The sequence below is a fragment of the Sciurus vulgaris genome (genome assembly GCF_902686455.1).
Source record: "Sciurus vulgaris genome assembly, chromosome: 2".
In the NCBI taxonomy this organism is placed as follows: domain Eukaryota; kingdom Metazoa; phylum Chordata; class Mammalia; order Rodentia; family Sciuridae; genus Sciurus; species Sciurus vulgaris.
In genome coordinates, this window is record NC_136462.1 from 178,586,219 (window position 1) to 178,646,618 (window position 60,400).

Here is a 60,400-nt window from a genome sequence, read left to right on the forward strand (position 1 = left end):
GAGGTAGGGAAGACCCCAGGGCTCCTACAGCTGCTCCTAAGCTCCCTTTTACCTCTGGGCTGAGGCCCCTGAACCTCTGGACCTGACGGGCAGCAGCCCAGGGCAAAGATGCCACAGGCTGATCTTGCAGGAAGTGAGGCAGCTGAGGCCATAAGCAGCTCTGGGGCACCTGTCTTGGGCCCAGTTGGTCCCTCAGTCATGGTCATGGGAGCCGGGGTTGGGGAGGGCCTAGGGTGGTGCTAAACTGCAAGGAAGGGTCACCCTAGCTTTAGCATGGGGTGCTTCCTGCAGCTATAGCCCCCTCCCTCCTAGGTGGGACTGGCCTCTAGCCAGAGGCCTCTGGAGAACATTCAGACTAGGAGTGGGGACTTTGGCCAGGCCAGAGGTGGGGAGGAAATCCTGATCCTTGCTTCTTTATCCCAAGCAGCCTGAATTACTAATTAGTCAAAAGTGGCCTCTAAATGGCTCTTGGGGGTAGAGATGGAAGGAATAGGGGCCCAGGTCCAGAGGGGGATAGGAAATGCCCAACTCTGAGGCCACAAACATCAAAACAAAGGCAATCTAGTCTCTTTCTGGGGAAGAGGGTCAAAAAACTTTCTAGCTCCTTACCAGGAAAGCGGTCTCAGAGGCAAAGGGGTAGTAAGGGTTCTACCCATTAGGTAGGGCCCTCCTGCCCCAGCCACCCCCACCCCCTGCCAGCCTTCATGGGACAGATTTCAGGGAAATTTTGTGGATTCTGAGGCCAAGAGAACTGAGGTATGGGGGAAGGTGGCTCTCACAGAAGCGTGGTAGACTCTAGAAAACTAACTGCAGGGGACCAGGTCTAGGCCCAACCCACTGATGGATGGGTGGGCATGGGCTGCATGTAGTGGTTCTCCTGGTGGCAATGGTGGCTGGACGGAGGGATGTGGTGGGGAGGGGTGGGTGGGAGGGAGGGCGAGTGGGTGGTCAGTGTCTGGTCATTTCCGACTGAAGAGCGAGCCCAGCAGAACCACGCCAGCCACAGTCATGCCCGTCAGGAACCAGCGGTTGAAGCGCTCCTGGCCCTTTCGGCTCTCGGCCGCCGCGTTATTCCCGTAGAGTTCCACGAAAGTGTCCTACAGGGAGAGAGAAGAGAAGGCACCATTTAAATCCTCTGACGGTAATGAGGACGGGTGGGAGGAGGGGCCATCTGCACGCAGTGGCACTGGTGATTTGGAGACCACAGCATCAATGTCCACTGTGGGCTGGTTAAGGGCTGCCCTTGAGCCCAGGTGGGCATGGAGAACCCTGCTTCCTACTGACACAGGTAGAGAAAGTAAACGAACTTTGACTCAGGTCAGACAGCTGTGACCCTGAGGAGGGAAATACAGGCAGTGGCAGGGAACTGACAGTGGGCCAGGTGGCCGGAGAGAAGGGCAAGGGGAGATGGTACAGGGTGATCAAGAACCAGACCAGACCAGGCTGGGCTCAGTGGTATACCCCTATGAGCCCAGCAACTTAGGAGGCTGAGGCCGTAAACAACTTAGCAAGACCCTGTCACAAAATTAAAAAAAAAAAAAAAAAAAAAAAAGGGCCAGGGATGTGGTAGAGCACCTCTGGTTCAGTCTCCCAGTACCCCTCCCCACCCCTGGCCAAAAGGGCAGGACCACGCAGCCTGGAGGTGATAGTGTGGGGATGTACCTACCCTTCCACTGCCACACCAGAGGGGAGAAGGGACTGGACTAATTCCCCGGAATCACGCAGGCAGATTCAGGGTAGATCCGGTCTCGGGACTTTGAACCAGAGGCCCTTCTCCCTCTAGAGGGAGCCTCTGGCAGGGAGGCTGGAGGATGGGAAGATCAGGGCTGCAGAGGGTAACAATGACACAACAGGGAGGCCTCCAGGATAAGGCTTGAGACGGGCCCCTATCCCCACCCCACGGTTGTCACTCAGCCCAGAGGTAGGTGAGCAGTCGCCCGCTGCCCTGAAGTTCAGTCAGAGAGAAGTGCCGGGCAGGAGGAAGAGGGGCTGTGGCTGGCTGCCAGCTCAGGGAGCAGGGATTCGAAGGGTCAAAGGACCAGGTCATGGATTCCCAGCGTGGGTCACCACGCTCGGTCAGCAGTGGATCAGAACCTAGGATTGAGTGCTCAGTGTGTGCTGTGGAACCAAGGGGCCACCAGCTGGCTCCAGAGCCCATGCTCATGCCCACCACACCCTCCCACGGGGCACCCCAGCTCCATCCAGTCCCAACTGGCCAAGTGGCTGCTGCCTCAGACAGGGCCTGTCCTCTCCAGTGGGCCCCAGGGCCCACCTGTCAGCGTGCTCACCTGGATACCTGTCTGCCCCACTGCTGACCCTCCATCCGCGTTCTTGCAGAGGTTTCTAAGCACACGGCCCAGATCACAGCGCACCTGAGCTCAGGCCCCCAGTAGCTTTCCCTGAACTTTCAAAGCAGTGTCACTTATTTTTGTGGCCCTGGCACCTAGCAGAGTGCCACACACACTGAGCTGCAGATCCGGCTGTAAGAACCCTCAACGCGTATGATGCCATTAAGGGGGACAGCAGTGACCTGAGTGGAGCCGGAGGGGAAGTGAGCAGATGGGGAAAGCTCTCCAGCAGGCCACACGCCACGGGTCCCTCAGACCTCCCCGTGTTCCCAGGGCTCCCCTTGCACCTCTCCTCACCCCAGCCAGCCAGGCCCAGGGAGCCCTCTGCGTTGCAGCCCGTCCGCCTTTCACCCCCGCACACTGGCCTTGTGGCTGATTCTCCTGGCCACTGTGTCTAAGTGGTGCCTGCCCCCATCTCTCTGCCTACCCCCAGGCTTGCTCTATTTTTTTCTCAACGTGTTTCATAACCAGACTGCAGACTTTGTTTTGTTGCGCTCCATCTCAGTACTAGACCTTTTTTTTTTTAAGAGTGAAGAAAGGTTTCTTACTTGTACGAGAAAGGAGAGCACTCCTAAAATAGCACATCTCTGCACTAGATGTGTCTTGATGAGGGCAGATATCCTGTCTTGTTCCCGTACATCCAGTGCTCAGAACAGTGCCTGGCACGGAGCTGGGGCTCCATAAACAGTCATGTGCTGCATGATGACGTTTTGGTCAGAAACGCATAAACGATGGCAGGCCCCTAACACTACGATGAGCTGAAAAATTCCTACTGCCCAGCAGGCTGAGGCCAGAGTTCCTGCAATGTTGCAGCACAGGGCAATCCTCACGTGTTGTGGTGATGCTGATGCAAACGCAGCTGGTGAGCGCCCCGTCATATAAAATGTAGCAGGCACAATTAAGTATAGTGCTTCAGACTTGATAATGATGGTGAATGACTATGTTCTTGGTTCACATATTCACTATACAATACTTCCTAATATTATTTTAGAATGTACTCCTACTTATAAAAACCAAGTTTGAGCTGGGCACGGTGGTGCACCCTGTAATCCCAGTGGCTTAGGAGGCTAAGGCCAGAGGATCTCAAGTTCAAAGCCAGTCTTAACAAAAGTGAGGCGCTAAGTAACTCAATGAGACCCTGTCTCTAAATAAAATACAAAACAGGGCTTGGGAGGTGGCTCAGTGGTCGAGTGCTCCTAAGTTCAATCCAAAACAAACAAACAAAAACAAAACAACAAAACCAACAAGTTAACTGTACAACCGTCAGTCCTGTCAGGCCAGCAAGAGCCTCGGACAGCTCATGTTTACTGCGTCTCCCGATTGCGTTGCCCTCTCTTGTGCAACCATCTAGGTTTGCTAAGAACTCTACAGTGTGCACACAACAATGAAATGTCCAACATGTCGTTAAGCAGCGCGTGACCGGACATGAGTAGAACAAGTGCAATGCTTGTCTACTGAGTGCCAGGCATTGTTGCTGCATTTCGCCCTCATCAGAGTCCTTAGAGATGGAGAGGTGAGCTCCATTCCACAGGTGAGATGACTGAGGCTTCAGGTAGGGAACAGTGAGTTAACAGCAGAGCTGGAATTGGACTGTAAGGCTGCCCAGTTACATGGTGGGTGCAAAGGCTGGGTGCAGCTCAGTGGCAGAGCACGTGCCTAGCGTGCGAAGGCCCTGGGTTCCATCCTCAGCATCCCTCAAATAAAAAGACAAACCAACAGGGGTGCAGCTACAGAGGGCACTTCTCATGTTAGGGGTTGGAGACTTGCCCCTCAGCCCTGCTGACTGTGGAAGTAGGGCTGAGGTGGAGCCCAGGATCTGGGGAGGAGGCAGTGGCTGGTTGGGCCTCCCTGTCTTCCTCTCCATCCTGGCCAGCCTCTGTAGGTCTTGGCAGATGAGAAAACTCTTATGGAAGTTTACATTTTTCTTCTCCCAAGTTATTTAGGCCTAGATGAAGACACAAAGCCTTATGCACAACGTGGGAGCATTCTGGGCTCTGGGGAGCACAGGAGAAGTAAGGCGATGGCCAGAAGACTCTGCTTATCCCAAGGGGCCAAATGTCCCACAAGGAACTAGGGACACTGGGGCTGTGGCCAAAATGGGAGAGGCCTGGCTCTCTTGATGGGAACTTTCCTGAAGTAGGAGGTTGGCAGCCACAGGACATTTTCGGCTCTGGGCTTGGGCTGGAGTAAACAGGTCCTATCCCTGCGAGGGCACAAAGCGTCACTGTCCAGGAACCGTCATTCCAGGGGGGAGGGGACATGCTCACTGCGGTGCCACGGACAAGAAGGCACTGACGGGCTCCCGTGCCCACTCATGCAGTCCTGGCCAGGACAACCCCCACTTCACGAACTCCTTCTCCTGGGGAGGGGTGGAAGGACTCCCAAGGGCGTGCATCTGGGGACTGCGTTCGCAGAGTGGAGCAGAGTGAGGCGTGCTGTTCCAGGGCGGGGCTGGAGAGGCGGTGGCATGGGTATATTTAGCCCACGTTCACACGACAGGCTTGGAAACAAACACAGCCATTTTCTCAGTGGGTGGCTGCTCTGGATAAACAAACAGGATTGCTGAGCAGCCCCTGGTCTGGAAATGCAGAGATAAGCCCACTGCTCCTTGGGTGGCTCCCACTGATTTTAGCTAGGCCTGGCACGGTGGGCAGGGATGAGGGGTAAGGCTAGGTACAGGGAGGTCACCAAGGTCAGAGGCTTCCAGGCGACCCAGGCCTGAGGGCCTGTCTGTATCCTTAGCTTGGGTTACAGCAAAATGGGAGAAGTTTCTCTTTGGAGCTAACGGCTTCCACAGGGACCCATGGGGGGGGGGTGTTTAGAGCCATTTGTGACAGGTCATGGTTAATGGCCTCCATGAGAGGGTCACAAATTCCTAGCCAGGCAAATCCCATAAGTCAGCAAGGCCAATCCACCTGTATATTCTGGTTTCTTACAGTGAGGTCTCCAGGACGGGATCCCCGGAGAGGCTGGGACCACTTTTAAGGTTGCTCCTGTAACACTTCAGAGCCTCTCACGTAGTCCTGGCCACAGATGTGGAAGGGCTGCGTACATCTTCGAGAGCTTCATGTCCTTGTGCCCCTGAACTCGTCACCCTCCCCGCCTCTCTTCCTCAGTCAGCTAGCAAGCACTCCACTGCAGAGTCACCTCTCCCCTGCTTACCGCTCCTCCAATTCTGGAAGGAACATCTCCTTTGTGCCCCCAGGGTCCCTGGACTTTTGTTCATACCACAAACATTTATTGAGCACCTACTACGCTTCAAGTCTGGCTGAAAATGCAGCAGTGAGTTTACATTCTAATCCATTTCAATGGCAGTGAGATTACCTCCAATGGGTTGAAGTGAAAAATTCTCAGATGTTACAGTGATTTGTGGCTTGCCACAGGGCCACAGTATATAGGTATATAGCATGGCCAGGTGCGGTGGCACACACCTTAATCCCAGCAACTGGGGAAACTGCAACAAGAGGATCACAAGTTGGAGGCCAGCTTCAACTTAGCAACCTAGCAAGACCCTATCTCAAAAAAAAAAAAAAAAATTAAAATAAAAAAAAAAAATAAAAGGGCTGGGGATGTAGCTCAGTGGTTCAATCCCCAGTACCACTTCCCCACCCCCCAAAAAGAGATACACAGTACGCATGTGGCATTCAAATTTCATGGGAGGGTAAATAGGACAAAAATGTCTAAAAAGACTCCTTGGTGGGGGTTGATAAGAAAAAAAAAAGGTTGAGAAATGGAAAGCAGAGAAAGGGGCACAAGAAAAACGCAAGATGATTTCGGCGATGATGGGGTCTTGAAGAAAATCAGGGGAGGTGACAGCACCTGGGACCGATGTCGGTGGAGTGGTCAGGGAAGAGCTCTCCAAGGGGTGAGGTCTGAGCTGAGACCTGAATGGCACGGTGTCTGAGGTAAGGCGGTGGGGAGGACAGGAAGGCTTCCCTACTCGGTGCCTCCTCACTCTTGGAGCCTGGGCAGGTGGGACGGGGTCTGACCCAGGTCTGGAACGGGCCCACGCACAGGCGCAGACTGACTTCAGCTAGATCTCTGCCCAGAGAGAGGCAGAGAACAGAATGATGCAGGTCCCTCGACACCTACCTGTGACCCTGCAGAAATCGGGTGAAAAGGTTGGCAGGATGCCAAGAGGAAGGGGTTCAGGTGCAGGGAACCCCCGATGCGGTCAGGGATGTATGGTCCCTGCAGTGCCTGCTCGAATCGCACGTCTTCTGTCATCCTTCTCTCTCACCACCCACATCTCCGCGCTTCTTCCCTGCACTGTGACTTTGAGGTTACTTTACCTCTCTGTTCCAGTGTCCTCACTTATTAAACAATAACATAAAAATAACAGTTGTTATGGTAGCTGATATTTTTTGAACATGGAATCTTTTCCCTCTGTCAGATGCAGACCTAAAGCACTTGACCTGACCAAGTCATATCCCCCAATTACAGACAGTCACACTCACTTGGGGAGTGATTTTTTGGTCCTGCTCCCCCACTAGACCGTGCGTGTTTTGTCACCTGCATCTCTAGCACCTGGCACCACACCTGGAACACAGCAGGCGCATTCTGAATGAACCTACTGTAGCTGAATAAATGAATGAATGCTTTCTTTTAATCCTTGTGTGTTTCTCAAGAGCCCTCTTCCCAAAGGGGAAAACGGAGGCTCCAGAGCTTCTCGGGACTCCTATCTAGGTGGGGGCAGGCCTGGGATTTGTCCTAGTTCTGCTCTCCTACTCATTCTGATGTCCTACCTTGCCACCTTAGTCCCTGCTGTCTCTGCCCACAGAAAGCCTGATCTCTGCGGCAGCAGCAGCCGCTGAGTGTCTTGAGCCCGGAGCCTGCTCTTTCTCCTGTCTTTGCGTACACTGGTTCACCGGCCATCTCTACCTGCTGTCGGTGGGCTCCTGTTAACCTCCATACAGCTGACCATCTTGACTGCTCAAGGTCACACACGGAGCGGGTCACCTTGCTCCCAGCTTTGAGAAAGTGCTTGCTCAGTTTCAAATGGACAGTACAACACTTCTCCAGTCTCCACCCTGGGCCAGTGTGTGCTTCTGTGACGGAGGGAGGGCCTTATTCTGAGCTTAGGTAAACTGAGGCTAGGAGATACCGAGAGACTTGGCCAAAGTAGTTAAGAGACCAGTTTTAAGCCCCAGTATGTTGTATGTTTGGCGGCGAGCCCCATATTCTGGGCCAGGGCTATGCCCCTGGGTCCTCCTCGGGGGTAAAGTGGCCTGAGGCTACCAGCTGAATGAACATGCTGAGTCTGTTCATGCTCAGTCTGCTGAGAGAAACTAGGTGCCAAAGGGAAAGGACGTGACGAAAACCAGGAGGGAAAGTGAAACCCTTCCTTCCTAGCTTCGTGGGGAACAAGTTCGTGTGCCAGACGATTCTTCCTTCCTCTTGAGTGACTGAGAGCTGGGCCCACCGCTTCCTTCCTGCTTGGTTATTTCAGGAAAGAGGTAGGTGGAGAAGAGGAAGGGGCTCCTCGTAGCCAGGGAAAGTGCCAGGCCTTGCCTGGCCTTGTCACGGCTCTGCATGGGCAGGCCATTAGTCACTTGCAGAGTCACTTTCTGTGCCTGGCCTCAGTTTCCTTGAGGAAGAAGCTGATAAATGCCTGCTGAGTGGACAGACAAGCCTTGTTAGGAGATCCCTGGGAGCGGGCGGAAGAGGGGCAACCGAGAGGCCTTATCGCTCTCCTGGCAGGGCGCTGCAGGCGGGGACTCGGAAGAGGTGAGGTTTGTGGTTGGAATCCACTTCCCTTGGCTTTCCTTGGGGAGCTGTTGGCCTCTGTGATGTAAGAGGAACAAGCCTCCTCCTCCTCCGCCCTGGGGAACAGTCTGCCTGTGGGCGACCTGGAGAGGGACTCGCGGAGAGGCTGACTGCAGGGCAAAATGCCTTGGCCCAGCCAGTCCAGCTGGGCGTCCATGGCCAGCCTTTGGACTTCTGAAGCCTGGTTTCTCGTGCCCTGAAGTCACAGGCAGTGGTGGTAAGATCAAGTGGTAAAGCAACCCAGGGAAGCACGGTGACACTGGTGTTCCTGGCTGAAGGGCGTGTCCTGAGGCGTCCAAGCCTTCGGGCCTTGGGGACTCTCCGGAGGCACCTCACGGCACATCTGTGTTAATCTTCCCCTGCTGGTTCTCCCTCAGCTGCCAGACTCTCTTCCCCCGCCTCCTCCCCATTAGTTCTAAGAAGCTAAGCCTGACGGATGCGCTCATTTCTCAGAAAAGGAAGTGGTTGTGCCGGGAGGAGACAACGCCTCCACTGGGGAATTGAGAGAGCTATCAGGCTGCAGCGAGAGCGTGGGCCTTCACCTCCCCGGCTCAGAACCAGGCCAGGAGATCATTCAGACAGGCTTTGATTGGGTAGATGCTGGTGAGGTTCATGACCTCATGCCCTGGGCGCACTAGTGACACAAGAGCTGGTATTTACCAGGCAAGTGCTCTGTGCGTCAGAACGCACTTCACGACGACCCGAGGAAGTGCTGTTCTCTACAGTGCAGATGAAGGCATGGCAGAGGTAAAGTCACCCCAAGGTCACCGTTCACCCGTGGTGAAGCAGGGACTGGAATCTGAAGCCCAAGCCCTCTGCTGCTCCGCACATGTGCTCAGTGCGTTCCTCCTCTGGGACTGGGGAGCCTCCTGAGCCTCCTTCCTGACTTTGACCCCTCTCGTTTCACCCCCGAAGAGTTCACATCCTCTCATAAGCAGATGGTCACAGCCCCTGCGCTCTTCTCCCAGTGTTGAGGTTGAGGACCAAGGTGCACCTTTGGAAGAGTCAGAGGCTCAGGAGTGACTTCCAACACAGGCGCCCAGCCTTCCACGAGATATTCTCCCTAACACCCCCACTCCACAGATGGGGTGAGGCCCACAGAAAGATGGTGCCCGGGTCACACAGCAGGTCTGCTTCACTCCAGATGGACCTGGCCCATGGCAGTTCAGCTATGTCTAGGGCATTCCCCGCCTATATGCTTGTGATGGGAAGCTCCCTCCCTTTGGGTGGAACATTTTGCCTTTGAACAGACCTCCAGATTTGGATGGCTGTTCCCTGTTAGTGAGCAGAACCCCTGCCCACCACTGCCCACTGGCCTCTGTTCTGGTCTTCTCTCTGCTACTCTTCTGCAATTCTTTTCCAAGAGTTGCCCAAGAAAGCAACACAGGCAGGCAGAAATGGCTCTGCCAGCCTTGCTAGGGGCCCTGGTCTAGGCCCTGTGGCTCTTGAGTATCAATTTCCTCTTTAGTGAAATGGAGGTGTTCTCTGGACCAGGGCTAATCAACTTATTTTCCCACCCAGCTGGGCTGTCAGAGTGCAAAGTAGACAGGTAACCAATAGCTCTTGCAACTAGACAAAGATGTTCAGCTTTGCGACCTTATCTGTAAAATGGGTTAAAAACGAATTCCAAAAGAATCAATGAGGGCTGGGGTTGTGGCTCAGTGGTAGAGCACTTGCCTAGCAAGTGTGTGAGGCACTGGGTTAGATTCTCAGCACCACCTAAAAAGTAAATAAATAAAATAAAGGTATTGTGTCCATCTATCTACAACTAAAAAAAAAAAAGAATCAATGAATTTCCAAAGAATCCTGTTGAGGATCCAATAGTAACACATGTGGAGCTCTTAGAGCTATGCGACGAATCAAGTCGATGACAATTCATTAGGCCAGGCTCAGCTTGAGTCCTGAAGGCTTCTCCACAGCCTCCAGGGCCCTCCGGTTTCCTTGGCTTCATCTCGGGCCAGGTTGCCTTGTGCCTCACAGGTTACGTTCTGTTCAGTTCCAGGAACTTTGCCTGAGCCAGCTCCTCTGTCCACCTCTTGCCTGCATATCTCTTAGGTCTCAATCCACAGGTCACTTCTTCAAGGAGGCCAATTGCTTGCTTCCTCCAGTGTTTGTCTATGGGCTCTGGTCCACGGGCCTAAGCCAATGCTGGGCCCAGGGAAGGTGCTAAAGAGGAGGAAGCCCAGGAGCCCCTCTTCATCTGCACCCTCACTGCCTGGTAAAAGTATGAGGTGGCCTCCAGGTGCCTGGGCAAGTCCTCCCAGGTCAAGGAAGGGGGTCAGGAAGTTTATGGGAAAGTTCTAAAAAAGATATCTCTTGCACTGTGCTGAGGCAACAGACAGGATGGATTGGGGTAGCAACCTATAAAGACTAGGGTCAACCTTCTCCCTAAAATTCTGCTTCTTTCTGGGATCTTGTGTATGTGTGTGGTGTGTTACTGGGGATCAAATCCAGGACCTTGTGCTAGGCAAGTGATCTACCACTGAGCTACAACCCTAACCATTTTTGTTTATTTTGAGACAGGGCCTAAGTTGCCCAGGCTGGTCTCAAACTTGCCATCCTCCTGCCTCGGCCTCCCTAGTACTAGGATTACAAGTTGCACCACTGTGCTTAGCTCCTTGGGCTCTGTGGTCCAACGCAGCTTCTTCCTTCCCACTCCTCCTCGGGACCTGCTCAGTGCTGGATGCGGTGGAGGAAGAGCACCGGGCGTTCTAGCTGTCCAGCTCTCTCCCTAGTTTTTGTGGGGAGAATCCTTTCCCCGTCTGGGAGGCGCGTTCCTCGCAGGGTTCCTACTGTGCTGGCTGCGGCATGAGGAGGAAGATGAAAGGAACTCACACACGGACAAATGACCAACTGCCTGGGCTGGCTCCCTCAGGGGTGTCCAAAAGATCCAGTAACTCCAGAGCAGCACTCCAGAGCACAAGACATGTCACAGAAGCTCTGATCCTCCTTTACCTCCAAGCCTACCGAGTCTCACCCTCAGTCCTGAGGAATCCAGGGGAAGAGGGCAGCAGGCACATCTTATGACTCAGGGCAAGTTCCTCGGAGTGGTCAGACCTTGCTGGGCCAGGCCTGGTGGCCTCAACCTCATCACCCCAGTACTGCCTCCAACTAGTCCAGACAAGTCCTGAGTATTTTCAGCCACCTTTATCTGATAGGAAATGTTTGGAATTCCACAGAGGGCAAGAGCTCTGGAGGATTTGGGGATGGGTGCAAATCCCTGGACACTCTCCTCCTGCTCTCCTCCCCCACCACATGTGAATGTGCACACACACTCCAAGTAACCAGAAACTCAGAGCTGCAGGCTCCTGCAGGGCCGCATTTCCCACATTCCAGTTCCTTTAGTCTTCCTTCCTTTTCATCTCTGCCCCACTCTGCAATCCCCCCTCAAGGTGTGGAACTGCAAGATGCCTGAGCTGGTGCCAGCAAGGCTGGGGCACTCTGCAGTGGCTGAGAAGGGATGTCCAGGGGGCGCTGGTTAGAGGCAATGCCTGGAGCACTGATAAGGCTGCAGAAGAAAGCTGCCACTACCAAGAGGCTCAGAAGCAACTCACTGTCCCGCCCAAGTGGAACATGGATCGCCAGACATCTTAGGAGTGTCATGACCTGTGGTTCAACCCCCTTCCTGAGCAAATGGGAAACTGAGACCCAGATGAGGGAGAGGGACACCCTGCAAGGTCTCACGCAGGGTCAGAACAGAGTCTGGCCTCAGACCTGATCCCTGCGGTCCAAACCCAATTCTGGAAGGTCAAGGCAGCTGGACCAGGGGCAAGACCCTTTACCTCTTTGAGCCCAGTGTTTGGCTACAATGAGGACAGCTGAACCTACCTCACAGGCGTGCAGCTGAATTAAATGGTCCATAGTAAGTGCTTGATAAATGTTAGCTGTTGTTATTTTTTGATAGCCAAAAATGAGTGACTCAGATGGGTGTGGTGGCACTCGCCCATAATCCCAGCAACTCAGGAGGTTGAGGCAGGAGGATCACAAGCTTGAGGCTAGCCTTAGCAATTTAGTGAGACCCTGTTTCAAGATAAAAATTATAAAAATAAAAGCTGGGGATAGGGCTCAGCGGTAAAGCACCCCTAGGATCAGTCCCCAGTATCAAAACCAAAACGTGCTTCTCATAGTGCCTCTGCTTTCTGTAGCTATAAACAACAGCAACAACAAAGCTAATATTTACTGCTTGCTTTCTCAAAATCGTACAAGTAGGTGTTGTCTCCATTAAGGACACTAATACTCAGAGGGGTGACGAGGCCTTGCTGGAGGCCACTGGCTGCTACTCAGGGTGGGTGAGACTCCACAGCACATTAAATTGCCAGTGCAATAGGACAGATGAAGAAGGACTTCAATAGGCTCTTCCTTCTGTCACTTTTCCCATTCAATTTTTACCGAGAACCTGCTACTCTTGGGCCCTGGAAATTGGAAATGACCGAGAATGAGGGGCATATGCTCCCTGGATCCTGGGGTGCCTCCGGCAGGGGAGGAAGGGAATGCTGAAGGCAGGCTGCTCTGTGCTCTGTGCTCAGCTTCTCCTCCCCAGCCCCACGCGGTAGCGCCAGTGCCTGCAGAGAGCTCCTCAGTCTGTCTGCTCATAACTTGGGGAAAAAACCATAATGCCAAGTGGCACTGGGGATACTGTTAGCTCAGTTCTCTAAGATAGGTCATCTTCATGAGCCAGGTTGCCTGTGGAGCTGCAGGAAGGTGCAGACAAGCTGCCTTCTCATCTCTGAATACTCGTGCATTCATGAAGTCTTTATTGAGTGCCCACTAAGTGCCAGGCACTGGGCAAAGGGCTGGGGAAAGAGCAGTAGCTAAATTAGACGAAAACTCCTACCTCCATGAGTTTATGATCTGAGAGGAGAGAGGCAGTAATAAATGAATGTGTCAGATGGTCATAAGTGTTAAACAGAATAAATGTGAGAAGGGGTAGAGAGAAATATGAAAGAAGACAGGTTTAGAATCTGTGGCCAGGAAAACTTTTTCTCTTTTTGTGGTACTTTTTTGAACCCAGGAGTTCTTTGCCACTGAGTTACACCCAGCTCTTTTTATTTTAAGACAGAGTCTTGCTAAACTGCTGAGGCTGGTCTTGAACTTGTGATCTTCCTGTCTCAACCTACCAAGTCCCTGGGATTACAGGCATGCGCCATCACGGTTGCTAAGAGGTGACTTTTTGAGGAGGCTTTATTCAGACACCTGAATGAAGTGAGGGATCAGGCACTGCAAGGATCTGAGAAAAGGGAGGAGAAATAAAAAATGCAAAGGCCTTGAGGCAGAACATGCCTGAGGTGCTCCAGACACAGGAAAGACCCCAGTATGCAGAAGCCAGTGAAGCAGGAGATCCACAGTAAGGTCTGGAGACAGCCAACTGTGCAGGGCCTTGTAGCCATTCAAGGCCTTGGACTTGTGGAATCCCTGCAGAGTTCTAAGCAGAAGAACATGACTAACTCTGGTTTAGCAGGGTTCCTGTGGCTGCTGGGTGGAAACCTCCAGGGGAAGGCAGAGGCAAGAGGTCTGGTAAGAAGCTGATACAGCCACCCAGGAAAACAGGATGGTGGCTCAGCCACAATGGTGCCAGAGGATCTGATGAGAAACAGTCAGATTCAGAACTTATTTTTAAAAACAGAGCCAAAAGGATCTTTTGTTTTTTGTAGTACTGGGGATTGACCCCAGGGGTACTCTTACCACTGAGCTACATTCCCAGTCTTAAAAAAAACCAAAAACAACAACAACAACAAAACAAAACAAAACAAAAAACATTTCATTTTTTTTTTTTTTTTTAATTTTAAAAAGTTTGAGATAGGGTCTCAACTAAATTGTTCAGGTTGGCTTTGAACTTGTGATCCTCCTACCTGAGTCTACCATATTGCTGGGATTACATGCATGTACCACCACGCCTGGCTTTCTATTCATTTATTAATTTTTGAAACAGGGTCTTACTCAGTTATCCAGGCTGGCCTCAAACTTGTGATCCTCCTGCCTCAGCCTCCCACATTGCTGGGATGACTGAAGGGAGCTGAAAGAGTCTGCTGATGAACTGGATTCAGACTATGGGAGTCACCTTCTGCTTCCCATCTATGAAAGGGAAAGAGTCACTCAGGATTTTCTCCGGCTTGATAACTATGGAGGCCTAGAAGGAGAAAGAAGCAAAACCACTTCAGGTGCTCTCATGGAGGCAGAAAAGAGTTGCTCCTCAGGCCAGAAAGGATGGATGGCAAGAAGAGGAGGAAGGAGGGAGAGCCTAGTCTGTGGCTGCCTGACTTTCACCACACGCATCCCCTGACCACCAGGCACACGCAGGGCTCCAGTGGAGACAGGTACCTTGGCTTCCTTAGTAGGAGAGGAGGGGCAGCAGAGCTGTGCAGGCCCGGGAGGCAGAAAGTGCTAGGTGACAGACAGGCTGACTGAACGAATGAGGTACGGCAGGGGGGCAGGGTGTGTACGAGAACTCCTAAGTCCTTCCAAATTCACAAGTGCACCTGGGTGCAAGGCCCCTCTCCTGCCATTCCTTCCGTATCCATCATGTCCTAGGCTGGGACTAAAGTTCCCATTCTGCATGAACAGAGGCGGCCTGAACTCACTGAGGCAGAATTTCAGTGCTGGAGGAAGCACAGACCCATCTGGTCCACTCCATCTAATTTTAGCCATTACTGTTTTGGCCTTATCTATGTATTACCTGTTATTATTTACTTAACATTTTCTCTATCAATAGACATACTTTTTTTTTTCTTTTTTTTTTTCAGTACTAGGGATTGAACCCAGGGCACTCAACCACTGGGCCACATCCCCAGTCCTTTCTAATTTTTATTTTGAGACTGGGTTTCACTAAGTTGCTGAGGCTGGCTTTGAACTCGTGATCCTCTTGCCTCAGTCTCCTGAGCTGCTGGGATGACAGGTGTTGGGGCTACCACAACCTCTTCAAATGATGCACTTTTAAAGATTTAAATAAATGTACTGAAAATCCTTCTTTTCAACTCTTACTCTTCACAAAACCTGTTCATTCTGCATTTTTCCTTCCTTCTCAAAACTTTGCAACACCCTTAAGTCCTTCCTAGCTCTCATCGTCATGTTTCAGTGGATCTGTATTCAAAATCTGTCTAGAACCAGCTCTTCTCATCCCTCCACCGCTATCGTGTGATTTGAGTCAACGTCACTTCCTGCTAGTCTCGTAGCATCTCCTGACTGGACTTCCACTTCTTGCCTTCATCACAGCAGCTAGAGGGGTCAGTAAAGCTGGTTCCCATCTGCTTAAAACCTTCCACTCCCTGCCCATCCATCTCACCCAAGAAGAGAACCACAGTGTCTTAGCATGGCACACACTTCCTTCATTTTCCACGGCTTCCTCTCTTGCTCTGCTCGGCCATACTCATCTCTGCTCCTTCTTGAACATGGCCAAGCACATACCCTTTTCACCCTGGGGCCTCTGTACGTTTTCCCTGTGTCTGCAATGTTTTTTCCACAAACTGCTTCAGAGTGTACTCTTTCAGGCTTATGAGCACATCTCCACTCACATGCCCCTCCTTACAGGCCTTTCCTGATCACCTTTTAAGACAAATACCAAAGCTGTCCAGCACCCCAGGTGACTCTGTCCTCCTTGTATGTAAACCCCGTGAAGGCAGGTCGTCTTCCCATATGCTGGAAGGTTGCTTGGCATACAGTAGATGCTCAGTAATTATTTGGTAAGTGAATAAATGTTGTCATAAAGGCAACTTATTACTACTATAAATAGAAAACCAGTATCATTTGCCACAGATAAAAATCAACATAAGATACACTGACCATTAAAATAAAAACTGTCCATTTGTATATTGCCTACAAGTTATCTTGAAGATCAATAGAACACATCCCGGTCTTGCTCCAACTTTTATGGAGGAGCTGTGTGAGACCCAGGGCAGGAAAAAGTTCAGGACAGCGAGCCAGCCAAAGTTCAAAGTGGACACAGGTGAACTGTCCCATACCTTGGAACCACAGCACAAAGAGACTGAATCTCGGGGAAGCTGGGGCTTGGTTGGACCAATAGGGCCTGCTGGGGTCCAGGAAAGCCCTCTCTCATGCCAAGTACGAGCTGGCAGAACTGCTGAAGAGAACAAAAGCCAAAGAAGAGTGTGGCAGGTGGGAGGGGCCTCAGGGGGATGCACCATGGAGGACGGGCACGCATGAACCTGTAGGTGAGGTCCGCGGAGACCCGACAGCTGAGAGGAGAAATGAAAACAGGCTAGGTCCCAGAGGGCAGCAGTTTCAATCCCGTAAACACCAGACAGGCGTGGGGATTCAGGTGCAGGTCTGGAGACCCGCTGAGTCCAGGGGGAGGATGGGACCTCCCCAGGCTCTTCTGTCAGTGATGATGACTAAGCTGAGCAGAAGCACCACCAATTCAGTTACCAGTCCTGCCAGGGCACCGCCACCCTCTGGGTCCCCACCTTCCAAATGTTCTCTTCCGTGCTCTACTCAGTTCCAGCCAGCTCCGCCCACACGGACCCTGGGGATTCCATCCCTGTTTAGAGGGGACCATCCCTTGGGACTGAGTGAACATGGCTGCAGGTGCAGGGGTGAAGTGAGCTGCTGTAACCGACAGGCCAGCAACGTCCGACCTGCATCTCCATGGTTGGCTGCATGACAGAAAAATACCAGGGACTGCCGTTGGTATTCACCAGCTGCAGCTGGTTCAGGGAAGGCTCCCTCCCTCATGAAGGACTGCTGTGAGCAGGGAGCATGGCGAGGAGCTGGCTGCGTGCGACAGGCCAGAGGGTTGGTCTCCAAAGCATTTCCTGGCTTTGGAAACCTCCCTAGATTCCAGACTATAATCTTTCTACCAAGGCCCTCCACTAAAGTGTTTTTCTTCTTCTTCTAGTATATTATCCTTATCCTCATTAAGGATGAGTGAGGGGCCAGGCGCAGTGGCACACACCTATAATCCCAGCAGCTCGGGAGGCTGAAGCAGGAGGACTGAAAGTTCAAAGCCAGTTCCACTTAGTGAGACCCTAAGCTAACTCAGCGAGATCCTGTCTCAAAATAGGACTGGCTTAGTGGTGAAGTGCCCCTGGGTTCAATCCCAGGTACCAAAACAAAGAAACAAAAAAGGATGAGAGAGAGAAGGACATGTGGCTAAGTGGTAGGGCGCCTGCCTAGGTTGCACGAGGCCCTAGGTTTAATGTCTAGTACCGGGGTGGGGGTAAGAGGTGTGGTGGCAGCTGCCTGTAACCCTAGCTATTCAGGAGATTGAGGCAGGAGGGTCACAAATTTCAGCCTAGCCTTAGCTACTTAGCAAGACCTATCTCAAAATAAGTACTGGGTTCAATCCTCAGTACTTAAAGAGAAAAAAAGGAAAAATAGATAGATAAAAGAGAGAGAGAGAGAGAGAGAGAGAGAGAGAGAGAGAGAGAGAGAGAGAGAGAGAGAGAGAGAGAGAGAGAGAAAGAGAGAGAGAAAGAGAAAATAAGAAATTAATTGATTTGGTAAAAAAGTTTCCTAAACTGAACAGTTAGTTGCTCTTATTATAAACCACTGGCATTTGGAATGAGGGTTTAATTTTTCACACAAAAAATAGAGGGGGAAAAAAAAAAAAAAGCAATCGGAACAGCTGCACAGTATTCAGAACAGAATCTAGGCCTTGTAGCCAGGAGACATGGGTTCCCTCCTGCTCTGTGGTGGCTCTGGTATCTCAATTAAGCACCTACGGGCCTCACTGTTTTACATGCAGGAATGGAGGATTGATCACAGGATGTCTAAAGTCCTCTCTTGAGCTTCAGAGCCCTATGAGCCTATCCCTGGACCTCTTTTTGTCCTCTCAAGGGAGCAAGAGAGTGGAAGGAAAAGGGATGCTTTCAGGAGACAGACTGTGCTTTAATCCTAGCATTCTCCCTGCCCACTTCTGCAGTGCTGGGCATGGACCCAGGCCTTCTGCATGCTGAGCAAGTGCTCTGACCCTGAGCTACACCCCCAGGCCCCAGCACTGCCATTAATCAACTCACTCTATGACCCTAAGCAAGTCACTCCATCCACCTCACTTTCTTCATATATAAACCAAAGACCCCAAAGCGCGGGGAAGAGCACTGGAGGAAGCTGTTGGCGCCGCTATGCTTCCCTTTGGTAGTCCATCCATTAGCATACCCAAGGGCCGGCTCTTCATCTGTGTCACCACTACATGCACACACCTGTCCTTGAGAATCAACAGGCTCCAAGAGCTATAACACAGAAACTGGAATAGTCTCTGGGTCCCCAGTCCCCTTTTGATGTCAATAAAAAGATCACTGCTATTTACTGAATGTCTTATATGTGCCAGGCACTTATGTGTTTAAAATTCATATTTTACAGATGAGGAAGAAATAGTTCACAAAGGTGATGTGAATTTACTTGCTCAAGATCCTACAAACACAAAATGGAGGAGGTGGGGGCTCAAACTCAGATGTGTCTGATGGTGAAGGCTGTGTTCCTCCCACTGTAGAAATATAGATATAGCAGAGATGGCAGAAGGACTCGAGACTGAAAGTCAGAAGACCTCAGTTCCCTGCAGGGGAGAAGGAAGACCTCATCTGTCTCCTCCCATGGTCAGAGAATCAGTGAGACAATGTTGAAACAAAGAAGCACTAGACAAACTTTAGCTCATGACCTTGTGACCAAAGCCTGAATCTGCCCACATATGAGAGTTAAAGGTACCAGCTGAATACCTGAGGGATATTTGTCCTTTAGTCCTATGACAACTTGGCCTTTTTTCTCTTGTTCACGTCTGGCCCATTCTTCCAGACTCCCTTTACCTGGAACCTCCAGGCAACCCAGCACACAGCCCTCCCCAAGAGGCCCTGGAGTAAAAGGGTTCAGAGGCCCAGCTTAATCTTTACTGCAGAACCCTGGGCCAACCCCAGGCATGGTGGCACACACTTGTAATCCTAGCTACTCAGGAGGCTGAGGCAGGAGGAATGAAAGTTCAAGGCCCTCTGGAACACCTTAGAGAGATCCTGTCTTTAAATAAAAAAGATTAAAATGTTTTAATTAAAAAATGAAACAATAAATAAATAAATAAATGAAAAGGATTGGGGGTGTAGCTCAGTAATACAGTGCTTGCCTGGTAAGCACAAGGCCCTGGGTTTGATCCCTAGCACTGCAAAACAAAAACACTCTGGGACCATCATTTGAACTCTGGGGTTTCAGCATTCACATGTAAAGTGGGCATAAGGCCTAACCTGTCTGCTAGCTATTCTGTTCCACTTCTTTCCTCCTCTGAACTTCTCTAAGCACTGTGGGCCTTTCCAGTCTCATAATCTAAGCTGTCCTGAACTCGGCCTATATTTTATAGGCCTAAAGCGCATGACAGGTGCTCAACGAGCACTCCTGACACAGCTTGGAAATGTGCACGTGCTGAGCTGGTATCCGGGGGTCCACGTCCGATGATCACCCACCCGTCCTCGGGCATCACGCTGGCTACCCTGTGCTGAGCACCAGGGTTGCAGGAAGGGGAAAAGGTAAACGAAAGCTGCAGGTCTTCTCTAAAATGGTCAGTGTGTGGAGGAGAAGGCAGACGCGCCCTCCAGAAAGAGCATCAGACAAGGAAGAGGAGCGCAAGAGGCAGAGGAGGCAAGGGATGCCTGGGGATGCCAGCGAGAGAGTGAGTGAGAGAGCCAGTGAGCAACAAGGCCTCAGGGTCCAACAGATTGATTTGGATTGTCCTTTGACTTTAGGACTATTCTTTAACTTGTTTTATCGGGCTTTCTAATCCCGACAATAACGTTTCCCAAGCAGGGTCACTGTGACGGGATAAGAAGCAATACACAATGGACCTTGAAGTATTCTGCACATGGTAGACACTCAATAAATGGCAGCAACTATACTGTCATTTGTGATCACAGATGGGCCATCTCTAGAGACCCTTCTGATGGCCAAGAGATGACTTAAGCAATTAGGGTTCGAGATGGAGAAAATCCTCAACAGAACCCTCATGAGATTTGCAAACTTTCTGGGGGAGGAAGGCAGACAGCTCAGTACAGACCACAGGCCTCAGATCTGACATATGTGGGTTCCTCTTGGGGACTCCATAGTTTCCTGGCTGTTCATATTTGTGGCCAGTTACCCTCTCTGAGCTAGATATCTTATCTGCATTAGACCCAAAGACCATGAGCTATTCCTCCTGAGAGGCATTCAAGAATGTTCCTTAAGAGCACAAGGTGTTAGAGGAGTAACTTGGTGTTTTGTATTTGTAGATGGACATGATACCTTTATTTTATTTTTATATGGTGCTGAGGATCGAAACCAGGGCCTCATGCGTGCTAGGCGAGTGTGCTACCACTGAGCCCCAGCCCCAGCCCCAGCCCCATTTAACCCTTCTGAGCTTTAGTTTTCTCATCTGAAAACCTTCCTTGCAGAGTGGCTGTGAGGATTACCAGGTAATGTGCCTGTGGCTGGCACATAGTAACAATTTCAAATGATACATGAAAGTATATTTTGTATCCAGGATATGGTACTAGAACACACTAAATATCACACAAGGTACCAAACTCCACCCTGAGGGTGTTCAGAGAAGACCATGCTCCTATAAACTGGTGTCACTTGACACAGGCTTGGGCTGGCCATACCTGTTACAACCACCTTTTGATTCAGCAATTCCACTTCCATGGTCTGTGCCCCACAGCCATACTGTATTCACACATGGGTCAAATGAAAAACATACAGAGCTATGCACTATTGTAATTGCAAAAGACTGGGAAAAATAAATATCTACCAATGGAAGGCGTTAAATAAAATATAGGTCAGTGCCCTGTGCAGCTATTAGAAAGAAAGACTAAGAACTGGAGCGGTTCAGAGGTTAAAAAAACAAAAACCAGCAACGAACACTCAACGAACACTTGCCCAGGACACATGCAAGGCCCTGGGTTCTATCCCCAGAGCACCATGAAAATAAAAACCAAATTAAAAAAAAGAATGAACTCATATAGAATGATCTCAAGAGATATGTTGAGTGAGAAAATGAAGTTGAGTAAACAGTGCACGACCATTTGTGTAAAAAGTGGGGTAAACATCTGTGTTCCAGAGTCTATTTTCCCAGGCAGAGAAGTAGGCTACTAAGAGATAGATTATTCTTTTTGAATTTTGAACCATATAAATATATTAACTATTCCAAGAAAATTAAAAAGGGGAATGGATGCCCCCATAAGAGATGCTTGGGACTCCACAGTCAACTCTGGTGTTTGCATCCTATGACAACAAAATAACACCATTACTGTATAACCATCTGCATTACAGCTGCTACCATCTCTGATCCTCTGTCCTTGGATGCTGCTAAGTTGGGAGAGGCCCAGGATCCATGAGGCTCCTCTGTCCTCTAGGTTACATCTGTCTATGACAACAAGAAGGTTCTGATCCCCACTTTTTCCCTCAATCCCTCTACCCCTCCCTGCTGGACCACTCTGTCAGGATTCTTGAAAGTAGGTGGAGACTAAGCTGGTTCTGAAAGAAATACCAATGGCCAATAAAACTGAAGAAAAGAAGTCTTACTCAGAAGCAACCCTGAACACAGTCCTTGGAAATGTTACAATTTTTTTTTTTTTTTTTTTTTTTTTTTGGTGCTGGGGATCGAACCCAGGGCCTTGTGCTTGCAAGGCAAGCACTCTACCGACTGAGCTATCTCCCCAGCCCCTGAAATGTTACAATTTTTATATGAGCATATTTAAACATGTACAAAAGTAAAATGATAAAATGAACCTATTACTCAGCTTCCACAACATCAACTCAGGGCCAGTCTGCTTCCTTCTTCAACCACTTCCCCTCAACCTCATATTATTTTGAAGCAAATCCCAGACATATCTCAGCATGTATTTTTCTTTTCTTTCTTTTTTTGGGAGAGGGTACTGGGGATTGAACCCAGGGGTGCTTAACCACTCAGCCACATTCCCAGCTCTTTTTTATTTTGAGACAGGGTTTCACTAAGTTGCCCAGGCTGACCTCCAACTTGTGAGTCCCTGGGATTCCAGGCGTACACTACCATGCCTGGCTCTCAGCATGTATTTTTAAAAAGTAAGAAACTTTAAAGATAAAAAAAAAAAAAAAAAAAAACCTCACATGACCACAATATCATTTTCATGTCTAAAATTTGAGAAATACAACAAAAATCTCAGAAGGGTTTTAAATGTGATCAAAACTCTTTCCCAAATAGGGCACATTCATTCAATATGAAACATTAATGCAGTGCGTATAATAGGCTCTATGTACAACTGATCATAAATAATTCAGATAAAACCTACTGAAATAAAGGTGTTTCACCAACAAAAGTACTAAGGTGACATAAGAGTCAATTCCAGGTCTTATTAAAGACATAAATGTGAAAGGCAAAACTTAAAAACTTTTAGAAGAAAATATAGACTAATATCTTTAGGAACACAGTTAAGGAAGGATTTATTCAACAAGACATAAAAGTATAAATCATAGAAGAAAAGATCCAACTACTTTAAAGAAATTCTGGCGATCAAGAGATATCATGTCAGGCACAGTAGTACACACTTGATATCTCAGCTACCAGGGAGACAAAGAGGAGGATCACAAGTTTGGGGCCAGTCTGAGCAGATTGGAGACATCCTGTCTCAAGATAAAAAGGGCTGGGGATGTAGCTCAGTGGTACAGCACCTTCCTAGTATGCATGAGGCCCTGGGTTCAATCCCCAATACTGCCCTCCCCATAAAAAGAGAGAGAGCGACATATAAAGTGAAAAGACAAACCACAAACTGAGGCGCTGAACTTATAACATGTACAGACAAAATATTAATATTCAGAATATATATAGAATTCCTATAAATCCCTATGAAAAAGTCAATTCAAAAGAACATGAAGCAAAAACCTGAATAGGTATTTTACAAAGAGGAAACATGAATGATCAACAGATGTTAAGATGCTCAGCCCCATTTGTAATCTGAGAAATGCAAATTAAAACCACAAGATACCATCTCACTTCTACCAGCTCCATAAAAGTTTAAAAGTCCGACCATATCATGTATTAACGTTAAAGACATAAAGCAATGGAAACTCACGCTGCTTGTGGCAGTGCAAATTCATATAAACACAGGAAAACAACTTGGCATTACCTTTTAATCAAGCAATTCCACTCCTGAGTATGTCCCCTATAGAAATGGTTCTGAAAGGGAGGTCCCAGGGCCAGCAGCAGCAAGCAGCAGCTGAGAACTTGTTAGAAATGCAGCAGACTGGGCTGGGGGTTTAGCTCAGTAGTAGAGCACTTGCCTATCAGGTGCCCTTAAAGCCCTGCGCTGGATCCCTGGCACCAAAGAGGGCCCCAACCCAGACACAGAATCAAACACTGTGGGGTGGAGCCCATCAATCTGTGGTCTAACTGAGCCCTCCAGGTGACAGTAGCTAAAGTTTGGGAAATGATGCCCTGGAGAAATTCTTGAACATGTACAAATGTGGGAGACACACAGTCCTTCGTAATAGCATTGTTTGAAATAGGAAAATCAGCCAGTCACCCAAATAGCCAGACAGTAGAATGGACACAACCTGAGACATTCCACAGAAGCAGATAAAAATGGACTCCAGCTATACATGTAACAAGGACAGATCTCACAACCTTGGATGAAAAAAGCAAACTGCAGATGAACACATGCAGTATGTTACCTAAATGAATTCTAAAGGCGTATCGAAGAATATTCGGTATTATTTAGGGCTATATGCAGAAGGAGTTTAGAAAACACCATCCCCAAATGCTGCTTGGGTATGCTGATTACTTCAAACTGAGGGTACTTAGGGGGACAGTAAATGCAGGGAGGGGCTTTCTCTGAACGTTCCTCATCTGCCTAAAGACAGACCCTTTAAAAGGTTCACCTTTATCATGAATACCCTCTCTGGGAATCTCATCTACTAGGAAAGATGAACTCAAGAGAGGAGACTGCAGATTGATACCACCCCAGATAGATTTTGCCGCAGGGTACCGCAGATTCTTCTAAGGGCCCATTCATCTTTTCTCAGAAATCATTTTACTTTCTCCTAAATTGCTTACATTTCCTCGTCCTTGCCCCAATGAAGAGTGTATGTAAGTTTCTAGATCTCACTGGATATCTGGATATTCACTTTTCTTCCATGTCTGCCCCTGTGCATGTAACAGATTTGTATACCTTTTCTCCTGTGAATCTACTGCTAGTTTATTTCATAGACTCAATAATGAACCCTCAGAGGGCAAAGGGAAAGTTTTGCCTCCTCTATCCATCTATGCAAGGGAGTTACAAACACAAAATTCAGGAGGATGAGTAGGGAGCTGGCTGGGATTAGGGGCACAGAGGGAACTCTATGGTACTTACTTTTGATTTCTTAAACTGGGTGATATGTGTACAGGTATTATTCTATTCTTAGAAATTACACATGTATTAGATATTCTCCATTGTATTTATGATAAATTTCTTTTTAAAAAGAAGAAGCTGGGCATGCTGGCACATACCTATAACCCCAGCTACTGGGGAGGCTGAGGCAGGAGGATTGCCAAGTTTCAGATCAGCCTGGGGAACTTAGTGAGAATCTGTCTGAGAAAAAAAAAAAAAAAAAAAAAAAAGGAAGGGTTGGAGATAGCTCAGTGGTGAAGTGCCCCGGGTCCAGTCCCCAGTGTGTGAGTGTGAGTGAGTGTGTGTGAGGGGGCGGGGGCAGGGGGCAGGTAGAAAGTGCACTGGAACAATGCAAAGCTCTGAGCCAGAACTGCAGCCAGGAGCTGACTACATATGCAGTGCCTGAAGGGTTAAGCCTGTTTCTCTGCCTGTGGGTGGGAGGGCAGGCAGCAGCTGGGGCACAGTGGGAGTTCCTGGCTCCAGCTGGCTCCAGCCTGGCTCCAGCTCCACGCCCAGGAACTGGCACCTGTGTGTGTGGGGGTGCCCTCTGGACAGGTGGCACCTGCAGCCCTTGGTGACCTGATCCATGTGAAGGGTTGGGCCCAATCAGATAGATGGTGGCCTCTGGTAAAGAAGCATGCTGGTGGCAGCTTGGAGCTGGTGAGAAGGGGAAGGGGGTCTAGGAAGCAAGATGGGGGTGGAGAAGGAAGTGGGTGGGCTGGGAGCAGATACCAGGGGAGGCTGGTGGGATTAGCACCTGCTGAGAGTAAGATTAGGTTTCTTGGGAAGGGCTCATCTATCTAATGCTCCTGAAAGCTGTCTCCCAGTGGCTTTTCTCTGCTGGACAGATGGTGTCTGAGCTGCCTCTTGGAAGGTGGGATCCTTGAGGAGATGGTGGAGGTGGGGTGAGACCTGCTGCCTGCTTTCAGAGGCCTGTTAGGCCTGGGACTCATGCCTTCCAATGAAAATAATAATGGCCTGAGTTAACTCTTACTGGAGGCTCCCTGTATGTCAGGCACTGTTCTAAGCTCTTCACACAAATTACTTCCTTTTAGTTTTCACAGCACCCAAGTGCCTGTGGCCTAGACAGAGGTTTACATATGGGGAAACTGCAATTTTCCCAGCGCCATTCAAAGGCAAACCAGAACTTGAATGCAGGCCGTCCAACTCCATAGCCCTAGCTTAACCATCACTGGCTACTGGTCTTTCCTTCTCATTAAATGGCAGCAAGCTCCTTCCTGTTGCTCCGGTCAAAAACCTGGATCTGCCTCTCTCTCTCTTCCCCTTCTAACAAGTCCAGTCATCGACAAATGCAGCACATTGAGCTGTGACCACTGCTCATCACTCCCATCACGCCTCCACCTTGGTGTACACCACCACGTCATCCGCCTAGCTTCTCACTGGTATCTTGCTCCTGGCCTTTTAATTTGTTCTCCAGTGACCAGAGAGATTTTTCTAAAACCTATGTCAAATTCTGTCATTTCTTGGTTCAAAAATCCTCTATTCCTTCCCACTGCTGTCAGAATAAAAGCAAGGTCCAACGTGGCTCTATAGGACTGGCCACGGCTACTTCTAGGACTTGATTTCTATACTCTGCTCTGGCTTAGTCTGCACTCCAGCACACTGGCCTCCCCGCTGTGCTTTCATATATTTGGGAGTCTTTTTCCTCCTCGACCTGTAACACTCCTCCCCCAAATATCTGCATGAATCATGCCACCACTGCAATCAGATCCAATGTCACCTTATTAAGACTACCTAGCTAAAAGGGAAACCTTTCCCATCGCTGTCCCACCTACCCTGCTGCATTTTCTATTTACTTAGACTCCCTCTCCCTCCTTGGAATGTCTACTTGGTGAGAAGTGGATCTTCAGTTTGTTCAGACAGTAGGTATGCCCAACTTATATCTAGCGCAGTGCCTGACAAATGGCAGGAACTCAATAAATATTTGTTAATGAACAAATGAATGAACAGTCAACATCCCCTAGGAAATGACTCAGACTCAGAGGGGGAAGGCTGCCTGAGTGCCCTTGGCTTTCTCAGCCTGGATGACCTTTGGCAGTCCCAAGGCAGCAGTCAACGTCCTTTCCTATTATGAAATGTCCTGAGTGCACAGCATCATCTGTGTCATCCACCGTGCCTGCACACAAGCCCACACACAGGAGTATGAGCAGGGCGGTGCTGAAAGAGGGGATGAGCTGGGTAGTTGAAGTTCAGGTTCAGCGAACTCTAGGGCACTTATTTCTCAGTGACTGTCCTAGCCACTGCTGCCTCACTGAGGTCCCTGAACTTTGTACAGTTTGACTTTCTCTCACGAATAGAGTCATAAGAGGGTTTTGAACAAAGGAATGATAGGATCTGACCTACACTGGAGAAGGCTCACTGTTGCTATACGGATAACCAATCAGAGTGGGCCAGGGCAGAGCAGGGAAACCAGGGGAGGTGGTACCCCTGTCCAGGGGAGACTCGATGGCAGATGCTGCCCTCTCACATCCCATTTTCCAGCCTTTGCTCATACTATTTTCCCTGCCAGATAGAAAATGGCAATAGCACGTGCTGGGGACTATCTCAGTGGTTTCTGTTTGATCAGCATAAGACCTTATCAGTCCTCCCAAAAGCTGGTCAGGTGAGTTCTAGCAGTTTCCACATTTTAGGAAGAAAACCAAGGCTCTGAGAGGTAAAGTCACATGGTAAAGATGACACAGCAGACTGGCACAGCCTGCCCTCTTCCCACTTGAATGGGCTGCTTCCAGGCAGCATCATTCTAACAGGCTCCTGAGTCCAGGTCCTTTTAAGCCAACCTTTCAGCAGGCCTTGCCCAGGCTTATCCAATGGCTGGTCCCTCCTTTGAGAGCCTATCGACAGGACAACATCTGCTGTGCGCTCCTGGGGCATCGGGTGCACAACTGAATGACTTTTTAAAATTAATTAATTAATTTTTTTAATGGGGTCTTGTTGCCAGGCTGGTCTCAAAACTTGTGAGCTTAAGTGATCCTCCCATCTCACACCTGCAAGTGGCTGGCTGTACAGGCACACGCAGGCCACCAGGCCAGCTATGCATGCTTTTCATGTTACCTCATGATATACTTCAGTGACCTGAATCATATACCCTGATGACATACATTTTACACATGACAACAGCGTAGACAAGAAAGGCAAAGTCACAGGCAAGAAAGTCCCAACCTCATGGCACTGAGCTATCTTTTTATTATTTTCTTTTAATTTTCTCTCTTTAAAAACATACTTCCTTTGCTTTTTTTCTTTTTGGTCACTGGGTCAAGGGGATCTCCAACTGATCACAGCATAGGGGCTGCTCTGCTTGGAAATGCAAGCAGTTTTTTTGGCTCCTCGACCAGACTCTGAAAGTTGTAAGGTGAGAGTCCACAAATAACATTGGTTTGCCCATCCTACAGGACTGGGTTTGAGCCTAGAACTTAGGCAGGAGATCAGAAGGGTCAGGGGTTCCTGCCAAGGTCACAGAGCTAAATGAAGATGGAGAGATGGAGGAGAGGGACAGGCGGCCTTCCTGTGAATCCTCCAGCCCCTCAGGGACAGTGATCCATTAGCTTGAGAAGGCGTGAGGACAGCTTTTCCCATGAAAATAAATCTTTTAGGTCCTTAAAAGCAATGAGGCTATGCACAGTATTGCACGCATGTAATTCCAGCTATTGGGCAGATTAAGGAAAGAGGATAGCAAGTTCAAGGCCAGCCTGGGCAACTTAGCCAGACCCTGTCTCAAAATACATTTTTTTCCCCCTGGGTTCTGGGGACTGAACTCAGGGGCACTCATCCACTGAGCCACATCCCCAACCCTATTTTGTATTTTATTTAAAGATAGGGTCTCACCAAGTTGCTTAGCGCCTTGCTGTTGCTGAGGCTGCTTTTGCACTCTCGATCCTCCTCCCTCAGTCTCCCCAACTTCTGGGCTTACAGGTGTGTGCTGTGCCACCCCGGCACCCGGCCACAAAATAAAAATTTTTAAAAGGGCTGGGGTGTATCTCCGTGGCAGAGCATTCTTCTTCCTTTTTTTTTTTTTTGGTACTAGGGTTTTGAACGCAAGGTACTTTACCATTAAGCTATATCCCCAACCGTTCATTTTTCATTTTGAGTCAGGGTCTCACTAAGTTGCTTAGGTCCTCACTAAGTTGCTGAACCTGCACTCAAACTTGGGATTCTCTTGCCTCAGCCTCTTGAGTTAAAGGTGTGTACCACCGTGCCTGATGGCAGAGCACTTCTCTAAGAATGAGCAAGGCCCTGGCTTCAATCCCCAGTTTCTCTCTCTCTCTCACACACACACACACACACACACACACAGCAGGAGCATTGCTCCTTCCAGCCACAACCCTGCAGACAGGTAGGACACCCCTACCCTCGCCTCATTCTGAAGAGCCTTGAAGAGTAGGAAGGAAGGGGCAATGACTTTCAGTTCCCGTAATGTCTAGAAGCAGTAGCTGATTCAGCTAGATGATGTCACCTTCCCAAACCTCCTGACCAGCAGCTGAGATGGTAAAAGCAGGAAACTGGGGGATACTCAGCTGGCTAAGTCCAAACATGCCTCTGGCAAGGGCCTGCAGTAACCCCAGGCTCCGGAGGCATTCTCCTGCAGCTCTCTCCCTTGGGATGACAGTGAGTGCCCTTTAAGACCCTCATTCAAGATGGTTCCCAGCATTCTTTTTTTCTACACATAGAATTAATGATGCTTCATTTATTTCAGAGGTGGAGCAGTGGAAAGAAACCTGGCTTTGGAGCCAGACCAATCTCAGTCTGAACCCAGGTTTTACTATGTACAAACTGCAGGACTCTAATCTCTGAGCCTCAGTTTCCTCACTGCAAAGGAAAACAGGGTCAGCTGACCGCATACCACTCAGGCTAGAATGAGAAAATGCATGGGAGGGGTGCTCAATAAACAGTAGCTATCACTATTCCCTTTGGATCTTTGCAGGAGGTTTTTTTTTGTTTTGTTTTGTTTTTTGTTTTTTGTTTGTAGTGGGGATTAAACTCAGGGGTGTTTTACCACTGAGCTACATCCCCAGTCCTTTTTATTTTTTATTTTGAGACAACATTTTGCTAAGATGCTGAGGCTGGCCTCAAACTTTTGAGATCCTCCTGCCTCAGCCTCCTGAGATGCTTGGATTACAGGCAAGTGCCACCACGCCCCAGCTGTAAGGGATTTGGAAGATTATCTTTATCTATGACACAAAGGGAAATAAGGCACAGACTGGGCCCACCAGAGCTGAGCACCTGTACCCAGATCAAGTTCAACCTTGCCTTTTCTCTATGCAAACTCTTTGCTTCACATATTCCTGGCTGGTTGTTTCTCTTCAGTCTACTCTCAGCTCAAATCTGTATATAGTCAATTCTTCTGGCTTTATCCCTAGTAAGAGAGACTCCTCTACACATGCTCCAAACTGGACTGCTGCCACCCATGGGACTCGTTATGAGAGTCTGTGCCCATGGGCACTTCTTAGTTTACACGGTCCTCTGTGATGGGTGCACCAGTCCTTCTGTAAGTCTTAGTGCAAATCTTACCTCTGCTCATCTGGTATTTATCATTTACTGTTAGCTTTCACAAGATCTCTTTCCATGTGTCTTATGTCTTTTGTCTCTAATTCAACTGGAACTATGTGAAGACCAGAACTGGGGCTTCAATGGCACTACCCAATAAACTTGGGGCTGGGTAGCACATGCCTGTAATCCCAGCAATTTGGGAAGCTCAGGCAGGAAGATCACAAGTTTGAGGCTAGCCTGGGCAACTTAGACCCTGTCTCAAAATGAAAAAAGGCTGGGGATGCAGCTCAGTAGTACAGCACCCTTGGGTTCAATCCTCACCAAACCAAACAAAACAAAAACCTGGAAAAGGTCCCTTGAAACAAAATTGGTTGGGTCCAGAAAGGACTAAGGCTCTTTCCTGCTGGACCAGCCTCTCTGTAAGCAGGTAGGAAGAGGAGCTCATTCCACCCCGATCCAGGAGACCAGTTGATGAGGCAGGGAACCAGCAAATCCTGGACAACCTTAAGGTCATATGATCAGATTTTCTAAAACTCATCATTTTCTTTTCAATTTGATACTGGGGATTGAACCCAGGGGAGCTCCATCTTCCTTTTTTTTTTTTTTTTTAAATTTTGAGGGAGAGTCTAGGTTGCTGAGGCTGTCCTTGAACTTGTGCTCTTTCTGCCTCAGCCTCCCTAGAAGCATTGGGATTATAGGCATGGGGCACTGTGCCTGGCTAAAACCCATCATTTTCAAGAATCTGGGCAAGCTAAGGATGATGGTGCATGTCTGTAATCCCAGATACTTGGGAGACACGGGTGGGAGTATCATGTGAGCCCAGGAGTTCAGGATCAGCCTGCACAACACAGCAAAACCCTGCCTCAACAAAAAATAGAAAATCAAAGGCAGGGTACAGTGGCACACACCTGTAATACCAGTGGTTTGGGAGGCTGAGGCACGAGGATTGCAAGTTCAAAACCTCAGCAACCTAACCAGACCCTAAGCAACTAGCGAGACCCTGTTTCAAAATAAAAACTAAAAAGAGCCAGGGATGTGGCTCAGTGTTTAAGGGCCCCTGGATTCAATCCTTGGTGCCCAAATAATAAATAAACGAATAAACAAAACCTGGGCAATAGCCTGCTATCATACAGGATGGTAGGAAAACATTGCTCGATTCAAAAGGTCCTAGGAGGTGTACAAATGTGTGACTTTATCTTTATTCTCAGGTCTTCTTACCCATATTTTCCTTTTTCTTGATTCCCTTGGCTATATTATGCTTTAGATTATATTAATTTTCCTAAGTTGCTTCCAATTCTTTATAAAACAAAGTGAGGTTTCAATAAAAAATGAGTGGACCCAGTATTCTTTCTTTTGGTACTGGGGTTGGACCCAGGGGTGCTTTGCCATTGAGCCACATCCATAACTCTTTTTAATTTTTCTTTGAGACAGGGTTTCACGGAGTTGCTTAGGACCTGGCTAAATTACTAAGGCTGGACTAGAACTTGGGATCCTCCTGCCTCAGACTCCCGAGTTGCTGGGATTACAAGCATGCAGGTACTAGACCCATTTTCTTTTCAATGCTATGATGGTGTGTATAAAGATATGATATTCCTAACAACTCATTATAACAGTTAAGGATAAGTGGCAAAAGAATGCATGTAAATCACTGAGTACTGTTTGGCACTTAATGAGCATTCAAAAGGAAGATCTGAAGGAACTCTATTAATTCTCAGTAGTTTTTGGGCTCTGGGTCTCAGTTTTCTCATGTCTTATGTTTGTTCATTTGATTAACTCATTCATTCTGAAACTATGCACTGAGTATTTACTATCTGCAAAGAACAGTTGTAGATACTAAAGATAGAAGGATGAACAAACCAAACTCCCTACGATCATGGGGCTTGCTGGGGATGAAGCTAGAGCACATGATTAGTATGTGAAATCTCTGGGTTCAATCACCAGCATGCACATGTGTACTTTGGAAATAACTTAGCTACTTTAAACTGGAAGTCAAGGAAAGCCTCAAAAAGATGTACCCTGTGAGCTAAGAAAGGAAACATCAGAAGCACAACATTCCAAGTGGAGAGAATATCTACAAAGGCTCTCAGAAGGGACAAGTATGCCAGGATCCAGGAAAAGCCAGGAGCCTACCCAGTTTGGGCAGAGTGAAGGAGAGAATGATGGGAAGCAGCCAGAAACAGATCATATAGACCTCATAGGCCTAGATAAGGACTCTGGATTTTAGTCCAAGTGTAGGGGGAGGCCACTGGAGGGGTTGTAAGCAAGAATGTGATAAGATCTGAACTTGGTCTTTAAAACACCATTCTGGTCCAGTGAGGGGACGGGAACGATTTTCTAAGGTCATTTCCCAGCTCCTATGAACTGGCTGTCTGAGCAAGAAAGATGAGGATACTGGAGGGCTAAAGGGATTGGAGAGATTCCTGCCCTGGGCAGGAGCAGGAATCTGTGTGGTGGTACCTGTTCTGCAGTTGGAGGGACTGGCCAACTTTGGGAGTGGTGCAAATCTCAGCTTGGAAAACATCCCCAAGCCACCTGTATTGTTTCTGCCTCCTGTGTGGAAGTTTCTGTCAATGACACAATGCTCTGGAATGCACCCCCACACACACCCAATCTTCCGTTTACAGAGCCATAGCTGTATTTTGCATTCCTCCCAGGATTTAGCTCAAAGCTAGTCTACAGGAAATGGTCGATAAAGAGCTACTGATTGATTAATGAAGAGAGGGAATATTCCCAGCCATTAAGCAATTATTAATGAGTACTATGAGTACTATGTTGGTCTCTGGGGATGCAAGGTGAGTAAGATGGGTCTCTGGTTCTCACTGACCTCAGAATTCAGCAAAGAGACCAAAACCACAGACAGCTACCATACTAAATCCAACAGTTACAGCGGCAATATTAGACCTCTCCTTATGCACAGAGAGGACAAAGAGTGTTGGAATCAGACAATCTGGGTTCAAATCTCTGAATAATTTCCTTAATTTCTCTATGTCCCACTTTTCTTCTCTGTGAAATGGGAACAAAAGCACTAACTTCAATGATACTATTTTGAGAATTTAATGAATTAACATCTATAAAATGTAAGCGCAAGCACTCAACAGAAGTTGGCTATTATTAAAAGTATGTGTGCTAAGTGTGACATGGATGATCTCATTTTATCCAGAAAGGCTGGGCTTGGTGGGCCACACCTATGACCCTAGCAACTCAGGAGGCTGAGGCAGGAGGAACAACTTAGTGAGACCCTGACTTGACATAAAGAAATGAAAAGCGCTGAGGATACAGCTCAGTGGTAGAGTATTTAACTAGCAAGCACAGGCCCTGGGTTCAATCCCAGTACCACAAACAAAAAAGACACCCTGAGGCAGGTACAGTATTATCCCCAGCTGAGGCTCAGAAAGGGGAAGATATGTGCCCAGAGTCCAAGAGTAAGTCTGTGCCAGTGCCCAGATTCAAATCCAACGCGGTCATATCGCACAGTCCATGCTTCCTACGATAAACCATCCCCTTCTCATAAAGAGTTCCAGCACAGTGTCCAGGTCACAGCAGGGGCCCCCAAAAGGAGACTATAGTTATTATGCCATTGTCCCTGGATATTTTCCAGCAGTAGATACTGCAGAGCCCATGATGGGCCTGCTCTCACGCTGAAGGGCTCCGAGAAGGATTCAAAGGGGCTACCCTGGGTGTCAAGGCTTTGCTCTGGAGTTCCACAGGTTTCTCTAAGGCTTGGGTGCTAATATGCAATGCCACCTTCCACCACTAATCAGACCCAGAATCCCTCCCCACCCAGGTGCCCAGCCACCTGCAAGGACAAGTAGGCAGTTTTTTCTATATTGACTTCTTGTCTGGCTCTACAAACCTCTCAGTTTCACCACACAGCCAGTAGCCTAGAGCCTCATATCTGCACCTGCTGCTTGACTCAGTCCCAGGAGACCCAGGGCCTTAGATCTGGGCTCTATTCCTGCATCCTGCCCCAAAAGGAAAGGGCCATCTCTGAGTGACTCCCTGGGAACGTCACTGACATGGTAATCTCAAGGGTTCCATCTGAATGTGGGTGCTGTGAGCAAAGGAAAATTCTCACGCAGTAGCCTATGGAGGAATGGGTAGAACCAGGTGTGGTTGTTCTTGCTCTGAATCAGGGGTGAGCACAGGGCCAGGCCTGCTGGGCTCTGGGTTTCATGTTTAAGCAACATTGATGCTGACCAGGTCAGAGCTCCCACTCTGAAGTACAGCCTAGGCAGGCAGGGTCAGGCATTGATACTCATTTCTACTTCCTATTTGAGTCACATATGGAGTCTGACCTTGCCTGGAAATCCGAGGCAGAAGGCAACCAATGGCTGAACTGGTGAATAGTGGGTCTCACAGTGAGAGGAAAGGCAAAGACCTAGAAGCTGGTAATCCCTCTGCAGTAGGGTAGTGAAGGGACACTTTACATACTCCATTCATCATTAGGAATGTTTGCTAACTCAGTCACTAAACACTCAGCCACCAAGCACTAGGCCCAATAGTAGCTGATCATGGTGAATAAGGCACTTTTCATCCTCAATAAACTCCACCTTATTTTGTTTTTCTCCCAACAACATGTGAAACAATCAATCTATAAAGTATTATACCCACTTTTATATATGTCCAGGCCTAATTAGAGAAGTAAATTGTCCATATTCAGGAAGCTGGACAAGATACGGCTTCTATTTTAAAAATACTTGTTGGTTGAATGAATGAATGAATGACATAGCCATGACTGTGATCTTAATCAAGAAGGAACAGCAACAAGACCAAACATTTCTAGTTCTCAAAGTGCTTTTTCATCTATCACCTCCTTGGGCCTCCCTGCTAGCCCACGATGGAGGCAAGGGGGGTGTTATCTTTCCTCAACACATGAGGCAACAGACAGAGCTTGGCAGGAGGCTCACAGACTCGCAACAAACAAGGAGTGGGGCCATCTTAGAAAACTGAAGTTCTCACATGCCTTGTTGAATTACTCCAATGTGTGTCAAGCACCTACTATGTCAGGCACGTTTCTATGAATGCTAAATATTTAACTCACTAAGTCTTCCAATTGGACAACAAACAAGGAGGTCACTGCTTTCCTGGAGATCTTTGGCAAGGACCAGAGAAAATGTACCCCACTGCCAAATGCCTAAGTCAACAACACTGGTCAAACTGTGTACAAGTTATGACTTGAGGCACTAGTGGAGGAGGTGGGGACAAGGCTGTAAGCCAACACTACCAGCTTTAGGAGTCTTCAGATCTCCATGCTCTGGTCCAAAGGATGTCTACATATTCTGTCAGTCTGAAGTTTATTCTTGGAGAACTCCAGTAACACACACAGCAACCTGATCATCTGTGATTGCAATCTGGCAATAATAGTAACAACAGTAGCTGTGGAGTAATTACTAAGACTCATGTTTAAGTGCTCCATGTATCTTATGAGGTATATTCATGCTCAGAGTGTTTTAAGAAAAGCACTATATGTTGTTATTTGCTTTTTATAGATGAGAAAACTAAGGCTGAGAGAGATTAAGCAATTTGCCAAGAAATTTGTCAAATTTTGAACCTGACTCTTTTAACAGTGAGCAAATTTCTCCCAAGGAGGCCCTGGCAAGACAGGCACTAAGAAAAATAATAGAAGCAGCTGCTGCCTGGGAGGCCCCAGGCCTCCAGAGTCCCCAGCAGAATCTTCCTCACTCCTTTCTGTCAGGTCTTAGCATCCCACTAGACCAAGAGCTAAGGAGAAAGAATGCAGAGCTTGAGCTATCCCCAGGACCATGGAGGAAAGTTTCTCTCTCTCTGCTGACCCAAAGGGAAGAAGTCGGTGGCCTTTGTTTGCCACCCACCAGTTCCCTAAAGAGAAGAGAGTGGGGACTAGGGAAGTCTTCTCTCCCTGGGATTGGCAGGGAGGCAATCCAAGGAAAAAGGGAAGAAGCCTGTTGGCTTTCCTCCCTTGGGCAAGAAGCCTGTACATGTCCTTCACATGGAACCCCCTTGGGGAAATGCCAGGGTACCTCCTGGACCCAAGGAGCCTCAGAGAGACTGGCATAGCCCTGAACTGTAAGTCAGCTAACTTTTTCTAAGCATTGTAACTAGGTCATCAGGTTCCTGGAGAAGCCAGCTGTGGCTGGGGGATGGGAGGGAAATTCTGCAGCCTACCAAGATCCTACTTCCCTTCAGGCCCCACCCTCCTTGAAATCTGCACCTGCTCCCCAACTGACCCCTCCCCCCAGCTGAGTCCAGCTGTCAACGGCTCCAAATGCTCCACCTCTGCCTTACTTGGGCAGGAACCATGTGGGGACTCTTGGGCAGGAGAGACCTTATTGTCACCTAAACCCATCAGAGAGGGTGCTGGAGGCCTTTCTGGAGGGCATTTCTCACTCCACCAGGACAGTAAGGAGGTTGGGACCCTCTGGGCCTGCCCAGGGAACCTTCCTGGCATCATCACGGCAGGTGGCAGGAGACAGGTGATGCTCACCCTGCGGAGACCAGAATTGCCAAAAGGCTTCAATCAACCCTTTGAATCTGCACCTGCTCTGAGTCTCAAAACAACAACCAGGGCAGCCTACCTGACTGCAGGTCACAGGTGCCTCTGGCTTTCATCTCCCTGCAGCTCAGCCTGGGAAACAGCCGGCTACAAGGGATTCTTCTTGCTACTGCAGGCCTGACTGCATCCCATGGGTGCTCTGAGCCTCTCCCCATTGGACCTACTTCTACCATTAGCCATCCAGCCTCATCCTCTGCCATCAGTCACCCACTCCCTTCTGCCTGACCAGCTTTATTGCCAGCCCAGATCTCTTCAGCTTAGCCAGTCCGCCTCCTCGCCATCTCCCAGTGCTTCACACACATCCACCCTCCAGATCTGTCTGGGTGGTTTTACCCAACAAGCCTGCCCTTGCCATCTTCCTTTCGCCTTCTTATAGCCTTCATACTCCATCCTCCTCCCAACAGGTAACGAGGCCAACATTAACTGAGCCCACTGTATGCCAGGTAGCAGGCTAGATGATGTATCCATATAGTCATTCACTTAACAAACATTCATGAGCATCTCCTATGTGACGAGCACTCCGCTAGATGCTGGGAATGAAGGGAAAACAAGACAAAGCCCTTCTACTCTGGGAGCTTATGTTTTCCTGGAAGAGACAGACAGTAAACATGTAAACATGGGCGGCTCTGGGGAAGTGATATTTAAGTTGAAACCTGACTGATAAGACAGCCCTAATTGGATCCAGAGGAAGAGAGATCTGGGCAGAGGAAAAGCAGCAAACCTACGAGGAAGAGATTAATTGCCATTATCTTCATTTTACAGATGAGGAAACTGAAATGTCAGTGTGAACTGTGCAAAGCTACATTGTGGAGAAAGATGGGATTATTCAAGCCCCTAGGGACCTCCCAGCTTCTTGACGCTTTCCGCTGTTGGTGCAGAAAAGCGTCTCGAATGGCAGCGCAGCTGGCCAGGGAAAAGGTGCAGGGTGATGATGCAGGCTGAGGGTTTATGCCCTGGGCCTCAGAGGGGAGCTGATGGGGGAAGTGGGGCCACTTGGCAGAGGCCCAGGGCACTGTGGGATGCAGCCAGTGGGTCTGACCTCTTCTTCTTTTACAGCTTAGACCACAGATATGGCACAAGCCATTCACCAAGAATTTTTAGGTCTATTCCTACTGCTTCAGATGAGTTTGATTCCTTAGGGGCCGAGACACTTTTTGTAGCCTCACCTGCATCTAATAGCAATAACCCCTCAGTTCACTGAGCAGACCCTGGCCCAGCTCTTGTTCAACTCTGGGCCCCATGTCAGGTACTCAGGGTAAAATAATCTAGTCCTGGCCTGCAAAAAAAGCAACAATACAGTGGTTTAAAGATAGGATTTGACACCAGACACATCTCTGTGTAAGACTCAGCTCTGCCCCATTGAGCCCTGGATTCTCCTCCTTTACACAGCAGCAGTCGTGGGGACCACATAAGCTTATATCAAGGGCATGAACACAGCCCCTGGCACAAGCAAGCAAGCACCCCATACATCATGTCTGGTAGTGTTACTAAAAAAACCCTGCATTCCATTTTCTCATTTATGCCATGTTTACCCTGATAGGGTGGCACTATCATCTCAGGCTTATGGATGAAAATTGGAAGCTGATTTCCTAGCTTTATGTCACCAGCAAGAAGTCAAGCTGTTTCAAATGAAGAGTCCAGGGTTTGATCTATGTATGTGTTGAAAGTGAATAATACATAATATTATAGTATTAAAGGTTTGGATGTGAAATCTACCCCCAAACTCATGTGTTAAAAGCCTGGTCCCCAATGTAGCATGTTCAGAGGTACGGCCTTTGGGAGACTGGATCATGAGGGCTCTGAGCTCATCAATGGAATGATCCCTTGACTGATTCATGGCTTACTGGGCTACTTAGGAAATGGAGCCTAGCTGGAGGAAGGAGGTAGTGGGAGGGGCGGTGCTCTTGAAGGGTACATTTTGTCCTGGGCCCCTTCCTCTGTCATGAGCTCTCTAAGCTTCTCAGCTACCATGAGGTGAGCAGTTTTTTCCACCATGTGCTGCTCCCAGCCATGATGCTCTGCCTCACTACAGGCCCAGAAACAATGAAGCCAAATGACCATGGACTGAAACCTCTGAAACCATGAACCCAAATGAATTTTTCTTCCTTTGAAATTGTTTTCCTCAGGTATTTTGTTACAGCAATGGAAAGCTGACTAACACACACAATAATTATAACAAACCCTGCCTGGCATGTCTGAGACGTGAGGGATAGATGGGTAATATACACAGACTTATTCAGATGGCAAAGGGACACTAGCCAGGCTCAAGGTGTGGAGCACTGCCACTGGGAAATGGCATTCAGTCCCACTCACCACCACAGCCATAGTAACCCATCAGTTAGCACATTTAAGGCATTTGTCAGTATTTGCTGATGTAACCAAAAAGAAAACTTCCAGAACAGCTTTGCTCAATGAATCCAGGCTTAAGTGAGGCAGGCAACATTGGTTACACCAGGTTAAAAGAGAGAACACAGATTCTGAGGCTGCCACTTACTGTGGAAGAAGCCCACTTGCCTTGATTTCCTCCCTGGAAATGAGGGTAAACATCCCACCTGGGAAATGATGGATATATACAAGTTTGGTAAATTACAAAGCATTACAATGCATACAAAAGGAACTGTCACTATGTTACACTACTAAGGTGGTAGAGAATTTTGAAGCCATACATCCTAAGTTAGAATTCCAGTTCTTCCTGGAACTAGCCTGTGAAGCCTGGGCATGTAGCCTTTTTCTGAGCCTGTTTCTCAACAGAATGAAGATACCACCTACCTATAGGATTTTTAAGGATTAGAGATAAAAAGCACAGGCTTTAGAGCAAGACAGGCCTGGTTTCAAATTCTGATTCTGCCTGCTGTTAACTGCAAGTCCTACCAAATCTCAATGTCTTGTAATGATAAGGCTGTTGGGATAGTTGCACAGAGATGACGTCAGTAATGGACTGTCCTGTACTGGACACTGGATAAGGGCCAACAATCATCTAGGCACTGGTGAACTGGCAGAGGGAACACAGTGCAGTGTTTAAAAGTGAAAGCTTGGAGCCAGGTATGGAGGGGCATGCCTGTAATTCCAGCTACTTGTGAGGCTGAGGCAGGAGGATCACAAGTTCAGGCCTGCCTGGGCAACTTGGCAAGACCCTGTCTCGAAATAGAAAATAAAAAAGGCTGGGATGTGGCTCAGTGCTTACAGTACTTGCCTAGAAAGTGCAAGGTCTGGGTTTGATCCTCAGAACCATAAAAGAAGAAAAGGGAGCTTGGATGCTACCCTCCCAGGCTTTACCACTAATAGCTGTGCTACCTGTGTATCTTAACCTCTCAGTATTTGTTTCCTCCTTTTTTTTTTTTTTTTTTTTTTTTTTATTGTAAACAAATGGGATACATGTTGTTTCTCTGTTTGTACATGGCGTAAAGGCATACCATTTGTGTAATCATAAATTTACATAGAGCAATGTTGTTTCCTCCTTTTTTTTTTTGAAGTACTGGGGATTGAACCCAGGGACTCACTTGAGCTAGGCTATATCCCCCAATTTTTTTTTTTTAATTTAAAATTTGAGACAGTGTCTTGCTAAATTGCCCAGGCTAGCCTCGAACTTGGAATCTTCCTGCCTCAGCCTCCCCAGTGGCTGGGATTATGGCCTGCGCCACTGCCGCCAGCAGTTTGCTCATGTTTGACATGGGGATAATAATAGTCCTTACTTCAGAGTGTCGCTGTGAGAATGGAATCAATTAGTACATGGAAAGCACGTTGAACAATGCATGGCATAAGAGTTAAGCACTCAATAAAAGTTAGGTGCTATTAATAGCAATGTTAACAATAATATTCATCATCAGGCGGAATAAGAGGGAGGGACTGTTGAATCCTGGGACATGGGCATCCCATGGAATAATTCCAGAGAAGTGCCTGGGCAGCTATTTGTAGCCAATTTCAGCCTCGGAGACTCTGTAAAGGACCTGAGTCTGGGGGCTCCTGAGCAAAAATCCCAGTCCCACTGACCAGTGGCCAGCATCTAGGGAGGCAAGTCAGGCTCCTTGGAAGGGACAGTGTGTTCCTGGCCCTGCCTGACTCTGACTCGGGGAACAAAGGCACGTGTGTGTGGCCAGGGAGGAGGGAGGGGAATGTTTCCCTTTCAAGAGTGGAACAAAGGATCTGAGGCATAGTTGAGTACATTCCAATCCCCTCCCAGGCCAGCTTCCATTCCTCAGATGATTGTCCAACAAGGTTTCAACCTTCTAGCTTCCTCCAGAAAGGTGGCTGGGGGAGGGGGCGCAGGCTCTGTCTTACTCCACCCTTTGTAGCCAATCTCCACCAGGCAGGATTTATACGTGCCAAACCTCAGAGATCACTGTAGCAATCTCTGTCCTATGCAGGGTTGGGGTGGGAACTCCTGGGGGAACTTGGTTAATGGATGTCACAGGGCACTCCCAAGTGACAGGTTTAATGCCCTCGATGGGGCGTCCATGACTGAAACTGCTCTTGAGTGATGAAGTCACGGAGGGAACCCAGGAGTTCAGACTGACCTCCACAGCCTATGGTGGGGTAGGAGAACAGTCTGGAGACACTGAACAGAAAGGCATTTTCTAAATCTTAAAGGGCAAATCACAGGTAAAGGGAAGAAGCCAGGTGAAGGGGAAGGAGGCGGGAGCAAAGAAAGTAACTGACAAGAGGAAAGGGAGGGCCGTGTCCAAAAAAAGTAGTTGGGGGTGCCTCTAGGGACATTACTTTCCAGTTTCCACACTCCTGCCGGCAGGAATCCGGCTGCTGGGCTGGGACAGGAAGCAGTCCATGGAAGTCATTGCAATGGCATTTCCTGAAGAGCAAGAGAAAAACCTCTAGTTCCGAGGGGAGCTCTGGAGTCTGCCCAAAAAGCCCTGTAGCTTGGAGCTCGCTGTAAGCTTGGCCTGAGAGTCTCATGAGGGAGGGATGAAACCAAGCAGCAGAAGGTCCCAAAGGCAGTTTCTTTCTACAAAAACACTATTTGCAAAAATCAATATGTTAGAAATGGTAGGGCAGACAAAGTGACTGAAGGGGCTCCAGGAAGACGATGGTGCTGCTGCTGCTGCTAGCAACTATCATCTCCTGAGAGCCTGTGGATGTGTACTAACCACCGAATCTTCAGAAGAAGGTGCTATTGTTACAGCCACTTACAAGACTTGTCCAGGTCACACGGCAAGGGAGTAGTGAAGTCACTTCATCCCTTACACTTCATCCCTTTCACCTCCTGTGAAATAGGTAAAATATCCTTCCTGCTCACCTCTTTGGGTGGGTATAGGGCTTAACGAGGCAAGGTGGATATGAAAGTGCTTTGAAAGCCGTAATGTGCTATGCTGAGGTGCAGCTGATGCTGGGGTTAATTGAGATGCTGCATCTATCGACAGGAAAGAGCCATCCTAAAACAATTCATGTGAAATAAGACTTATGTTAAGTGGAATCTTCCACAAGGCCAGATGCCAGTGAGGAACAGGTTCCCAGGCTGTCTACTTCAAGCCCTCCATCTTGCAGAGGGGAAACTGGGGCCTAGAGAGTGAAATGAATTAGCTATGCTTAGACAGTTGAGGGCAGAACTTGGATTTGGACTCCAAGGCCAGAGATTGCCTGGGCCACCATGGCATATAAACACTACGGACCTCCTACCATGTCAGGCACACTGCTAGGGTCTGCTCTGAGGATGTGTTTATGCGTCACTATGAATAAAAGAGAATGAATGTTCAAGATCCAGCATCAGGCACGGCTGTAATCCCAGCAACTTGAGACTGAGGCAGGAAGATCACAAATTGGAGGTTCGTTTCAGCAATTTAGTGAGGCCCTGTGCTCTAAATTAAAAAGATGGAAGGCTGGTGGTGGCTCAGTGACAGAGTGCTTGCTTAACATGTGCGAGGCACTGGGTTCAATTCTCAGTACCACATATAAATAAATAAAAAAAATAAAGATCTATCAACATGGGCGGGGGAATATAGCTTAGTTAGTAGAGGGTTTGCCTCACATGTACAAGGCCCTGGGTTCAATCCCCAGCAATGCTCCCACCAGAATAAAGATCCATCAACAACTAAAAAAAAGTTGGAGATGTAGCTCAATGATAAAGTGCTCCTGGGTTCAATTCCCAGTACTACCACCAAAAAAAAAAAAAAAAAAAAAAAAAATTGGTTAACAGTCTCTCTGATGGGAGGGAGTTCTGTGATAAAGATAATAATCATGGCACCCACACAGCACCAGGGTCTACACATCTCTGGCACATCTCTTTGGGTCTTCACCACCACCCTGTGAAGCAGGTATTATTATTTGCCCCAAAGTTCAGGGAGATCAAAAGAGTTTGCCCAAGGTCTCATAGCTAGACATGGGTGAACTAGAACCCGGCTCCAGACAAACTGTACTTATCGGAACAGAAATACTGCTAGAACGATGAAGAAACATTCATCAGGATGTCGAATTTGGAGAGAACTATTTCTGAAAGATAGTTAGCCCTGATTCTAGGATTTTTAAGGGGTTGAAAAACAGCTTCCAAGGTGGCTGGATGGACCACCGACATGCCATGTGCGAGCCTGCTCTTGTCCTGCAGTGCCTTATCACCGCTACCTCCTCGGTCAAAGTCACTGTTTTTTTTTTTTTTTTTACCTGGCAGCTACACCAGCCTCTTCCTGCCACCCTTGCAGGATTCAGAGTGTTATTTCCCCAGCTCCAAACTCTTGCTTTCTCTTCTTTCAAAACCTAAACCTCAACATGGCTTGTAATGCCCTAGGTGTCCTGGCCCCCAGCTCCCTTCCCCATAACCACACCCTCATTGCACCACCTACCATTCTGCCCCTTGGTGTTTCTCCTCCAGTGACAGTGTCCTCCTTGCCCATCCTTGAAAATGATACTGAAACTACTCCCTCTGCTTGAAATACTCTCTCTAAAGGGACACACACCATCCACCCCCTCATCGCCTTGAAGTCTTGGCTCCAATAACACCAGCAGGTAATACCTTTGTTAGGGCCCAAGACATACTACCCAAGTTGGACAGTAGGGAAACAACAATATGCCAACACAAAAGTCTACTTCATTCATATGAATATACTGGGGATTGAATTGAAACTCGGGGTGCTTTACCACTGAGCTACATTCCCATCCCCAACACTCTTTACATTTTATTTTGAGATAGAGTCTTGCTAAATTGATTAGGGCCTCACTAAGTGGCTGAGGCTAGTGTTGAACTTGTGATCCTCCTACCTCAGCTTCCTGAGCACCTGGGATTATAGGCATATGCCACCATGCCCAACTCTGGCATATTTTGAGTTGGTTATTTTGAGAAACTGCAGGCACAGGAGTACTTTTGAAATATTGTCCTTTTGTCAAAGAAACTTACACCTACAGAGAAAATCTATGTTAGTAAAAGTATCTGATTCAGGAAGAGGGCTGCACCAGACAACAATTTTATTACCTGAGCCACGGAATCTACACAAGACAAACTTTACTCATCAGATTATTTCCCCCTCACCTTTCCATAATCTGGGTTGCCACCCTGCCCACCCCAAATCCCAAGCCCCGATTCCTCTCAGTAGTTCAGCACACTGATAAGCTTTGATCATCTACCTCTTCTTTTGAGTCTCATATTTTATGAGACTCCCATGCATATGTGATTAATTAACATGGGTTTTCCTTCCTGTTAATCTTTCTTAATCAATTTAATTCACAGCCCAGTTGAAGAACCTAGAAGGGTGGAGGAAAGCCATTTCTCATTCCCCTACACCTTCTTTGGTCACTTTTTAAGAAATTACTGGGGATCCAACCCAGGGTCTTGCGCATGCTATGCAAGCATTCCACCGCTGAGCTACAAACCCTAGCCCTGATCACGCTTAAAATTCCAGCCCCACCCTGGCTGGTTAGGCATGTCCTATGCCCCAACCTGCCTTCCTTGCTTCAGAGCACTTAACCATCACCTGATACATATATGTATAGTCATGCATCATTTAACAACAGGGATGGGAGAAATGCGTCCTTGGGTGCTTTGGTTGCTGTGTGAACACCAGAGTATGCTTACACAAACAAAGATGGATTTGGTGTCACTAGGCCATATAATCTTATGGGCCTACCATGGTATATGTGGTTTATTATTGACAGAAATGTCATTGTGTAATTATGTATTTTTTTCTGTCCCTCTCCACTAGACTGTGAGCTCCATGAGGATAGAAATTCAGTTTGGTTTTTTTTTTTTTTTTTTGGTGCTGGGGATTGAACCCAGGGCCTTGTGCACTCTACCAACTGAGCTATCTCCCCAGCCCTAGAAATTCAGTTTTATTTACGGCTATACTCCAGTACTTAGGACAGGCTGGTATACTGCAGGAGCTCAACGAACATCAAATCAATGAATGAGTAGTTAGTAAAGGGCCTGTACCAAAATTGTTATTCTGATTTGACAAAATCTGTTTCCATGGAAATTGAGGATCTCAGTAGGTGCCCAAGACCTGTGCTCAGAGCTAAGGAAACAAGTATGGACAAGATGTGGAGTCTACCCTTAGGAAGCTCCTAACCCTGAGACAGGAGATTTAAGAAATGTCTTCTCTATGCTAACTTAAACTCTACCACTGTTAATCTCTTTCCATTTATGCCAAATTTGCTGGGGACCATACCAACAAAAAAGGCTGAGTTTCTCCATCTGTCTTTCTTTTTTTTTTTTTTTATTTGGGATTGAACCCAGGAGAGCTTAACCACTGATCCACATCCCCAGACCTTTTTTAATTTTTTTATGTTAAGACAGGGCCTTACTAAGTTGCATAGGGCCTTGCTAAGTTGCTGGGAACTTGTGATCTTCCTGCCTCAGCATCCCAAATTGCTAGGATTACAGGTGTACAAAACTAGCAACATTTTCTCCTGGGTCTTCTCTTGCCCGGACTGAACAAAAAGACTCAGTGGAACTGTCTGATTCAGATCAGTCAACTGGGAATGGGACAGATTTTGAGCTGCAGGGACAGCAGAGAAAAGGGTCCAAGGACAGTGTGACTCTCAAAGAAAATGGAGGGAGTTGGGGAGGACCCCATGAACTGAGGGTGGAGATTAGGGGTGAGGACAGAGGCCCTGCTCAATTAGGTAGTAGAAGATTCTGCTTCTATAGAAGAGCAGCACACTGGGAATTACCCCATATCTATCTATGCAGTGCTAAATCCAGACAAAACTACACTTGCTAAAAAGAAAGTCCCATGAGGGACGGTTGGGGGTGCTGGAAAAACCAGGAAGGCTGGGCACAGAGGAGGACGCTTGAGCCCATGGGTCTCAGGACAGATACCTGCTGGGGAAGGGTCGGCTAACAACGGCTGCTTCATGCAGCACAAACAAATCTGTTGATGGCTTGTAAGAAAGTCAAGAAAACCCTACAGGTTCCACTGGCACCCCATAAAAAAATACCTGGGTAATTTTCAACCAGAAGCTGAAGGGCTCCACTGGGCTACTGGGGAAATTATTCCTAGGAAGTCTGGAAAATCCTGTGATGGCACAGAGCGACCTACAATGTACACCCAGAAGAAGTGGGTGTTCCAAGGGGGAGCCCCTGAGACACTTGTACCTCATTTTGGTACCTGAATGAGATTACTAAAAATTTCCATGTTTGGGGTTTCTTAATGGGGTTTCCCCAAGAAAACCACAGAATTGCCAACACTTGCAAAGGGAGCTGAGGTGCTTCAACTAAGCATACATCCATGCCAAAGAACAAACAGGCAAGAGGAGACAGAACTAGGAGACCGCAGAGCCATGCAGCCTGGGGAAGGCCAAGTTATGTTTTCTTCCCACGCATCCTTGTTTAATGCCTAGTGATGGTGCTTCCATCAGACTCAAGGGTTTCTCCAAGGACAGCTATCCAAAAGTAGCCTGGACCACCTGGGTCCTCACCCACCTTCCCAATGGAAAGCCCATACAACATTCTAGTGAATATTTCCGGAACTGGTTACGTTTCTTAAGGAGTGACTCCAGGAACAAAGTTCAGTTCCCTGAGGGAGGAAGCCCATTATTAAAAGAAGTGCTGCTACCCTACAATTAAGGTAGGGGAAGGCCTTTTATTCTAGAGCCTTTACTAGAGTCAAGCTATGGCAGCTGGCTATCATTATTCCATTTTACAGGTTGGAGAGACAGACAGACAAGAGAGACCAACAGGTTCAGTATTTCTCCAGGTGACTCAGGCAGGTGGTAGTGTGGCTAGAGGCTGAAATTCCAGTCCTTGGAGCATCACCCTGCAATTAAGCAGGTAGCTGGGGCAGGCCACCTCCCTGCACACATGCCACAGTCATCTATTGGCAAGGACTGAGAAGATTTTAACGACGAAAAAAACCAACAAGAAGCCCACTTTGCCTAGGGAAAACGCCGATATCTACTTGACACCTGCCACATCTGAGTTTTACCAGTGCCGAATCTGAGGCTACCCATATCTTTAGGAACCTGCTGCTACTGATGACAAAGGTCCTGTCCTTCCCACAGCTACCTGAACAATACAAGGATCACAGCCCAGCATAAACACTTTCACAGGTATGTTTTGCAGGATGCAACAGCATCTCTGGGCACTCCATACCCGTCTGTCCAGGTCACTTTATTACTCTCTGGACCTGAGATGGATGGAAAGTTAGGTTTCAGAGTTAAGCCAACTTTCTTTCTTTCTTTTTTTTTTTTTTCCTTTTGCAGTGCTGGGGATTGAACCCAGGGCCTTATGCTTAACAGGCAAGCACTCTACCAACTGAGCTATATCCCCAGCCCCTAAACCATCTTTGATATAAATCCTCAGACAGTTAACTGACTGAGAGACACCTGAGGTCAGCCACTTAGCCACTAGGAGCTTCATGTGTAAACTGGAATGGAACACACCTACCTTGGAAGTTTTGCGTATGGAATATATGAAACAGCATGTCATTTCCATGACAGAAGATAACCGTGTCTGGCTATGGCCAGCACCTAGCACATTGTCTGCCTTATAGTAGATGCTCAATAAATAAGTTGCATAAGGATCTAACACAATGCTTAATACATAAGAGGTACTCAATAAAGGCCAATTTCCTTCCCCTTTCCTGTAGGGATGCTAAATTTGGAGCCTATCCCTGGGTGGAACAGCCCAGTAACTCCTACACTCAAGGCTCTCACAGTTGCAGCTTCCAGGAAGGTTCTGAGATGCCACTGCAGCAGCCAGTCTGTGCGGCTCAGAACAGGACAACACCTGAGAGAAGTGGGCAGGTCCCTTCTACCCAGGCTCACAGGATCCCAAGTCAAATGTTCTTTACCCGCTGGCCTCAGGGGAAGAATGCATGCCCAGAAATGGTTCTGACATCACTGGCTCCTCTGCACATATCCCCTCTGTTCACCAAGAGGAAGTGACATGTGGTATGTTGTCCAACGGGCTCTGAGGACTCTTGAGCAGAGATGGAAGATGGAATTTCAATCCAGTGGAAACCTAAGGAACTTGCCAGAGCTGCTGTGTCTAAGCCTCCTTTCACATGCTACACTGGGTGGCTGGCAATTCTCTGGCCAGGGTAGCCCAGACTGCCTTTTGTTTACAGCTGACAACCCACCTGCTATGAGGACCAGAAGCCAAAGACAATAGTCAGGCAAAGGGCCCAAGTCCCTACCTGGGGATGCCTCAGAGGGTGTGTCTGAAATGCTGGAATCCTGTCCCTCCTGTAATCAGCTGAACAAATATTTGCCCCAAAGAGAATCAAAGCAGGAGGGAAGACAGGAGGTCACTACACAAACTATTTAATCATTTATCCCCCTAGGGAGTTCATTTACAAACTGGCTTTCAAGTCTGGTCACCCTTAGCTTAAAAGAACCCACCACCTTCCATCATTTTACCTCCCCCATCCTACCCCCAGTCATCTGACCTCCCCTCACTTCACCCCCTTGCCTTTCACAGAGCAGGCAGAGGAGAGGAGTTGATAAAGTTGCAAAGAAATGGGAAATGAGAGAGGGTGTGGAGTTCCAGGGCAAACCCAGGAGTTCTCTTGCTCAGTGGTAAAGTGAAGTGCTGCCACGCCCTAGGCACGGCCTATGGACAATTGCATTCTTGACATTCCTGAGTCCACAGAGCAGGGCCCCTTCCACCTCAGTTCCTTCAATAGATGACTTATTCTCCACAGCCCGCCGGTTTTCTGCATATTCTAAAAGAACAGAATAGCTCTCATAAGCCCCTACCTCCCCTAGGCAGGGAGATAAGCAAGGAAATAGGACAGAGTTCACTTGGAGAAGGGTAAAACTGCCTACGGGGATCACCAGTAAAGAAGTGCTCATCTCTATCATCCTGACTTGGAGATGGGCAGGGGGATTCCAAAAGAAGCTTGCTGGTGTCAGTTACTGTGTTCACGTTACCTCCAAGATTTACAATACTCTGCAAGGTAAGGAGAGCTTGCCACATTTTTAGTGGAAGAAACTAAGGCTTAAGAAGGTAAACCAGCCTGTCCAAGGTCACACAGCTAGTTAAATGACAGGGCCAGATTTTATACCCATGTCCAGTCTGTCACCACATCTTAATGTTCTTCAGAGCTCCACAGACCCCATTCTTGCTTTGCCAGCACACAGTGCTTAATGAAGGGGCCTCTGGGTTCTGGCCGGAAAGTAAATGCAGAGCAGCTGAGGCTCCCCAACGACCCTGAGCAGTGAGGTGCAAAGTCCCAGGGCTTATGTGTGACACAGCAAGAGCTCCACAAATAGGCCAACCATGCAGAAAGTTGCACACTTTAGGGAAAATGAACTCAGGGACACAGCACAACACAACTGGCACAGCCTACACCGCCCTAAAATCAAATAACCCTCAGCCACCCAAGCCAGTGGGAAGTCCTGCCTGGTCAAGAGGTCTGAGAAGAGGACTGTGCATGTGAATTCTGAAGTAAGGGGAACCTGATTTGGGGGAGGGAAGCCAGGATAGGACTGACACCGTTGTAGGAGAAAGGATGAAGGGGCTTATGGGCCCTTGGCTCCTCCAGGCATTATGCTCACCACCCCTCCGCATGGAGAACCACTGGATCAGGGGGAGGCAAACACCAAATGAACTTCCCACTCTCAAAGCTTTTAAGCCAAATGAACCCAGAGGTTATGTGAGTCTTTGCTAAGAAACTGGAACCCAAGTATAAAAGAGTGGGGTCATGCGGGTACCAGAATGAAAAGGTGCAGCTCCTTCATGAACTGGGTTATCCGTATTTCTAAACAGTTCACCTCTTGTGGTGAAAGGAAGCAGGCAGTTCTCCTAACAATCAACATCTCCGACAATCACCCCACGCAGCAGAAAGAAACAGAAGGGAAGGGTTGTTGGAGATCTCCAAAGAAAAGGGACACACAAGGGGCGTGGTTCTTACCCAGCCGCCGTTCTCCTGGATCCAAGGCTCTAGGTGGTCATTCAGGTAAGTGGCCATCCAACTTGCGATCCGACTCACCAATACCTGCATCTCCTTGTCTACGCTCTCCACGCACAGTGCCCCGCCGAAGGAGAAAAAGGCCACAATGCGACCCCAGTTTACCCCATCCCGGAAGAGTTCGTTCACTACCTGTTCAAAGCTCTGATATGCTGTCCCCGGGGTGATGTGGAGCTGGGACGTCAGGTCGCTGAATGCCCGCCGGTACCGCAGTTCAAACTCGTCGCCTGCCTCCCGCAGAGCTTGCTTCACTGCTGCCATGGGGATCACCTCCCGGGCATCCAAACTGCTGCTGTGGCCAGTGGCTCCATTCACCGCCGGGCTGTCCGTCAGGTGCCAGGATGGGTTGCCATTGATGGCACTGGGGGTCTCCACCTCTGATTCAGTTCCTTCTGGGGCTTCAGTCCTATTATCTTCCACATCGCTAAACTGACTCCAGCTGTATCCTTTCTGGGAAAGCTTGTAGGAGAGAAAGTCAACCACCAGCTCCCGGTTGCTCTGAGACATTTTTATAATAGAGATGGGCTCAACCAGTCCATTGTCCAAAACACCTGCTCACTCACTGAGTCTGGTCTCTGCTTAGTGATTCTCTTCTAAGATCCAAAGCCAAGATAAGGTTCTGAAGAGAGAGAAAGAGCTTCAGGAAAAAAAAATTAATATGCATGTCATTTATCCTACAACATCTCATTCCCCTTCCAGGTACCCGAACTGGTTCCTTTGTGGCTCTTGCGAAGGTCTGGGTCCAGGTTCCAAGAGACTTAGACTTCAATGAAGTCGAATTGAAAGGACCAGCAGGCTCTGAATCATCCCATCAGTCTCTTTCACCCCGGCCACCCCCTTTTCTCCGAAATACCTTCCTCGGAAAGTCAGCCCCATGGGCAGTCTGTCCCCCCCACCCCACCCCCGCACCACCTACATTCAAATCCGTCTCGGGCGACAGCAGGCAGGTGCAGCCCCCGGAAGATCTTTTGTATCATAGGTCGGGAGAGGAGGTGGCGGCCGGGTTGCCGGTAACTCAGCCGGCCTCGCGGCGGCTGGCAAAAAAACCAGCTCCAGCCGGAGGGATCATGCGACCTGGTAGGCTGGGAGCCCAAAAGGCGACACAGGAATTGCGAAGCTCAGGAACCTGCCCCCTCGCTGGCTTCCTCCTCGCATCGCCGGGATCGAGGACGGCCTCTCCGCTCGGCAACCGCGGCCTCCAGCCACCCGGGAGCCCAGCCCCCTCGCTCTTGCACGCCCCTTGGCTCTCCGCCTCCTACTGGGAGTCAGGAGAACTCTCCCGGAGGTGGCTGGTATGGGTTCAGGGTAGTTTTTTTATTTTTTTCCCTTCCTATTTAAGTACCAGCCCTGGGTGAGGCTCCCGAAACCCTGAAGGGACTTCTCAATGGAGCTCAAGGTTTCGATGAGCTACGCAGGGAGAGGGAATCTGCCTCGGATCTGCGATCGGACTTTGGAAAGGCCACCCCCGGGCCTTTCCGGGAGGCTGAAGGCCAGAGACCCCCCCACACACGTCGCTGGTTTTCTTTGAATTCCCCAAAGGCCCTGGATGTGGCGGTGGGGGATTGCCAGGTCCTCCATTCCCCGCCCGGACACAATGGCCGCCGGCGCCCTGCACAAAGACGGGGTGAGGGGGAGGCACTGGGCCTCTCCTCCGCTCAGGAAGAGGGGTCGAGGCCTGCTCGAGGCCCCCCACAGCCGAGACCACGTTTTCCTGGGGATAGACCCAGCGCGGCTTCCTGGAGCCCCGGGGAGGGCTCGGGTGCTGGGGGATGCACCTCTCCCAAGCCCAGGGTGGGTGGGCTACCGCCTTTCGGCTTCTAGCGCTCGCTAGGCCGGGTACCCGCCGAGCCACCGCCCCGTTGCTAGGCAACCGCCCTCCCTCAGGGGCGCCCCCTAGACCTTTCTGGGAGGAGGGGTCTCGCCCCGGGCGGCCCGCCCCACCAGAGCCAATCAGCGAGTCCAGTCGGCACGGAAGCGGGACGGCGAAAGTTCCCATTGGGCGCAGCGCCTGTCACGCACAGGGGAGGCGGCGCTCTCACCTGCGAGCCCAGCGAGCCGTGGGGGGCCACATCCCCCTTCATCGGCCGGGTGGTTTCCAGACGCGAGGGCTCTTCACGGCCGAGCTCCGAGCCGCGGACCCGGGCAGGCCTACCTGGCGGACTGCTCGCGCCGTCTGTCTCGAACAAGCCGGCCTCAGTTTCCCCTGAAGACACCGGGGGAACTTGCAAGCTCAGTCACTTCCGGTGCCGCGGCAGCGCGCGCGAGCCCGAGACGCAAAGGGAGTGCGCGCCTTGAGTGACTGGCGTCAAGACCTGGGAGAGAGCACCCCCTTGCGGGAGGCCTGGGGAATCTGAAGATGCAAAGAATCAAGCGTTTTTTATGCACATTTCCTTTTTCATTCCTTCAAATTCATCCATCCATAGTTTGTATACAGAAAAAGCGTCACGTTGTGCTAAACATTTTTTTTCTCTGGAGTCCAGTTCTGCCAACTGGGCAAGTTTCTCAACTGCACTGTCCCTTCTTTTCCTCAACTGTAAATGGGTAATAGAACTAGCCTCTCATTGAATTGAGTGCAAAGATTAAGAGTTGGGGTTGCAGTTCAGTGGAGAGTGCATGCCTGCCATGCATGAGGTCCTGGGTTTGAGCCCCAATGCACATTAAAAGAAAAACCTTTAAACCCCTCAGAATAGTATGGCCCCTGATCTATGCTGCATAAATTCATTCAGCAAATATTTATTGTTTGGGTTGCTGAAGATAGAGTTAGGATCAGGACATGGTCCCTGCTTTCATGAAGACTTATAATCTAGAGGTGGAATTATCTCAAATAGTGACAATGCTATGAAAAAAGTAAATCAGTATTGTGATGAAGATGGCCAAGAGAGATTCTTTAGACCGGGTGGTCAAAGATGTAAGCCCTATTTTTCCTGCCAAGAAAGATAGAGACATTTTCAAGAATTTTAATGTAGGGTGGCCAGGGCTGGCCTCTTTGCAAAGATGATTGAACTTAAGGTTTTTGTTTGTATTGTTGTGATGCTAGGCAAGTGTTCTACCACTGAGCTACATTCCCAGCCCTGAACCCAAGGTTGAAAATGCAACCGAGGTTTAAGAAGCTAGGCAGCATCAATTTAGGCAGAGGGAAGCACATGTATCTATGTCCTGAGTTAGGAAGGTGTTGGCATGTTCCAAAAACTGGCAGAAAAGCAGTGTGGCTAGAATGAGGGCAAGTATGGTGGGGAAGAAATTGGAAAGTTGACCTTGGAAATGAACTGAAGTTGATTCTAAAAATTGGAACTTTGTTGTGTTTTTTTGTTTCGTTCAGATTTTGTGTGTGTGTGTGTGTGTGTGTGTGTGTGTGTGTGTGTTTTAAGCAATACTGGGGATTGAACCCAGCGGTGCTCTACCACTGAACTACACCCCCAGACCCAGACCTTTTTATTTTTGGAATTAGATTCTCACTGAGTTACCCAGGCTGGCTTGAACTTTTGATCCTCCTATCTCAGCTTCAAAAACACTGAAATTATAGGCCTGCACCACTGCACATGATTCAAATTACTTTTAAAGAGGATTATGGCCATCATCATCTCATGTGCCAAAGAAATCATGTAACAGAGTGTGAACTAATTTTAAGTTTTGAAATGGGATCTCCCTAAATTTCTAAGTCTAGCCTCAAACTTGTGAGCTTCCTGCCTCAGCCTCCTGAATAGCTGGGATAACAGGTGTGCACCACCTTGCCCCGTGAAAATATTTTATGTTAATTTAGTTGATTAAAAATAGATATGGGGGTTGGGGATGTAGCTCAGTTGGTAGAGTGCTTGCCTCGTATGCACAAGACCCTGGGTTCAATCCCCAGCACCCCCCCCCCCCAAAAAAAAAAGATATGGCCTCAGGGTTTAGTTCAGTAATAGAATACCAGCTAAGGATTCACAGGGCCCTGGGTTCCATCTTCAGCACCACAAAAGACAGAAAGGAGGAAGGGAGGGAGGGAACAGAAACCTGAATAAAAAGAGCATGGAATGGAAATTAAGTCCTCTTCCACCTGCTTTCCAGTCCCCAGTTCCCATCACTTGGGTCATCACTCCTAACCTGTTTCTTGGTTTGTCTTTCCAAGAAGTCTTCAAGAGAATGGTTAAAGTCGTCTACAATCAGTAACATGGAATAAACACTTCTACACTTTGCTTTTTACACTGAGTTCTACATTTTCAAGATGCCTCAAAAAAATTTTTTTTTTTTTTTTTGCTACCAGGGAGTGAATGCAGGGGTGGTCAACATAGCCACATCCCTGACCCCTTCTTTTTAATTTTTTATTTTGAGACAGGATTTTGCTAAGTTGATTAGGGTCTCACTAAATTGCTGAGTATGGCTTTGAACCTGTGATCCTTCTGCCTCAACCTCCTGAGCTGCTGGGATTATAAGTGTGCACCACCTCACCCAGATTGTGTGTGTGTGTATGTGTGTGTGTGTGTATGGTTTTGGTGATTGAACCCAGGGGAACTCAGGCATGTTAAGCATGCTCTTTTGCTACTGTGCTACGCCCCGAGCTCCTGTTTTAAGAATTAGCCTTAATGCTGGGAGTGTAGCTCTGTGGTAGAGGGAATACCTAGCATGTGAAAGGCCCTGGGTTTGATCCCCAGCACCACAAAAATAATAACTTTATAAGGACATACTGTGATCTCATTGCCCATTCCTGTACTTGAAAACATTCTGATAGTTTCCAATCCTTTTTTCTTAAGGACTAATGCTATAAGTTATTCATTCATTATTCTGCATATGTGGGAGTTTATCTGCAAGGTAAAGTTTTCTGGAAGTGGAATTACCAGTAAGTGAGTACATAAATTTTTGTTGTTTGTTTTGTTCTTAAAATTAGCTATTATTATTTTATTTTGTTGAGGTACTATGGATTGAACCCAGGGGGGCTTATACCACTGAGTTACATCCCTAGTTCTGTTTTTGTGGTGCTGGGGATTGAACCCAGGACCTTGTGCTTGCAAGACAAGCACTCTACCAACAGAGCTACATCCCCAGCCCTCCCCAGTCCTTTTATTTTTTATTTTGAGACAGGGTCTTGCTAAGTTGCTGAGGCTGGTCTTGAGTTTGCAATCCTCCTGCCTCAGTCTCCTGAGTAGCTAAAATTACAGTCATGGGCCATCATGGCCCAGCATGAATTTATTTTTGTTTTATTTTGATGAATATTGGCAAACTACTCCACATAGCAATTGTACCCATGTATTCTCTCATCATTAAACGAGAGTGCTTATTTCCTCACATCTTGAACTATACAAACTTTTTTATCCTTGCCAATCAGGTGAAAACTGAGGGGCACCTATATTTTTTATTTCTTTTTATTGTGAGTGAACTTAAACAATGTATCACATATTTTAGTTTCTTCTGGAAGGGTGGAGCTTGCATTCTTCATTTATACTGTTTGCCCCTTTTTCAGTTGGTCTTCCTATTGAACTTTTTGCTCATTACTTATTTTTCCACATTTGAGTAATAGATATGTTTCTAATTTATTACCATGGAAAAAGCTTTTATTTTTGTATGTATCTTAATTTATCAGGTTTTCTAGGTTTTATGTCATATTTAAATAAAACATTCTCCGGTTCAATTTTATAAAAATGCTTCTTGTTTTCTTCTAGTTTTTACATGGTTTCATCTTTTACTTTTAAATCCACTGGACATTTACTTGATATGAAGTATGAGGTAGGAATCCAAATCTTTTTGTAAATGACCATCAAGTTATGTTCATATTGTCATCCTTTCCCTACTAACTTGAAATGTCTTCATTATCAGAAACTACATTCCTGACTATATTGGGTCAATTTCTGAACTCTATTTTATTCCAAAGACTGAAACTAGGTAACTCAGTGGTAGATCCCATGCCTAATATGCATGAGGCCCTGATGTGATCCCCATCACCATAAGAAAGGAGGCTATTTTGTTCCATGTGAGGGTTTTAAACTGGCATAGCACGTGACCTGATTTACATTTTTGAAAGCTGTGGTGTCACAATTATTTCAATGAGAAGTAGGATTATGTAAGTCTTAAGTGTTCTTTCGGAGCCCAGCAGAGGGCAATACTCTGCAGAGACCATAGGCTTGTGATACTGCATTATCTGTTTCCTGTCATACAATTCCTAAAGTCCTTGGAATTTTCAAAGTGGTGTCTTTCGGTATGTTAATGAGCTGACTTATGATTGAGAGCCCCTTGGTAGCTTCAGGATAAGAGCTTCAAAATTTAAGATAGCCATTGCACATCAATAGGGGAGGGTACTGGATGAACCCAAGTAACAGGATGAAATTGCGAGCTTGAAAGAGATTAGACTTTTTATTACATTGAATTATACATGTGTACACATTTTTACTTCATTATTATTATTATTTTGGGGTACTGAGGATTGAACCCAGGGGTGCTTAACCACTGAGCAACATCCCCAGCCCTTTTTTAAAAAATATTTTTTTAGTTGTTGATGGACCTTTATTTTATTTATTGATTGATTTATATGTGGTGCTGAGAATTGAGCCCAGTGCCTCATGCATGCTAGGCAAGCACTGTACCACTAAGCCATAACCCCAGCCCTTTTTTATACTTTGTTTAGAGACAGGGTCTCACTGAGTTTCTTAGGGCCTCACTAAGTTGTGGAGGCTGGCTCTGAACTTGCAATCCTCCTGCCTCAGCCTCCGGAGCTGCTGGAATTACAGGTGTGTGCCACGGTGCCCAGTTGCCTCATTATTATTTATATCTCTCTTGCATTTCATATGTATGTGTATGCATATATGTGAATGTGTTTGTGTGTGTATGTATGTGTATATGTGTGGGTGTGTGTGGGTGTGTATATATATATGTATATATATACATATATATATATACACAGACACATATATATATGTATCTATAACTAATGAAATCAATTTTTAGAAGACCAGACAGAACAGTGTTGAGGTGCATACCTGTAATGCTGACTACTCAAGAAACTGAGGCAGGAAGACTATAAGTTTGAGGCCAGTCTGGGTAATTTAGTGAGACTATTTCAAAATAAAAAAGTAAAAAGGGTTAAAAGGGCTAGGGATGTAGCTAAGTGGTAGAGCACCCTTGCATTCAAACCCGAGTACCACAAAAAAATAAAATAAAAATACAAACAGAAAGAAATAGAGTAAAACACCAATTGTGAAGATGTTGTCACTAAAGGATAATTGCTTTTTCTCTTTCTTAATTGGTGCTGAGGATTGAACCCTGGGCCTCACAAATACTAGGTAAGTACTCTTTCAATGAGCTATACCTCCAGCCCTTTTCATTTTTTATTTTGAAAAAGGGTCTCACTAAGTTGCCACGACTGGTCTTGAACTTTCTATCCTTCCCCAGTAGCTGGGATTACAGGCATGTATCACCACACTGTGCATGCACAACATTGTAATAGATGTTGGCCTCTATAGTTGGTTTTCTTAGGTTCAAATTCTGATTTTGTCACACACAAACTGTATAATTGGGGAAACTATCCATCTTCCTCAATTTCCCCAATATACAAAATCGTTATGGTGATATTACCTAATTTGTAGGGTTATTTTAATAAAATGAGTTAATAGATTTAAAGTATTTTGAATAGTGCCTAGTATATGGTGTACCACCTATTATTACTCACACACATACTCATGGAAAAAATGGAGCATTATTTTACATATTTAAAAAATGATTTTATAATGAGTTTATATCAACCAACAATTCATTTTTTAACAGAAAATGTGCCTCAAGACCTGGGCATGTGACTCAGTGGTACAGCACTTACCTCTACCATGTGCAAGATTCTGGGTTCAGTCCCTAACTTTGCAAAACAGTAAGAACAAACAAACAAAAACAGTAAATGATGTAACAGATTAGGAGGTGATAAATGCAAAACCATTTGCTGACCAAGACCCAAGTATGAATGGTAAGAAGAGGAAGTCAGGAATGAGTCACAGACAGTGGGCAAAGGGAGGGCAGGGAACTTCCTAGGTTGTGGTTGCCCCAGTTTCAAAACACATATATCATACAGACAGGCTCAGTCCGGGATGGGGGTGTGCTGTTTTGTAGTAGGAGAGAAGGGGCAGCAGAGCTGTGTTTATAAGGCCTATGAGGCAGAAGGTGTGCAGTGACTGGGGAACTGAATGAATGAATGGATAAAAGAGGCAATGCCAAGAAGCCAGGATGTTGTCCTTTCAAATCAACAAGTTGGCCTGGGCAAGAACTTCCTCTCCCGTCACTCATTCTGCAACCATTACCTTCTAGGCTGAGGCTCAAGTCCCCATTCTGTGTGAGCAGACTAGGAGATCTGAAACCACTAAAGCAGAAATTTTAGTGCTGGAAAGAAGCACAACTCATCTGATCCATTCCATTCACAATTTCAACCATTACTGAGGGAGGGGACAAGAGTGGGGAAAGGGAAGTCGATTAAAAAAGTCTGTTGCATTGTGGAGTCGTTGTAAAAAACTATAAATCACTTAAACTTTCATAAATAGGAGACAATTTCATAAGACTGTCAATAGAATGGAATACTAGGCATCAGTTAAATACGTCCAGGAACCTGGGCACACAGGGAGGTATCTTTGAGACACTGGGGATGGAAGCGGGTGCATTCTACCACTGAACTACATTTTTATTTTTATTTTATTTTTTATTTTGAGACAAGTTCTCTTTGAACTTGGGATTCTTCTGTCTCAGCCTCTTGAGTTGTGGGGGTTACAGGCTGTATCTAGCATCATTTACTTATTTACTTTGTTTAATATTTTTCTTTTCCACTAGAATATCAACTCCATGAGGAGCTGCAGTATCTGAAGTATCCCCACCTTAGCACCAATCACTGGCACATGGTGAGCACCCAGCAAACGCTGCAGCAACCGTGCCTCTGTGGTGTGGATGATTGTGTCTCCTGGAAGTCCTAGTTCATAGGGCATATACGTTTGACTTTTATTTATCTTTTCAGTAATGGGGATTGAACCCAGGGCCTCATACATGCTAGACAATTTTTCTATTCTGAGTTACATCCCCAGCACAATTTAAAATTTTGTTTTGAGAAAGGAGCTTACTAAATTGCCCAGGCTGGTCTTGAACTGGCAATCCTCCTGTCTTAGCCTCCTGAGTAGGTGGGATTACAAGTTTGTGCCACTAAGCCTGGCTGTTTCTGGACACTTAAACTCTTCTACTGATTTTTTTCTCTTTAATTTCTGCAGCAATACCATAGTTTAAAAAACCTTTTTAACTGTAGAAAATTTCAAACACATACAAGAATATATGGATATACTTTTGTATCATGAACCTATAATTCAGCTTCAGCAATTATCAACTGTGGCTCATTTTGTTTCATCTAAACTCCCATCTACTTCCTTCCACTGCATACTACCAATTATTCTGAAACCCTTTCTATTTCTATATAATATTATTTGTGTGTGTGTGTGTGTGTGTGTGTGTGTGTGTATGTGTGGTGCTGGGGATCAAACTCGGGACTTCACAAATGCTAAGCAAGCACTCTTACCACTGAATTACAACTCTAACTCTATAAAGTATCTCTAAAACACAAGGACACCTAGCAAACCTGAGGGCTGGGGCTATTGCTCAGTGGTAGAACATCTGCTTAGCATATGTGAGCAGCTGAGTTTGATCCACAGCACCATTAAAAGAAAAAAAAAAAAAAAAAAAAAACCAAGAGCAATTCTATATTTGTAAAAATCTCTCTTTCTGTTGGATTTTCCTATCTCATTTTTGTTGATTGCACCTCCATGATCCAAATGAACCAAACCATATCAAGAATTACTATACTTTTATACGTTACTATGTATGAAATCTGGGATGTTGACTCTGTTAGGGTTGGGAGTGTTGCTCAGTGGTAGAGTGCTTGCCTAGCATGTGCGAGGCCTGGGTTCCATCTCCAGCATTGCAAATAAATAAAAACAAAACAAAAAAACCAAAACCAAAACAACAACAACAACAACAAAAAACAACTCCCCCTGTTAAAAGGAAAAGTCCTAGAAATTTAATAGTTTAGTTGAACAAAGAATGATTCTTTTTGGGTACAAGGGATTAAACCCAGGGGCACTTAACCACTGAGCCACATCCCCAGCCCTTTTTATTTAGAGACAGGATCTTGCTAAGTTGCTGAGTCTGGCTTTGAACTCTTGATCCTTCTGCTTCAGTCTCCTGAGCTGCTGAGATTACAGGCCTGTGCTACCATCCCAGCAGTGATTCTTGAATCGGGTAGCTGTCAGAATCAGAACAGGTTCCCCAAACTCCAGCCTGCAATATGATCAGGCAGCATTTATGGACTGAAAACAAAATGGGAGGTACAGAGACAGCTTAATTGATAATAGGTCATATTTTCCTTTATTTGAATCAATTGGATACCTGCAAATTATTGAAGTTCAGCTGCCGTCATTGACTGAGACAGCCACTTATTCTAAAGTTCCTTTACCTACTATCTAGGTCCTAGTTTCTTATATAAAGACTTCAGTGCTGAGGCATCCTCAGGCCAAATTTAATACCCCTATCATTTTTCAACATTCAAATGTTACTTTATATATTTTGGGGGGGGGGTGGCTGGGTGTTGAACCCAGGGGTGCGTTACCACTGAGCTTC

The 60,400-nt window shown here is 47.5% G+C and overlaps 1 protein-coding gene and 2 long non-coding RNA genes across 6 annotated transcripts; 1 reads left to right on the forward strand and 2 right to left on the reverse strand.

Annotated features, from left to right (window-relative positions):
• Positions 1-205: 205 nt before the first annotated feature.
• Positions 206-52,989, reverse strand: BCL2L1 (BCL2 like 1). 4 transcript variants are annotated; one of them, XM_079128381.1, is made up of 3 exons: positions 51,841-52,989; positions 49,745-50,420; positions 206-1,097 (listed from the first exon to the last, which is right to left on the reverse strand). In XM_079128381.1, exons 2-3 carry the CDS (start codon positions 50,306-50,308, stop codon positions 960-962), a joined length of 702 nt encoding a protein of 233 aa, XP_078984507.1. In that variant the 5' UTR covers positions 50,309-50,420; positions 51,841-52,989; the 3' UTR covers positions 206-959. The 4 variants fall into 4 exon arrangements, with proteins under 4 accessions (XP_078984507.1, XP_078984508.1, XP_078984506.1 ...); XM_079128382.1 differs by having other exon boundaries at positions 49,745-50,438; XM_079128380.1 differs by lacking the exon at positions 51,841-52,989 and adding an exon at positions 50,718-51,747 and having other exon boundaries at positions 49,745-50,438.
• On the forward strand, positions 1,657-6,203 carry LOC306654626. The gene is made up of 2 exons (XR_013762009.1): positions 1,657-4,102; positions 4,151-6,203. It is a non-coding gene; the product is annotated as an uncharacterized lncRNA (long non-coding RNA).
• Positions 21,530-39,797, reverse strand: LOC306654624. Its single transcript, XR_013762007.1, has 2 exons — positions 33,261-39,797; positions 21,530-22,766 (listed from the first exon to the last, which is right to left on the reverse strand). It is a non-coding gene; the product is annotated as an uncharacterized lncRNA (long non-coding RNA).
• Positions 52,990-60,400: the final 7,411 nt, after the last annotated feature.

Bases quoted from the DNA above. Each gene is read 5' to 3' on its own strand.
- BCL2L1 (XM_079128381.1), bottom strand. From the start codon at position 50,308: ATGTCTCAGAGCAACCGGGAGCTGGTGGTTGACTTTCTCTCCTACAAG. The intron at 1,098-49,744 runs GTAAGAACCACG...CTCTCCCTGTAG, and splicing joins TCCAGGAGAACGGCGGCTGG to GACACTTTCGTGGAACTCTA.